Source organism: Pipra filicauda, unplaced genomic scaffold (assembly GCF_003945595.2).
Source record: "Pipra filicauda isolate LSUMZ 115617 unplaced genomic scaffold, ASM394559v2 scaffold467_size714961_pilon, whole genome shotgun sequence".
Taxonomy (NCBI): Eukaryota; Metazoa; Chordata; class Aves; order Passeriformes; family Pipridae; genus Pipra; species Pipra filicauda.
Genome location: NW_024104606.1, coordinates 36,692 through 101,842, shown reverse-complemented (window position 1 = coordinate 101,842; position 65,151 = coordinate 36,692). Strand labels below are relative to the sequence as shown.

At 60.2% G+C, this 65,151-nt stretch overlaps 7 protein-coding genes across 10 annotated transcripts in view; 5 read left to right on the top strand and 2 right to left on the bottom strand.

The window, feature by feature from the left end:
- Positions 1-1,996, bottom strand: part of HMG20B (high mobility group 20B) — a 7,266-nt gene extending 5,270 nt beyond the window's left edge. The window contains exons 1-2 of the mRNA XM_027742227.2: positions 1,872-1,996; positions 1,133-1,205 (exon numbers count right to left, since the gene is read on the bottom strand). Coding sequence (XP_027598028.1) covers positions 1,133-1,170 — 38 coding nt within the window. The 5' untranslated portion in view covers positions 1,171-1,205; positions 1,872-1,996. The remainder of the gene's footprint in view (positions 1-1,132; positions 1,206-1,871) is intronic.
- Positions 1,997-4,363: 2,367 nt separating this feature from the next.
- MFSD12 (major facilitator superfamily domain containing 12) lies at positions 4,364-14,700 on the top strand. Its single transcript, XM_027742234.2, has 10 exons — positions 4,364-4,706; positions 9,623-9,833; positions 10,650-10,773; positions 10,998-11,195; positions 11,395-11,487; positions 11,565-11,657; positions 12,308-12,478; positions 12,651-12,745; positions 13,408-13,538; positions 14,174-14,700. The coding sequence occupies exons 1-10, from the start codon at positions 4,427-4,429 to the stop codon at positions 14,266-14,268; spliced, it is 1,491 nt and encodes a 496-aa protein (XP_027598035.1). The 5' UTR covers positions 4,364-4,426; the 3' UTR covers positions 14,269-14,700.
- A 2,283-nt stretch (positions 14,701-16,983) lies between these two features.
- On the top strand, positions 16,984-21,088 carry LOC113999036 (GRAM domain-containing protein 2A-like). 2 transcript variants are annotated; one of them, XM_027742210.2, is made up of 13 exons: positions 16,993-17,041; positions 17,235-17,360; positions 17,483-17,607; positions 17,704-17,779; positions 17,964-18,137; positions 18,233-18,331; positions 18,465-18,536; positions 18,610-18,669; positions 18,951-19,014; positions 19,282-19,392; positions 19,494-19,596; positions 19,795-19,902; positions 19,973-21,088. In XM_027742210.2, the coding sequence occupies exons 3-13, from the start codon at positions 17,501-17,503 to the stop codon at positions 19,986-19,988; spliced, it is 990 nt and encodes a 329-aa protein (XP_027598011.1). In that variant the 5' UTR covers positions 16,993-17,041; positions 17,235-17,360; positions 17,483-17,500; the 3' UTR covers positions 19,989-21,088. The 2 variants fall into 2 exon arrangements, with proteins under 2 accessions (XP_039242065.1, XP_027598011.1); XM_039386131.1 differs by lacking the exon at positions 17,235-17,360 and having other exon boundaries at positions 16,984-17,041.
- FZR1 (fizzy and cell division cycle 20 related 1) lies at positions 21,063-44,501 on the bottom strand. Its single transcript, XM_027742163.2, has 14 exons — positions 44,398-44,501; positions 33,782-33,923; positions 33,288-33,413; positions 32,987-33,050; positions 32,085-32,212; positions 31,577-31,659; positions 30,991-31,174; positions 30,729-30,794; positions 30,169-30,271; positions 28,770-28,954; positions 27,277-27,510; positions 26,478-26,582; positions 25,175-25,267; positions 21,063-24,033 (listed from the first exon to the last, which is right to left on the bottom strand). Exons 2-14 carry the CDS (start codon positions 33,848-33,850, stop codon positions 23,992-23,994), a joined length of 1,482 nt encoding a protein of 493 aa, XP_027597964.1. The 5' UTR covers positions 33,851-33,923; positions 44,398-44,501; the 3' UTR covers positions 21,063-23,991.
- A 2,636-nt stretch (positions 44,502-47,137) lies between these two features.
- LOC113999012 (protein ANTAGONIST OF LIKE HETEROCHROMATIN PROTEIN 1-like) lies at positions 47,138-50,566 on the top strand. The gene is made up of 2 exons (XM_027742159.2): positions 47,138-47,349; positions 49,245-50,566. Exons 1-2 carry the CDS (start codon positions 47,170-47,172, stop codon positions 50,361-50,363), a joined length of 1,299 nt encoding a protein of 432 aa, XP_027597960.1. The 5' UTR covers positions 47,138-47,169; the 3' UTR covers positions 50,364-50,566.
- A 788-nt stretch (positions 50,567-51,354) lies between these two features.
- On the top strand, positions 51,355-54,972 carry DOHH (deoxyhypusine hydroxylase). 2 transcript variants are annotated; one of them, XM_027742164.2, is made up of 5 exons: positions 51,355-51,388; positions 51,811-52,141; positions 52,688-52,764; positions 52,931-53,168; positions 53,882-54,972. In XM_027742164.2, the coding sequence occupies exons 2-5, from the start codon at positions 51,868-51,870 to the stop codon at positions 54,196-54,198; spliced, it is 906 nt and encodes a 301-aa protein (XP_027597965.1). In that variant the 5' UTR covers positions 51,355-51,388; positions 51,811-51,867; the 3' UTR covers positions 54,199-54,972. The 2 variants fall into 2 exon arrangements, with proteins under 2 accessions (XP_027597965.1, XP_039242071.1); XM_039386137.1 differs by lacking the exon at positions 51,355-51,388 and having other exon boundaries at positions 51,768-52,141.
- Positions 54,973-58,919: 3,947 nt separating this feature from the next.
- SMIM24 (small integral membrane protein 24) lies at positions 58,920-60,297 on the top strand. 2 transcript variants are annotated; one of them, XM_027742165.2, is made up of 4 exons: positions 58,920-59,023; positions 59,419-59,536; positions 59,642-59,680; positions 59,904-60,297. In XM_027742165.2, the coding sequence occupies exons 1-4, from the start codon at positions 58,951-58,953 to the stop codon at positions 59,992-59,994; spliced, it is 321 nt and encodes a 106-aa protein (XP_027597966.1). In that variant the 5' UTR covers positions 58,920-58,950; the 3' UTR covers positions 59,995-60,297. The 2 variants fall into 2 exon arrangements, with proteins under 2 accessions (XP_027597966.1, XP_039242070.1); XM_039386136.1 differs by lacking the exon at positions 58,920-59,023 and having other exon boundaries at positions 59,175-59,536.
- Positions 60,298-65,151: the final 4,854 nt, after the last annotated feature.

Here is a 65,151-nt window from a genome sequence, read left to right as displayed (position 1 = left end):
TGCACCAGTCCTCGTGGATACAGTGGGTGCCCAGCACAAGTTCCTCCCACTGGGATCAGAGCTCAGCCAGTGCCATGCAGCCCACAAAACCCCACGGGAAGGTGTGAGACCACCTCTTCTCCCACCTTCTGGGGGAAAAGAACCCCCCAAGGCTGTGCAGGGACCTGCCAGCCTTGGGCTTTATGAGGTCCACCAGCAATATTGCCAGTGATGCCCACAGCATCATCCAGCCCAGCCAGGAACACACCAACACCCTCCAGGGCCAGACAGATCTTTGCCCCCCCTTCCTGTGATCTGGATTCCTCTCATGCCTAAGGATGTTTTAAAAAGTAAAGTTATTTCAGGCAAGATTCTTCCTCTGGAATCCACCTCCAAGGCGCTTCCCCATCTGTGCCAGGAGGGCCAAGGCCAGCTCAGGACAGCACAAATCCCAGGGGAATTCAGCCCACACTGGTCCTGATCTCCCGAGATGCTTAGAGTCACAGAATCCCAGAATCTCCTGAGCTGGGAGGGACCCACAGGGATCATCCAGTCCAACTCCTGGCCCTGTACAGACACCCCAACAATCCCACCCTGTCCCTCAGAGCGTTGTCCAAACGCTCCTGGAGCTCTGGCAGCCTTGGGGCCGTGCCCACTGCCCTGGGGAGCCTGGGCAGTGCCCCAGCACCCTCTGGGGGAAGAACCTTTCCCTGAGATCCATCCCAACCCCCTGGCACAGCTCCAGCCCTTCCCTGGGTCCTGTCCCTGGTCCCAGAGCAGAGCTCAGTCCCTGCCCCTCCGCCTCCCCTCGGCAGGAGCTGCAGCCCCCGAGGAGTCTCCCCTCAGTCTCCTCTGCTCCAGCTGAACCAGCCGAGTGCCCTCAGCTGCTCCTCAGACCCTTCCCCAGCTCCCTGTCCCTCCTCTGGACACTCTCCAACAGCTTCAGATCCCTCTGACACTGTGGCCTCCAAACAGCCCCCAGGACTCGAGGTGAGGCTGCCCCAGGTCAGGGCAGAGCGGGACAATCCCTTCCCCAGCGCATGCAGACCACAGCCAAGGTTTGAAAAGGTCTTCTGCCACTCTTTCCCAGGGACACTGACACAGGACAGGGGGATGGGGTGACAGGAGGAAGGGGCAGCAGGGTGGCACTTACAGCACGGCGGTGGGCGGCTGCTTGGCGCTGTGGGCCATGGGTGGGGGTCTCACTGCACCCCTCGGTCAGCACCCTGCGGGACAGAGCCCAGCTGGCACCGTGCCACGGGGGCAGGGGGCTGTGGGTGCTCCAGGGGGAAAAGATCAGCGATCCCTCACTAGTCTCCCCCCTGCTGAAGCCCCCTTCCCCTCCGCAGGGAAAACACAGGACTCCCCCCCCCTCAATGGCATCTCCTCCCCAGCCAGCCCCTAACTGGCCCCCCCAGGGGAGCTCCCTGCCCCCCGGAGCTCCAGCCCCCTCCCACTGACCCCCCCCGGGATCCCACCGCAGGCCCCAAAGGGCTCATCCCCGTAACCTCCCTCTCCCCGCGATCCCCAGAGCCCCCCGCAGGACCCTCTCTCCCCCCGGGGTCCCACCTCAGCCCCCTCACCCCCTCCCCGCGCTCCTCCCTCTGGGCCCTCTCAGCCCCCTGGGGACCCCAAACAGTTTCATCCCCACAACACCCCGCCCTCCCCAGTCCCCCCTCACCGGACGCCCCCCGCCTTCTCGGGGTCCCACCTCAGCTCCCCCCCGGGCTCTCCTCAGTAAGACCCCCACGCCCGCCGCGACCCCGGGTGCCTTCCCCACCGGCCCCCCCGCAGCCCCCTTGGGGTCTCCCCCACAAAGATCCCCCCCAGCCCCTCACAGACCCCCCCCAGCCCCTCACAGACACCCCCCCCCTCATCGCCCCCTCCCGGACCCGCCGCCGCCGCTCGTCCTGGTCACGCCCCTCTATTATTATGCAAATGAGGCTTCGGCCGCCGCCGCTCCCGATTGGCCCCGCGCCGCCGGCCCGCCCAGCGCTGCCTCGCGTGGATTGGCCGGGGGTCGGTGACGTCATGCAGAAGCGGCGGAAAGGGGAGCGGGGCCGTCCCGCGCGGCGCGCGCGCGCGGCGGGACCCTCCCCCCCCGACCAATCAGCAACGGGCGCGGGGACGAGGAAGTGCTGTGGGGAGGGCGGAGCCTTAAAGGGGTAACGGCACCGACTAGCCCTGGGCGACGCCTTAAAGGGGCAACGGCGCCGCGAAGTCCCACCTCCAGTGGCCCCCGACCTTATTCCAGTGATCCCCAGTGACCTCCCAGTGCTCCCAGTAACCCCAGTGCCCACCTCAGGGCTTATCTAGAGACCCCAGTTACCCTTTCCCAGCAGCCCCAGTATCCCACGGGTGACCTCAGTGGCCTCAGCACTCACCTCTGGGGTCCCAGTGGTGCCTCACCGCTCCCGGTGACCCCAGTGCCAAGCAGGGGGTGTCCATGACACCAGTAGCCACCCCAGAGTCTCAGTGAACCCAGTACTCCCCCCACACTGCTCCCAGTTACCCCAGTACAGCCCTGGTACTGTTCCCAGTCACTCCATTACCTACACAAGAGGAGATCCCAGTCACCCCAGGACCTCCAGGCTGCTCCCAGTCACCCCAGTATTCGCTCAGTTGGGTATCCCCACGATGCCTGTAAGTCAGCCCAGAGTCCCAGTGATCCCAGTACTCCTCTCAAAGAGGTTCCCAGTGACCCCAGTACTGCTCATACTGGTCCCAGTCACCCCAGTACCTACTCAAAAGGGGGTCTCATTTGCCTCAGTGTTCCCACACTGCTTCCAGTGACACCAGTATTCACCCAAGGGGCGGGGTCCTGTGACTCCAGTAGCCACCCCAGAGTCCCAGTGACCCCAGTACTCCCTCCACACTGCTCCCAGTCCCCCCAGTACTGCCCATAACACCCTATTGCCCAGAAGGTCCCAGTTACCTCAGTACCCTCACATCATTCCCAGTGACCCCAGTACTCACCCAAGCAGGGGGTCCCCATGGCTTCAGTAGTCACCCCAGCATCCCAGTGACCCCAGTACCCCCCCACTGGTTCCAGTGCCCACCAGCAACAGCACACTGAGCCCCTGTACTGTCACCCCTGTAGTCTGACACACTCCATTCGGGTGCATACTGGGATACTGGGGTTACTGGGAGCAGCGTTGTGGTGCACTGGGGTCACTAGAACTCTGAGGTGACTACTGGCATCATTGGGACCCCTGCTTGGGTAGGTACTGGGGTCACTGGGAGCAGTGTGGAGGTACTGGAGTAACTGGGAGCTCCTCTTGTGTGGGTAATGGGGTGACTGGGACCATTATGGGCTGTACCGGGATTACTGGTAGCACTGTGGGGGGAGTACTGGAGTCACTGAGATTCTGGTGTGACTACTGGTGTCCTGGGGACCCCCTGCATGGGTGGGTACTGGGGTGACTGGGACTGTTATGGGCAGTGCTGGGCGACTGGGAGCAGTGTGGGGATACTGGGGTGACTGGGACCTCCCCTTGTGTAGGTACTGGGGTGACTGGGATCGTTATGAACCATCCTGGGATGGATGACTCAGAGTGGTGTGGTGGTTCTGGGGGTGACTGGACTGTTATGGGCAGTACTGGGGTGACTGGGAATAATGTGGGGGTAATACTGGGATCACCGAGATTGTTATAGGCAGTACTGGGATCACTGGGAGCAGTGTGGGGGGGTAATACTGGAGTCACTGGGAGAAGTGTGGGGGCAGCACTGGTGTGACTTGGGACTGTCATGGGCAGCACTGGTGTGACCAGGAGTAGTGTGGGGGTGGTACCGTGGTCACTGGGAGAACTGTGGGGATATTGGGGTCACGGAGTGTTATGAGCAGCACTGGCGTGACTGGGAGCAGTATGAACAGCAGTGGTGTGACTGGGAGCAGCATGGGGGGACTGGCGTGACTGGGAGCAGTATGAACAGCAGTGGTGTGACTGGGAGCAGTATGGGGGTACTGGTGTGACTGGGATCGTCATGGACAGCACTGGCGTGACTGGGAGCAGTATGAACAGCAGTGGTGTGACTGGGAGCAGCATGGGGGGACTGGCTGACTGGGAGCAGTATGAACAGCAGTGGTGTGACTGGGAGCAGCATGGGGGGACTGGTGTGACTGGGACCATTACGGACAGCACTGGTGTGACTGGGAGCAGTATGGGGGTACTGGTGTGACTGGGATCGTCATGGACAGCACTGGTGTGACTGGGAGCAGCGTTGGCACAGCACTGGTCAAACTGGGAGCCCCCCCTCTCCCATGTCCCCCCCCCCCCGCCCCGGCATCATCCCCCCCACCCCTTCCCCGCCCAAGAGGCGGCTCCGCACGGGGCGGGAGGGGGTCCCCGTCCCCCGCCCGGTCCCTCCCAGTCCCTCCCAGTCCTCCCTCCCGCCCATCCGCTCCCGGCGGGCCCGTCCCGCGGTGCTTCCCGGGCCGTCCCGGGCCATGGCGGAGCCGCCGCAGGGCGCGGGGCCGGCGCTGCCGCTGCGGGCTCGGCTCAGCTTCGCGTGCGGGCACTTCCTGAACGACGCCTGCTCGGCGCTGTGGTTCACGTACCTGCTGCCCTTCCTGCACGCCGTGCTGGGCTACGGGCACGGCGGCGCCGGGGCGCTGCTCCTGGCCGGCCAGGCGGCCGACGGGCTCTGCACGCCCCTGCTCGGCTTCGAGGCCGACCGGGCCCGCGGCTGCGGCCGCTGCGGGAGGAGGAAGGGCTGGCACCTGGCCGGTGGGTGCGGGGGCCGTGCGGGACCGGGGGACACGGGGAGGAGAAGGGGCATCTGGCCCCTGGTGGGTGCAGAGGACGGCGGGGACCGAGGGGAGCAGAGTGGGTGCAGAGTGGACGGGGGGTGGCCCCGGGAGAACCTTTGTGGGGTGCCCTGGGTGGAGGGGGGTGAGCCGGGAAGCCTTTCTGGGGTGTCTGGGTTGGGGGACGTCCAGCAGAGCCTTTCTGGGGTGTCTGGGTTGGGGGACGCCCAGCAGAGCCTTTCTGGGGTGTCTGGGTTGGGGGACGTCCAGCAGAGCCTTTCTGGGGTGCTCTGAGTGGAGGTGACCCAGTGGAAGCTTTCTAGGGTGCTCTCAGTGGAAAAGGGATGGCCCCAGGGAAGTGTTTCTGGAGTGCCCTGGGTGGAGGTGGGTGGCCCTCGGGCAAGTGCTTTGGAGTGTCTTTGTTAGGGAGCATCCAGAGGAGTCTTTCTGGGATTCTCCAAGTGGAGAGTGGGGTGCCTGGGGTGGAGAGAGGTGACCTTTGGGAGGCTTTGCTGGGGTGCCTTGAGTGGGGAACACTCTACTGAGGTGCCCTGGGTGGAAAGGGGTGGCCCCGGGGAGCCTTTCTAGGGTGTCTGGATTGAGGGACATCCAGGGGAGCCTTTCTGGGATGCTCTCAGTGGAAAGGAATGCCTCCAGGAGAACCTTTCTGGGGTGTCCAGGGTGGATGGGGGTGACCTGGGAAGCCTTTCTGGGGTGTCTGTGTTGGGGGACATCCAGGGGAGCCTTTCTGAGATGCTCTAAGTGGAAAGCAATGGCCCCAGGGGAGCCTTTTTGGGGTGCCCTGGGCAAGTGGACTGAGGGTGGCTATCCAAGGTGCCCTGGCTGGAGATGGGTGGCTCCAGGGGTGCCTTTCTGAGGTGTCAGTTGGGGGACATCTGAGGGATGCCCTAAGTGGAGAGGGATGGCCCCAGAGGCTTTCTGGGATGCCCTGGGTGGAGATGGGTGGCCCTGGGGGGGGTGTTTTGGGGTTCATTTGTTGGGAGACAGCCAGAGGAGCCTTTCTGGGATCCTCTGAGTGGAGAGGAATGGCCCAGAGGGAGTCTTTCTGGGGGGCTCTGAGTGAAGAGGGATGGCCCCGGGGTGCTCTGTGGTGGAGGACACCTGAGGGAGCCTTTCTGAGATACTCTTAAGTAGAGAGGAATGGCCCAGAGGGAACCTTTCTGGGGTGCCCGGGGTGGGGGACACCTGGGGCCCTTTGCTGGGGGATGCTGAGTAGAGAGGGTTGGCCCTGGGGGGCTCTGCTGGAGAGCCATGGGTGCAGATGAGAGAGCCTTTCTGGGGTGCAGGATCAGTCCCAGGGTACCTTTCTATGGTGCCTTGGAGTGGAGGAACAAGACCAAGGGTGTTCAGCCTTGGGGATACTCTGGAGGGGGGGAGGAACCAGGGAGCCTCCCTGAAGATGAGTAGCCCTGAGGGAGCCTGTCTGGGGTGGGAGTTGGCCCCAGGGCAGCTGGGAAGCCCCCTGCCTGGAGAGGGAACAGCCCATGTGTCAGTGAGGTGAGGGCAGGGTCCCCCCTGGCTGGAGAAGGGCAGCCTCAGGGATGAGCAGAATTGGGTGCCCTGGGGTGGAAGGGAACAGCTCCCCCCCATGGAAGGGGGGCTGCCCTGGATCTTTCCAGGGTGCCCTGTGTGGAGGGTGAGGGGGCCCTGGTGCAGCAGCAGTGCCCTGTGTGGGAGCAGATGGGTCTGGGGTGCCCTGTGAGGAGGGGGCAGCCCAGAAGGTGCCTTTCTGGTGTGGAGGGACAGCATCCCCACAATCCCCCATGGCAGTGAGGTGGGATGGGGCTCCTCCATGTGTAGGGGGACAGCGGGATGCTCTGGCATTCCCCAGGCACAGATGGCTGAGCCTGGATGGGGAAGGGGCACTGTGGTGTCCACGTCCCACCCCAGGGGGGGCTGCGGCCCCTGTGGGGCCACTCGCTGTCCCTTGGGCCGTGCCCATGTGGGTGGCAGCGAGTTGGGGTGAGAGTCATGTGCTCAGCCCTCAGAGCAAAAACAGGACTGACAGTAAAACCTGGGCTTGCCCAGGAGCCCAGGTGTTTCCTGGACAGCTCTCTGTGTCCCCAGGGATGGCCCTGGGGCACGGGGCCCTTGGCTGTGCTGGGGTGGGCACCCCATGGGCTGGCAGTGGGGGTCCAGCCCGTGAGATGCACAGGAGGCACCGGCTCACAGGAATTACTGGCAGGGTCTTGTCTTGTCTCCTGCCCTGGGGCCAAAAAATACAACTGAGTGCAGGGGCTGGTGGGGACCCGTGTGTCGGGGTCCCTCTCTGAGGGGACAGCGTGGCCTGGAGAGGTGTCCTTGGTCCCTCTCTGAGGGGACAGGGTGGCCTGGAGAGGGGTCTTTGTTGCTGTGACCGGTGCAGGAGCCTGAGGACAGGTCAGTTAGTGGAAGAAATGGCCATTCTCAGTAAGGCACAGCACCAGCTCGCCCGGAACAGACCCGTGCAGAGGGAGGACGGTTGCAGTGTGGGTCCTCTTATCTTGATCCCAAATTTATCTTGACCAACCGCTTTGTGCAACCCAACGGGCAGCCTGATAAGGCGGCCAAGGGAGCTCCCTGGAGTTCGCTTGAGGAGTCAGGGAGGGTGTTGGGGGAGCAGCTTTACCCCTGTCAGCCAGATCGGTGCCCCAGATTAAGGGAAGTATTCCGGAGCTGTGCCCCCACCCCCGTCCTGCTGACTGCTGCCCAGGAAGCACAGAGGGGAAGTCCTGACTCAGGCCTTGCCGGGGGGCTGTGGCCACCCCCAGCACCCCAATCCTGGGAGCAGAGCACCCTGCGCAGCCCGGGGCAGGCTGGAGCAGGGATGGAAACTGAGAGCAGGGATGGAAACTGAAAGCAGGGATGGAGGCTGGAGCAGGGATGGAGCTGTTTCCCAGGCCAGAGCGTGGGTTATTCCCCAGGTGGGAGCTCCATCCGCCTCGGCTGCCCACGGGGTGACCGGCGGTGCCGGCAAAGCCGCCGAGACCGGGGCCGCCCGGCTCCCTCGGTCACGCTGCGGCGGGGATGTTGTGTGCGAGCGGGGGTGTCTCGTCCGGTGGCAAACCCGTGCTGAGATCGGAGGAAACGTTGTGAAACCGCAGCCTCGGGGCGGGGGAGACACCACGAGTTGCTATCGGAGGCATCTCCCCGCCGCGGTGCGGGGTGTCCCCGCCGTCGGTCCCCGCCTGCTCGGCGCCTCTTTTGTGGGGTCCGGCTTCCTGCCGCAGATGCCCGTGCCTGGCATTCCCGTGGTCCTGCCCCGCGGGGCTGGAGATGAGAGCCTAGCACTGTCTGCTCTCAGGGATGGGCAGGGGGGTCTCGTGGGGCTCCCATGGCCCCTGTTGGGAGAGGAGGGGGTCCCCCAGGCCCCTCTGACTCACAGTGCAGCCTCACCTGGGCAGACTGGGGGTGTTGGGGTGCAGCCCCATGCCAGAGGGGCACGGTTCTGTGGGGTGGCCACGGGGGTGACCCAGCAGTGGGCTCTGTGTGTCCTGGGGGGCCACAAAGAGGAGGGGGTGACAGTCCTGTGCGTGTGTGCTGGTGGCAGTGGCTCGTGGGTGGGCACAGGGGTGGCCGTGGAAGCTGCAGCAGCTGAGGACCGACAGCTCCTGCCCCAGTGCTCCTCTGAGAGCACGGGCATGACCCACACAGCCCTTGGGGAGCTGCAGAGCCTGACCCTGCAGGGCCCTGGAACCCCCCCCCCCCCGTCTCCCAGCTGAGCTCAGTTAAAACCAACAGCCCCATCCAAGGGCTGGGCTGGTTTGAACCTTCTTGGACCTTCCTGTGCCTGTGCCTCGTCTGGGGCAGAGGCACCACATGTGCCCGAGTCCCCCATCCTTTGGGAGCTCCTGGAGCACCAAAGCTGGCTGTGAGCACCCAGCTCCCCCCCGGGCCCTGCTGGGGTGGATGGAGCTGGGCTGGGAGAACCTCTTTACCCTGGCCCTGCATTGCTGTGTGGGAGTGAGGAGGAGGAACTGCCCTTTGTGGGTGAGAGGAAGAGGCATCACTCGTGAGAAAGAGGAGGGTCTTACAAAGTCCCTTGGAGAGGGGACCTTGGGGACCTGGCAAAGTGGCTGCAGGTTCCCCTCAGCTGTAGGAAGAGGTTCCCATGGCCCTTCAGCAGCACCCAGTGTGGCTAGGGACACATGGGACAGGGCATGGAGCTGGCTCTGCATCAGGGTCAGAGGGGCCATGGAGCCACTTGGCAGATCAGCTCCATAACTTTGGGAAGGGCCAGGCCACCTGCCTGCCCCACTCAGGGTCCCCACTCAGGGTCCCCACAGGCAGCGTCCCCACGCAGCGTCCCTGTGCTGTCCCGCTGCAGCAGGAGGAGGAGCCTGGCTCTGCTGTCCCTGACTCAGCAGGGCCTTCCCATGGCTCGGAGCCCCCGTGGCTCAGCGTCACCCGTCACACTGTGGGTGACATCCGTGAGTGTGGCTCCCTGTGCCAGCCCCGGGGGAGAGGGGACGTGGGGACAGCCGGGCTGCCTGTGCCCGTGGGACACCCGGAGCCCTCCTGGCCCTCGGGGGCTGTATCACCACAGGCAGGCAGCAGGGAGGGGTGTCCCTGGGCTGGTTATCTGCACCTGAGACACTCTTGGTGGCTGTGGGTGTGACAGTGAGGGGCTGTCCTGGTGTTCTGAGGGGACAGAGTGGTGCTGTGCTGGGGAGGGACCTTGACTGGGGAGTGACTGTCCGTGCTGGGTGTGACAGGGGGAAAACATTCCTTGTGCAGGATTCAGGGGGTGTCTGAGGCTCTACCAGTGTCACCTGGCTGGGGAAAGGGGCCCACCTCCCTCCCCAGCTCTGGGGTGGAACCTGTCCTGGGGTGGGACAGTGGCACTCTGGCCATGTCTTGGATGTGCAGCCTCTCACTGCTCCACTCTCTCCTCAGGCACCACCTGCGTCCTCGTGTCCTTCCCCTTCGTGTTCAGCCCCTGCCTGGCCTGCAGGGATGGCACTCCACAGTGGGCAGCCTTCATCTACTACCTCCCCTTCATCGTCATCTTCCAGTTTGGCTGGGCAGCCACGCAGGTGTCCCACCTGGCCCTCATCCCCGAGCTGGTGAGCAGTGACCATGAGAAGGTGGAGCTCACGGCTTTCAGGTGAGCACGGACACACCTGGGGGTCCCCTGGGTCTGGGGGAGCCACCCTGCCCACCCCAGGTCCCACTGCTGTGTGACAGGAGGTCCCTGGGTGCTGTGGCACATCAGAGTCCTCAGCATGGCAGGACCAGGGCTGGGCCCCAAGGGGGTCCTGTGGGATGTGCCAAGGGACACTGATGTCCTTGGTTGGTGGCTCAAACCCTTTGGTGCCAGGAGGGACTGTCTTGATGCCAGGGATGTTGGTGACACAGCCCATGGGACACTTCTCCTTTGGGACTGGTGCTCACAGGGCAGGGACTGTGCCCCCCTGGGTGCCCTTGGGGAGAGCTGGGCATGGCTGTGGGGGCTGACCCAGAGATGGGATGTCCACAGGGCCAGGTGGGCAATGCATCTGGCTCCCTGCATGGAACCACTCCTCAGGCAGGATCAGGATGTGGGATGGGCTCTTTGTCCCACAGGGTGAGCAGGGAGGATGTGGGGCAGCACTGGGATAACCCCGGGGTCCAGCTCTGGGGGCACCAGCTCAGGTAGCTCATGACATCCTTGGGGCAGAGGTGAGCTGTGCCTGGAAGGTGACAGGCTGACCCAGAGGGATCTTGGTTTCCTCCCAGTCGTGCCCTGAGGGTTGGACTGGGCATGCTGGGAGTGGCACCAGTAAGGCTGATGCCTGGGCAGCTGCCTCATGTCCTTGGAGGTGTCCCCTCAGCCACGCCACCGGGGTGCAGAGGCTGTAGCACAGCAATGGGCTGAGATGTCCCACTGTTCTGTCCCCATGCTTGTCCCTCCACATCCCCCTGAGGTTCCCTTCCCACTCAGGTATGCCTTCACCGTCATGGCCAACATCACTGTGTACGGCCTGACCTGGCTCCTGCTCAACTTCCAGACAGACCAGCCCGACCACATGGAGCACTTGGGCCCCCAGGATGTCCCTGTGTTTCGGGTGAGCGGCAGGGAACAGTCTCTGGGGTTCCCTCTTCCCACTGCTCAGCTGGGGAGGTGCTGCCAGGGGCAAGAGGGCAGTGCCCTCACCTCCCTGACTGCACTGGGCAAGGGCCACACTGAGCCCTCCCTGGGGTTTTGGGAACCCCTCCTTACCCTCCAGACTGCTGGGGGGCTGATGATGGGCCACCTCCCCTGCTGTGCTCACCCCCTCTGCTTCACCAGAACCTGGCCCTCATCGTGGTGGGGCTGGGGGCCGTGTCCTCCCTCATCTTCCACCTGGGCACCAAGGAGAAGCCGTACCCACCGGGTGTGCTGCCCGACCTGGAGGAGATCACGCCCCTGCTGCACAAGGAGCCCCCGAGCCCCCCACGCCCGCTGCTGCTCTGGAAGGACTGGCTGCTGGAGCCCTCCTTCTACCAGGTACAGCTGGGCAGGGCTCACCTGGCCCAGGGGGCTGCCTGCCTGGGCACTGGGGATGTGGAGGGTGGAGAGAGGGGCTGTACTGGGCACCCAACCTGTCAGAGGGGCTGTGCCCTTCTGGGTGGGCACAGTTCTGTGACAGGTGGGCAGGGAAGGTGCCTCCCCATGGGCTGAGCGGGGCGTCCCTGTCCCCTCACAGGTGGCAGTGCTCTACATGTTCACCCGCCTCATCGTCAACCTGTCCCAGACCTACATCGCCATGTACTTGACCAACTCACTGATGCTCCCCAAGGTAGGCACAGGGCAGGTCTGGGGGCGCCTGGGCAGGGTCCTGGTGCCCAGAGATCATCTCCTCCCTGTCTCTTGCAGAAATACATCGCCACCATCCCCCTGGTCATGTATGTCAGCGGGTTCCTCTCTTCCTTCCTCATGAAGCCTGTGAACAAGTGGATCGGTCGGAATGTGAGTCTGGGGGCACTGGAGAGGCTGGAGTTAGACCCCAGCAGGGGCCAGATCCTGGCTGTGGGCAGAGCACCCAGCACCTCTGAGCTGGAGAGCAGGGACCCCTCATGTACCCTCTGCCAGCAACCCTCCACTGCACTGTGGGTCCCGTTGGGACTGGGGGTGGTGGGCAGGTGTGGGGATGAGGGCCTGTCCTGCACATCCTGAGGCTGGGGAAGGCGGTGCTGGTCCACAGCCACCCTGTGCTGTGCAGCCCTGACCAGGCTGGAGAGCCCTGAGGTGCCTGAGATGGGCCGAGGGGGGTCTGGCTGCACCACCCCAGGTGGGCACAGGGTCTGCAGTGCCAGCAGGAGGGAGCTGCCCCCCCACTTTGTCCCCTTCATGCTGCTGGGTGCCAGTGGAGTGTCCCCTGAACTCAGGGACACTGTGCCCACAGCTCTCCCCAGGGCTCAGCTCTCTGGCTGCAGAACAGCCCAGACCATGGCAAGGTGGTGCTCTTGGGGGCTCCTTGTTTAAATCCAGCTGGGACAGAGCCAGGGCTGTCCCTCGTAGGTCCTGGGTACTGCTGGCCCCTGTGCCCTCTCTGCTTGCCCGTGGTGCCAAACTGGTGTCTGAACTCCCCCTTGTCCCTCTGCCCCTCTCTGTCCCAGCTGACCTACTTCGTGGGCATCCTGGTGGTCCTGGCCTTCGCCTCCTGGGTGACTCTGGCCAAGCCGATGGGAGCTGAGGTCTACGGAGCAGCCGTGCTGCTGGGGGCTGGCTCTGCCACCATCCTGGTCACCTCCCTGTCCATGACAGCGGATCTCATCGGCACCAACACGGTAGGGCTGCTCCTGCGGGGGATGGACCGGGGATGGCAGCAGTGAGCCTGTGCTGGGCTGTGCTGCAGTGTGGGCTCTGCCCATGAGAGGGCACAAGGCTCCGGCTGTGCGGGGTTGTGTGGCACGGCTCAGCTCAGCACGGCACCCGCTGAGGTTCCCTCTCCTCCTGCAGCACAGCAGCGCGTTCGTCTATGGTGCCATGAGCTTCACGGACAAGATGGCCAATGGCCTGGCTGTGATGTTGATCCAGAACCTGCACCCCTGCCCGTGAGTGTCTCTGTGGGGCAGGGACACCCCCCCATTGCCTGGGGGCCAGGAGCAAATATCCCAGGGTTGGAGCAACAGGCACGGGTGGGAAACAGCTCTGATTTTTAGAGTCACAGGATGGTTTGGCTTGGAAGAGATCTAAGAGCTCATCTTGTTCCACCCCCTGCCATGGGCAGGGACACCTTCCACTAGCCCAGGTTGCTCCAAGCCCCGTCCAGCCTGGCCTTGGACACTTCTAGGGATGGGGCAGCCACAGCTGCTCTGGGCAACCTGTGCCAGGGCCTCCCCACCCTCACAGCCAGGAATTCTTTCCCAGTCTCCCATCTCACCCTGGCCTCTGGCAGTGGGAAGCCATTCCCTCTTGTCCTGTCCCTCCAGACCCTTTCCCAAAGTCCCTCTCCAGCTCTCCTGGAGAGAGAATACCAGAAGTACCCGAAGGTCTGAGGTCTCCCTGGAGCCTTCGGTTCTCCAGTTCTGATTTGTCTTAAACCCTTCCTCGCATTCCCTCCTGGCCCTGGACAAGAGCCCAAGCTGTGCTCTGGGGATCTCAGTGTCTGGGTTGCCACCCTCTCTCCTTTCCCTCACATCCCAGTGTGAGCCAGTCCTGACTCCCAGGACATGGGACCGCTGTCCCCCAGCCCTGTCCCTGCCTGTCCCCCCAGGACTGAGCTGTGCTGCTCCGCCTGCGTCGGCTTCTACCGCTGGGTGATGGTGCTGGTGACCGGCGGCATCGCCGTGGCTGCCGTGGCCACGCTCTGCTGCATCATGGTGTGGCCCATCCACGTCCACTACCGTGAGTGGGGCCGAGGACTGAGGGGGCCCACACAGTGCTGGGGGCACGGGGAGCCCCGTGGCCAGTGCCAGCCTGGGCTAAAGCCGAAGTGTCTTTGCAGATGGCCCCAGTTGTGATCACCCTGTTGTGACCGGGCTGGCTGCGGCCACGCTCGCGGGGGGACCCTCATGGTAGGACATTGGGCAGGGCCACTGTCCCGCTTCTGCTGCTGCTGCTGCTGCCCCAGAGCAAGGGCTGTGTCTGCCTGCTGTGCCCTCCTGGGGGGCAGAGCCCCCAGCCTGGCAGAACCACCCTGCCCAGCCCAGCCCAGCCCAGCCATGGCCACGCTGGGGCCCGGAGGGGTGATGGGAGCAGCTCTGCGTGCTGGCAGCAAACGTGGGAGACATTTGGGGAGACGTGTGGGGCTGGGGTGACCTTTGCCAAGCCAGGGACCCTGGCACCGGTGCTGCTGCCAGCTGGGTGCCAGTGCCTTCTTAGGGGTGGGGGGACAGGACTGACCCGTTGTGCTGCTTGGGGATGTGCTGGGTCAGGCCCCTGGTGCCAGTGGCAGGAGAGTCCAGAGGCCAGGCCAGCACGTGGCAGGTCACGCTGTGCTGCCATGGCTCCTGACCTGTCACTCCCTCCCTTCCCTACAGGTGCTGTCGGGCTGCAGGGGCTGAGCGGAGCTGGGACCCCCGACACCGGGACTGAGAGCGCAGAGGGAGGGGGCCAGAATGGCACCGTCAACTGAGCCATGGGGCCATGTCCTTGGCCACCATGTCCTCAGGGCCATGTCCCCGGCCAGCACGTCCTTAGGGCCATGTCCTCGGCCACCACATCCTCGGCCACCGCGGTGCCACACTCCGAGTCCGGAAGGTCCCCCACGCTGGGGACTCCCTCTGGGGAGGGGAGTGACTGAGCCCCGCCCTGTCTCCTTGCACTGGACTCATGTCCCCACAGCCTGTCCCCCTGGGGCCGATGAAGGATGTCCCTGGTGAAGGTGTCACTGGTGCAGGATGTCACCTGCCACCTGCACACCGAACACTGGAAGGGCCTGGGCTGGGACGGGGCAGCCCCAGCTCACGGGGGGGGGGCCTGGCCTGAGGTTTTAACCTGCTTTTGTAAGGTCAGTATATACAAACCGCACTTTATAAAGGAGGAGGAAAAGGAGAGGAAAACTCAACAACAGCAGCACCGACGCCCCTGGGCTGGGGGTGGGCTCGGCCCTGGGGCCCCGGGGGTGGGGCAGGAGCGGGTTTGGGGTTTGGGGGGTTCCCCAGCGCTGGTCCCGCGGGGAGGGGGCGCAGGGGGGTGCAAGATGGCCGCCCTCAACAAACATGGCGGCGCGCCCGCACACAAAATGGCGGCCGCGGAGCGGCGCTGAAGAAACCGGATTGGCTCGTGTGCCACTGTCCCGCCCCCCGGGGCAGAGCAACCAATGAAGGCGGACCTTGGGGCGGTGGGGGCGGGGCGTGTATCTGGCAATACTTGGAGTGTGTGCGCGTGCGCGCGTGTGCACATATGTGTGTGCACGTGTGTGTGCATGTGTGTTCACTCGTGTGTGCACGTGTGTGTGCATGTGTGTTCACTCGTGTGTGCACGTGTGTGTGTGTGCTCATATATGTGTGTGTGCCCATATATGTGTTCACGTGCCCACGCGTGTGCAGGGATGTGCTGTGTGTGCACACTGCGAGCAGGGGCTGGGGGAAGGAGCCCGTGCGCAGCCCCGTGGGATGGTTTGGGTTGTTCCACCCCTGCCGTGGGCAGGGACACCTTCCACTAGCCCAGGTGGCTCCAAGCCACGTACAGCCTGGCCTTGGACACTTCCAGGGATGGGGCAGCCACAGCTGCTCTGGGCAACCTGTGACAGGTCCTCCCCACCCTCACAGCCACAAGTCCTTCCCAATATCCCATCTAACCCTGCCCTCTGGCAGTGGGAAACCATTCCCCCTTATCCTGTCCCAAGTCCCTCTCCAGCTCTCCTGGAGCCCCTTTAGGTTCTGGAAGGGGATCTCAGTTCTCCCCAGAGCGTTCCCTTCTCCGGGTGACCCCCCCAGCTCTCCCAGCCTGGCTCCATGGCTCAAGGTCTCCAGGGCCCCTCTGTCTGCCCTCACAGGTCCCTGTGCTGGGTGGACACCCCAGGGATGGGTCTGTCATGGAGCCGCTGCCGGGAGGGATGGGGGGTGGTGTGGGGGTGTCGGTGTGTGCACACCAGGACACGGTGTGGGTGTGAGTGGAGGGTGAGCAGTTTGGGGAGGGGGCTGGGGGGTTGTGACAGGGTGTGACAGACCCTGTCAGCTGGTGACACAGCGTGTGTGGGGCACTGAACGGGGTCCTGGGGGATGAAGGGGGGGCGCGGAGTGCAGTCCCCCGGCCACGCTGTCACCTACATCGGGCTGTCCCGGGGCCGTCCCTGGTTTATGGCTGTTCCCGCAGCCGCACGGGTTGTGGGAAGGGCGTTTCCAGCCACGGTCTAGAGAGCAGCGGCTGAGCTGGGCTGGGTCCCGTGGCCTTGGCACTTGCCCCAGTGCCCGAGGGGGTGAGGCCAAGCAGAGCCAGGTCCTCACCCCCACCCCACTTTCCTCTGGAGGTCGCCTGTCGCAACAGCAGAGACCCCCGGGGTGAGTGGCAGACCCACCCTGCAGCACTGCCTGGGCTTGGGGAGACAAGGAGCGGGCACTGGGCGGGCAACGCTGTGGGGTGCCATGGGATTGTGGGGTGTCCATAGAATGGCAAAACGCCATAGGACTGCAGGTTGTGCTGCTCCGACTGTCAGCACTACCTGGGAGGGGGATGCATTTGCAGCTCGTTTTTGGGGCAGCTGAGACCCTCCCTGCACACACCCTGCCCCGAGGGCTGCGTCACAGAGGGGTCCCCACTCGGGGCAGTGCAGGGGGGAGACAGGGGACAGACGGGGGACACGAGACAGCCCCGCGCCGAGGGTGTCAAACCTCCGGCACCTCCCAGTCCAGGGGAGACAGCAGGACAGAGGGGCACACGGGGATAGCCGGGGGGCACCGGACAACCGAGGACACCGGGCAGCCTGCGGACATGGGACAGCCAGCTCTGGGGATGCTCCCATCCCCTCCCCGGCTGGGGTCCTGCTCCGTGCCGCTCCCTGGCCGGGGCACCCCCGGGGTGGGCAGAGCTCCAGCTGCGGGGAAAGAACCCCCAGTGCCCCTTCCCACTGCCCCGGCTGCCCGTGAGGGTCCCACCCAGTGCCGGGGGGATCCCGTGCACAACCCCTCGGTGCCGGGGGCAGCGGGCAGGGTGGTGGGACAAGGCCCGCAGTCCCCCGGGAGCCGAACTGGTGATCGCGCCGTGCAGCCCCGGGGTTCCCCGTGCTGGGCTGCCCCGGCCGCTCCCTTCGAACCTGCCGCGGCCGCCCGGCCCCGCCCGCTGCCCTTCCGAGGAGGAGGAGGAGGAGAAGGAGGCGGCAGCGGCCGCGGAGCAGGAACGGAGCTGAAAGGAGCGGGACAGCCCCGACGGGACGGGACGGGGGTCCCGGTAGTGCCCACCAGCAGGTACCGAGCGGGGCGGGCACGGGGTGCCCGGGACGGGGCTCTGCGGCCGCGCGTGGGTCCGGGACCAGAGCCGCCTCCCCGTCCCCTCCGGAGCCAGCCCGGCCACACTCCCCCCACACCCAGCACCGCCCGTGGCCCAGGGTCGGCACCCCCCGCGCCGAAGGTCTCAAACCCTCGGCACTTCCCGGTCCAGGTGTCACCACCCCCAGCAGCTCCCGGTCCGGGGGTCACCAGCCCCGTCACCCGCGGCCCCCGCTGCCCTCGGGGGTCTCAGCCCGCACATGCCAGCGTGGGGCGAGCCAGGGGCCCGTGCGACCAGGTGAGTTCTGCTGTCGCGGTCCCAGCAGGGCCTGAGCCCCGGCGGAGGGACAGGCTGGTGACCCTGGGAGCTGCCGCGCTGCAGAGACGGACCGTCCCCACAACCTGCCGTCTCTCCCCCAGCCGTCGGGCTCATCCCTCATGCCGGGGAAGCTGAGGCGCAGCGCCCGGGGGGTGCTGGGGGAGAAGCAGTGGCAGAGCCTGGAGGAGACGGGAAGCGCCCGGCTGGGGCAACCCAAGCTCTCCAGGTGGGTGCTGCACCTCGAGGGTGTACCTGCACCCCAACCCCACCTCCCGCTGGGGCTGTGCCCCCGGGGTCACCCCCACCTGCTGCTCCCTTCCAGATCCAGGACTTATGACTCCCCCTGCAAGGACACGGGGCTGGCGGCCACAGGCGGGGAGGGACCCCCATCCCCCGCGGTGAGTCTCGGGGTGCCGGGGCCGAGGAGGGGGACCCCAACCCCGGCCCCAGTGCCGTGGTCCCGGCCCGATGCTCTCTGAGGGCGGGGGCCGAGGGAGAGGGCAGAGGTGGTGACAGAGCAGGGGGGCTCTGGGATGCCCCTGAGCAGCCCCTGATACCGACCCCCACCCCGACCTCCCGCAGCTGAGCAAACGGGACAGCAGCTACCGCCGGGCCTTCGGGGAGCTCGCCGGCAGGGACGCGCTGCTGGGCTGCTTCCCGTGCGCCTGGCAGAGAGAGGTGCCCTACCACGGCCGCCTCTACGTGTCCTCCCGACACGTCTGCTTCCACTCCAGCCTCCTGCTCAAGGACATCAAGGTGGGCTGGGGGCGGGGGCGGGGCTGTGGCGGGGTCGCGGGTGGCAGCTGGGGACACGGTGACACTGGTGACACTGGCCGTGCCCCCCGGCCCAGGCCGTGGTCCCCGTCGCCTCCATCTCAGCCCTCAAAAAGACCAACACGGCGCTGCTGGTGCCCAACGCGCTCAGCATCCGCACGGCCCAGGGGGAGAAGGTGAGAGCGGGGGCGGTGCTGGGGGGGGGGCGGCTCCGCCCGGGGCTGTTTGGGGTGTCCGGGTCCCCGAGGGCCCTGGGCTGTGACCGAGGGAGCAGCTCCAGTGCAAAGCCCCTTCCCCGCTCCCCGGCAGTTCCTCTTCGTGTCGCTGCGCCAACGAGAGGCCACGTACCAGCTCCTGAGGTCTGTCTGCAAACAGCTGCAGGTACGCGGGGGCTGGGTGGGGGGAGCTCCGTCCATCCACTGCAGGGCACCTCCCTTCATCTCTCCTTGTCCAGGACAGCGGCCAGAGCCCTCGGGACTCGGTGAACAACGAGGAAACCCTTGAGAAGACTCCGGTAAGGCCGGGGAACGGCGGGCCTGCATGCAGGGAGATGCAGCAGAGGGAGGGGTGGTCCCGGTCCCAGCCCCCTGACTGGGGTGGGCTGGGGGCAGTGGCTCCTGGGAAGGCTTCTGGGGGGAAGTGTGGAGTGGAAAAGCCCCAGCCCGGGGCAGTGCAGGCCCCAGGACCCCCAGAGCTCTCTCCTCATGAGTGTCATCAGGTCCTGCCCTTGTCCCCATGGCCGTGGGGTGGGTGCCTTGGGGACACACACCATGGCTGGGGCTTTTCCTCTTCCAGACCTCGAGCCAGTCGGACCTGGAGCAGAGCACCCCAGAGCCCAACAGCCTCCACGAATCCCTGGGTGAGCAGCCACCCTGGTGCACCCCCTGCATGGTCCCAGCCCTGCTTGTGTCCTCAGCCATGTCCCTGCCCTGCTGGCCCCTCTGGGCTCTGCTCCCCCTCCCGGGACACACACGGTCTGGGGGGACCACACAGCCCTCAGCCCCCTAACCAGCATCTCCTGCAGCAGCAGGGAGTGCAAGATTAGCTCTCTGTGGCTCTCTGTGTGCCCCTGGGACCCCCAGTCCTCTCCCTGGGACACTCATGAATGCCTCCTGGTCACCCACAGATGAACAAAGCCCAAGGCCAAGGGAAGCAGAGGAGGAGGATGACAAGGCGGCCCTGCTGACTCCCAGCAGCAGCGAATGGGTGCCCTTGGCAGGGACACGCAGCCTCTGGAGTGGGTCAAGGGGCTTGGGGAGGGAGATGCTGCTGAGACTTCAGCTCTGGCAGAGCCCACCGTGGGGTCTCAGAGGCACTGACACTGCCTTGTCCTGGCAGGGGAACCCCACACCACACTCTGGGCCTGGGCTGCTGCACTCTGGTCCCGGATGAACCCCCAGCTGAGCCTTCTCAACATCATCATCACCATCTACCTGCTGCTGTGAGTCCCCAGAACCTGCTCAAACACCTTGGGGCTTCAGGACACCCCCAGTCCTCATCCCCCTTGGCAGCCCCCGGTTCCTCTACTCCCCCCTTGGACACCCGTCCCCAGGGCGAGCACACAAGAGCCTGGCTGTGGCACTGCATGAGCCCTGTGCCCCCCACTGTGCCCCCCCGGGTGACACTGGCTGTCCCCCAGCATGGTGGCCTTGCTGGTGTCCTCGGGGTACATCGGGCTGCGCATCATGGAGCTGGAGCAGCAGTTGGCATTGGCAGGGGCTCAGCCACACCCCAACCCACCACAGCAGTGAGTGACCGGGGTGGGGGGTCCCCTGTGCCCAGCAGAGACCCCCCTCAGCCTGCCTCCCCTTGCCCAGGTACAGGACAACGTGAGGCCAGTGAGGACCTGCCATCACTGGTGCCCTGGACAGGGGGCGCAGGGGCTGCCCCAACCCCTTCCTCTGCCTCTCAGGGGGCTCCATCAGCAAGTGCCTTCCAGCCCCCCACGGTGCCTGGGAAGCCCAGAGGGGGTGTGGGGCTCCATCTCACTCCCCCTGTGTCTCCCACCCTGAGCAGCAGCAGGAGGGAACAAAGAGCAGCACATGGGGAGGGGTTGGGGCCACCCCCTACCCAGCCCTCCCTGCCCGGCAGGGGCAGGCAGAGGGGCCTGGGCCCAGGCAATGCAGGGGCAAAGAAAACAAACTATTTTATTAATAAAAATTAATAAAACCTTTATTAATATTTATTATCTGCTGGGCCAGATGCCACAGGACAAGCAGCAACCAGTCCCCCCAGTCCCCTGCTCCCCAAAATGGGCCAGGACGCAGCAGGACCAGGGGCTTGGGCTGGTGGGGGGAGGCAGCTCCAGGTGCTGATGTCCTGGGGGTCCAGGGAGCAGCAGAAGACCCTGAGCAGCCCCCAGGTGCAGGTGACAACAGGGAACAGAGGGGAAGGGGGTGGTGTAGCAGGGAGCCCCAGGACCCTGCAGCCAACCAGGTCCCTGGCTCTTACCCTGCCCCAGGACAGGGCCCACCTGCCAGAGGAAGGGGCTGCAGGAGATGCAGAGATCCAGGCACATGATGGGGACAATGGGGTCCCACAGGCACTGGAGGTGGGAGCAGAGCTGGGGGGCACAGCAGGATCCACCCCAAGCCCTGAAGCTCAGTCCCATTCTGGGCTGGAAGGAGCCTTGGGGCTTCCCCAACCCACCAAGGTGGGGAAAGCGAGGCACTGCCAGCTCCTTGTCCATGCTGAGGGGCATAAGGCAGGGAGGGGGGGGCTGTGCCTCTCCTTTTTCCCAGAAGCAGGAAAGCAAACAGGAGCAGGCAGCTGGGAGCAATAAACCTCAGGTGAGAGCTATACCGAGGAATTGGTACCTGCAGAGCAGCTGTGGGACGGACCCCGGGGGGCCCAGGGACTCACTGCACCCCTCGCCACGGAGAATCAAAGTGGAGCCACAGAGCCCAATCCCAATAAATTCACAACCTCTTTAATGCCAGTTCGATTGCTTTACATGGAAAAGTTACAGCACACTCCATGTTTTTTTCCACCATATGACACCTGGGATACGCCGACGCCACGAGGCCGCAGACTCTGTCACCAGCACAGGAGGATCCTGTGCCCGGGTCAGCGCTCACAGGTCACACCCCAACACACCACCTCAGCTCTGCCCTTTTCCCTGCTGAAGCCTCAGCCAGTGACTGTGTCACAGTGTCACCTGCATGCACACACCCACGCACACACCCACCCGCACACGGACACGACTGGGAGCTCCATCCTGCCTCGGCAGCTGGGAGCAGGGGAGGGAGGGTGGCTGTGCTGGGCTCTGGCAGCCAGGGCAGGGTGAGCAGCCTGTTCCTGCCGTGCTACGAGGGCAACACGTGTGGCCACAGAACAGCCCTGGCCTGGGAACTGCCAGCCCTCGCTGCCAAGTGCAATGAGAGAAGCCACCACGAGCCATCCTGCTCCCAAGGCAGAGAAAAGCGGGATGTGGAAGCAAGACATAGTTTGGGAAAGACCCTGGCCAGAGAGGACAGTGGTGGGGGACAGTGACAAGGGGATGTCCCTGCTTTGCAGCATCCTGGGGCGCAGCTGGGAGCACTGGGCAGAGGCTGCAGTGCCCACCTGGCACTGCCCCCCACCCCAGCAACTCCTGGGGCTCCTTGGGGAAGTTCCCACATCACAGGCTGAGAGGCAAATCCATCCCTGCAGGAGCCCTGGAACACTGGGGAGCCCCACCAGCATCATTCTCACCCTGTGCTCCAGCTGGGACCCAACTCTCTCCTGCTCCAGCACAGGCACAAACCAGGTTGAGACCTCCTGTGTGCCCCCATCCCAAGCGAATACTCCTTCCCAGAGGAGAAAGCAGTGTGTCCCGGGGGTCTGCACAGTGGGATTTTGGCAGCAGGCAATGCACAAGAGACAGGAAAATCCACAGCACAGGCACCAGCCCCCCAGCCCCCCTGTGCACAGCCCTGCTCCCAGGTGATGACACCCATGACAGACCACCTCTTGCTGCAGGTGACCCTTTCCTTCAAACCCACTCCCCAACTTAATCATCTGACTCAATTTAACACCTCCTGGGTGCTCCCAACCCACAGTGATGTGGAACAGTGCCTGTGAAAGGAACAAGCAACACGAGAGAGACCGGGGGGGGGTGTGTGTGTCACTTCACACCAAGCCCCAAATCCCACAGCCAGAGCTACACTAAAGCAGTTGTGTTCAAACTGTGTTTCAGAAATTCCATGGAAAATCCATTCTGGTGGCAAGTAAGACTATGAGATGACAAGGTGGGTTGTGGGCCTGGGAGACAGAGCTGCCAGGCTGTGTGGGGGGCTCCCAGCACACCAGCTCCTCACCAGTGCCTCCAGCAGCTGCAACACGGGGGCAGCACCAAGAGCCTGATCCAGGCACTGGTGTGATGGATGGCACGTGTGGTCAAGGCTGTGGTGAAGAGGCTGTACCAGTTCACCCTAAGGATACTTTTGGTACTGGGGAAAGGCAATCGTATTCCTACTGCCTGGTTTTAGGGAAAGAAGGGAGGGGAGGAAAATCAACAAAGAAAGAGAGAGGAAAGCATTACCTACGTAATCTGCAGAGAGAGGGCAAGGTCTATATACACAGCCAGGGAATTCCACACGGGAACAGTGCTGGGAAAGGGCAGGAGGCAGGCAGGGCCCGGGCAGGGCAGGCACATACACACGTCAGACAGGACAGGCTGTGCAGCCTCACAGCTCCTCTTAAATTAAAAGCAACACTCACACACACAAGCGTTTGTGTCACCCCACGGGCTCCAACACCAGCCGAACTCTCGTCCCACATGACCTAAAAACCACACCCCAAAATCTGACAGCAGGGCCCTGGCTGGGACTTGGAGACAGCAAAAAGCAACAATGCAGCCCTGCTTTAGAACCCCTCTTCCAGCCAGAAGAGGCCCTGCTCGCCCCAGCAATCAGATCCTCAGGAGTTGTTTTGGCTCTCAAACATATCCCAGCTGCTTCTGGCCTCAGGGAGACTCTGGAGCAAGGCACTGGGGGAAGCTCCACATGCACGGGGGGATTAGGTTTCTTTTTTTATACAGTCCTTGTTTCTCCTCTCTGGTAACTCACAGGATCAGCCCAAAACATGCAAGAGCACCTGCAGAACTTCCCGAATCTGCTCCCTCGGAGGTGAAGCTTTTCCAAGTCTCCTCCAAAGTTCAGAGCCCCAAAACGTGTTTGTTCAGAGGCAGCTGCCAAGCACGCCAGAAAAATCAAGCTGTTTCATGGGAATGATTATGTCAAGTACTACAGTACCTGTCTGGGTGAAAAAATAAAGAAAAAAACAAAGGAAAATAGGCAGTTCTCCAGTTTCTTCCTGGAATGGGGATGCCAGGCTATGAACAAAGCCCTTCGATGCCCAGCTGGAGCCGTGTCCACTTGCACCAGTGGTACCGGCCCAGTCTGGCTGGCTCCTGCCTCCAGAGATGTCACCAAGGACACAGGGACCCAGAGCAGCACGTCAAACCCCTTCCCACAGCGCCAAGGATATGCTCCTCTCTCCCAAGAGGGACACCACGGCCGTGGGGATGGCCTCAGTCCGGTCTCAGTGGTCCATGTCACACGAGTCCTCCCCGGTTCCATCTGGAGGGCTGGAGGATGCTGGGTTAACATTTCTCTTGTACCCGTTTCCCTTTATGAAAGATGAATCCACAAACCTTTGGCAGTTCCCTCCCCTCCCCACCCCATCCCCAGTACTGCCCAGCGTGGATCACAAGCACGTATTTATTGAGCTGGGTCCTCCTCCAGTCCCTCAGCTCTCCCTCCCCTCGGCTGGGCTCCGGGGGTCCATGCAGGCCGAGGGAGTGGTCTGATCCTGGAATGTCAGGCTGTAGGTTCCTGGGGTGCAGGGAGAGGGTTTATCGTATCCTGGTGAAGAGGTTAAGCACGGACACAGACTCCTGAGAAGACAAAGCAGGGGGTAAGTCCTCCACAGCTGTAACTCCCCATGCTTTTAGGTTGGTTTGGTTTTAACCTGGGGAGGTATCTCTAGCTCAGGGCACGATCCCAGCTCACCATCCGAAGTCCAACACCATAAATATTCCCATGGGTTACTTCCAACTGATAACAAGGAGCACAGCAGGCCAGTGTGCCATTCCCACAGCTCTGCAGGCAGCTGTGCCCCAGAGCAGGCAGCAATTGGGGGACCCCCAGCAGCAGTGCCTGCTCCCCCAGCCCCATCCTCCAGATCCCTCTGCCAGGCACCCAGAAAAGCTCTCGGAACACTGGGCACAACCCGCCTTTGGTGATGATGAACTGTCATTGGCAGCATCCATGACCCCATTTCCATCCAAGACCCTATTTTAAGAAGTTTAGTAAGGAGCCATAGGATAAGCACAGAATGGTTTGGGTTGGAAGAGACCTTAAAGCTCATCTCATCCCGCCCCCTGCCATGGGCAGGGACACCTTCCACTAGCCCAGGCTGCTCCAAGCCCTGTCCAGCCTGGCCTTGAACACTTCCAGGGATGGGGCAGCCACAGCTTCTCTGGGCAACCTGTGCCAGGGCCTCACCACTCTCACAGGGAAGAGTTTTTCCCTAAAATCTAATCTAGACCTGCCCTCTGGCAGTGGGAAGCCATTCCCCTTTGTCCTGTCCCTCCATGCCTTGTCTAAAGTCCCTCTCCAGGTCTCCTGGAGCCCCTTTAGGAACTGAGATGGGCTTCAGGTCTCTCCAGAGCCTTCTCTTCTCCAGACTGAACAGCCTCAGGTCCCAGCCTGCTGTCACCCCTGAGGGCTCAGTTCACAGCCACACACCAGCAGGAAGATGGTGGGCTCAGGGTGAGCCCCCCAAAACGCTGCTCAGCAGCCCTGGACCAGCCTGGACAGGGATGTTGTGTCACACTGCCTTGGGCACACAGGGTGACCTTTTACTTCATTTGATGACAAATCCATTAAATCTCAGCAAAGCTGAACCCTCCCCTGCCCCCGGCCCTTGATCTGCAGGATGCAGTGAAGGGATCAGAGGGAAGGCAGCAGAGCAGAGCCAACATTCCCTGAGTTTCCCCTCCCGAGCAGCCGCCCCCACCCCCCCCATGGCCTTACCTTTGTGGAGCGAGTTTTACTGAAGACGTTCCAGAAGCGCAAGGTCTCGTCCCCGGCTCCTGTGACAATGGCCTCCCCGTCAGGGGACATCGCCTGCGGCCAAGACAACAACCCTCACCATCTGCCACGCTTCTGAGGCTGAAAACAAACCTCCACTGGAATGCAGGAGAGAGGTTTAACTCTCCTTCCTACTTGGCTGGCAGCGGGAAGCCAAACAACTTCCTCTGCTCCCAGGTGCCTCATCCAGCCTCAGGGGCAGTTTGGGCACTTGCACTTCACTGGAGAAGCTGTGGAACACACGGGGGACTATCATGGAAAGGTTCTTGTGTTAAGACATCGAAGCCATGTGTAACTGAGGCTATTCCTCCCAGGATTATCAACATGCCTTAAGGCAGGAAGCGTGACATGACTGGATTTGCTGGCTGTATTGGTCTCTTACACTGGAATCCACCTCCCAAAACAGCAGCAGTATTTGTCAGCTCTGCTGTGAACTGCTGAAAGCCCCAGTAACAGTAACAGAGCAGCTATGAGATCGCTGGGCACTACCTGCACCAAGTGTTTAATGACAAACGGGGGGGCTGAAAGCAGCAAATTCTTTGTGAAAGTCTGTGTGAAAGTCTTCAGGGAACAAGGAGAGATGCTTGTTCACAGGGTCACAGAATCATAGAATGGGTTGGGTTGGAAGGGACCTTAAAGATCACCTTGTTCCACCCCCTGCCATGGGCAGGGACACCTTCCACTAGCCCAGGTGGCTCCAAGCCCCGTCCAACCTGGCCTTGGACACTTCCAGGGATGGGGCAGCCACAGCTGCTCTGGGAAACCTGTGCCAGGGCCTCCCCACTCTCACAGCCAAGAATGTCTTCTTAATGTCTAATCTAGACCTGCCCTCTGGCACTGGGAAGCCATTCTCCCTCATCCTGTCCCTCCAGGCCCTTATCCAAGTCCCTCTCCAGCTCTCTTAGAGCCCCTTTAGGCACTGGAAGGGGCTCTAAGGTTTCCCTGGAGCCTTCTCTTCTCCAAGCTCAAAAGAGTTTTCTCAAAAGAAAGCTCAGACATTTCCTCTGAAGAGTTTGGCAGGCTTTGCTATCATTAACAAAGCCTCACATTTCCATAGCAGCAAATCAAAGCATCCCTTGCAGGCACAGAAACCAGACACAGAGCATTTTCTGCCGCTCGTGGGCAGCGTTCACATCCCCACCCAGACTCCAGGCAGCTCATGGTGCCACTGGCACTGCTGCTGTGGGTCCCATCTCAGCACACCTGCAGCCAGGTGAGCACCTCCTGAGAGGTGGCCATCACTCACCAGGTACAGCACTCGGTAGGAGTGCCCCGTGAGCTTTGCTACTTGGGTTAACGAGGGGTATTTCCAGACCAGGATCTGGTTCTGTGAGTATCCGTGAGTGCTCACCTGGAAGGGGAGAGGGAAACAGGCATCATAGAACCATAGAGTCATGAAGGTTGGAAAAGACCTTTAAGATCAAGTCCAAACATCAACCCAGCACCACCACCACGTTCACCACTAAACTGTGTCCCCAAGGGCCACATCCACACGTCATCTGAACACTCCACCGCTGCTCTGGGCAGCTGTGCCAGGGCTGGACAGCCCTTCCTCTGAAAACATTTCCCCTAATACCAATCTAAACCTTCCCTGGTGCAACTTGGAGCTGTTTCCTCTTGTCCTGTCCCTTGTTCCCTGGCAGCAGAGCCCGACCCCCATCTGGCTCCCCCCTCCTGTCAGGGAGCTGCAGAGCCAGAAGGTCCCCCCTGAGCCTCCTTTCCTCCAGGCTGAGCCCCCCCAGCTCTCTCAGCTGCTCCTGCTGCTCCAGCCCCTTCCCAGCTCCGTTCCCTTCTCTGGACACGCTCCAGCCCTTCAATGTCCTTCTTTTTGTGAGGGGCCCAGAACTGACCCCAGGACTTGAGGAAGGGCCTCAGCAGTGCCAGGATAGGGGGACAGTCACTGCCCTGGCCCTGCTGGACACACTGTGGCTGGTACAAGCCAGGTGCCACTGGCCTCCTTGCCCACGTGGGCACACCCGGCTCCTGTTCAGCCACACCTCCCCCAGGGGACAGCCTGGCAGCAGCACTGCCCAGGGAGGACTCACCAGCTCGTTGGCGTGTTTGGACCAGGCCAGGTTGCACACCTGGGAGCCGGTGTCGATGCACTGCAGGGGCTGCCCCGTGAGCGTGTTCCAGAAGCGGATGCAGCGGTCGGCTGTGCCCCCGCCCGAGGCCAGCAGCCCGTGCTGGTGTGGGGACCAGGCGATGGCTTTGACTGCTGCCAGATGCTCTGTGTATTGTTGCACAGGGCTCAGGCTGGAGTGATTCCAGACGAGGAGCTGGCAGAGAGGAGAGACGTGATCAAACTTGTGCAGCAGCCATGTGTCCACAACACCCACAAGCCGTGATGGGGCCAATGAGGGCAGCTGGGCAACAGTCTGATTTCCCACAGCTCTGCCCAGGCACGCTCAGCTCCACTCTGCACTTCACAGAATCCCAGAATGGTTTGGGTTGGAAGGGACCTTAAAGCCCATCCAGTTCCACCCCTGTCATGGGCAGGGACACCTCCCACTAGCCCAGGTTGCTCCAAGCCCCCTCCAACCTGGCCTTGGACACTTCCAGGGATTGGGCAGCCACAGCTGCTCTGGGCAACCTGTGCCAGTCCCATCCAGCCACTACATTCAGCTGAGGAGCCATTCTACCCCTGGGCCATGAGGCAGGGAACAGTCCCTCAGGGAAGTGCACAGAGCCAAAGACAGCATCCCTGACTGGAACCTCGGACTCTTCTGTTGTTTTTTGGGTGTATCATTCCAGAATGCATCTAGAAATCCACTCAGTTCATTAGGAGTTATTCTGAGCAGGAGGAACTCAGTCCAACCATGCTGTCACACAGGCAATGGGCACATTCCCTACCTAGCAACCCACTCCAAAGGGCTTGGAACGCTGCTTCTCCATGACAGATGCTTCTCCCATATGGTGCTCAGTGAGCTACAAGCCTGTGTTACAGGTAGGAGAATTCACAGAGCTCAGCCTCAGGTTCCTTCTGCACACAAACATTACTGCAACAAACGTGACCATACACTGCCTGAACGAAGTCAGGAAGGGCAGCTTAGCAGTGACTTTACTGAATTCGAGACCCAGAGTTAAGCTAGAGACTTAATTAGCCACATACAGAAGCAAATTAAATTTGCTTTTTAAATTTTATTAGGAAGAGAAGACTGAATAGAAGCTTAGCATGATTTATGTTGGTCACACTCCAACAACCAAAACAAAAGCCCCTTTCAGAGAGGCCAAACATCCTTAAAGAATCCCAGAATCATTAGAATTGGAAAAGACCTTCAAGGTGAAGTCTAATCTTTAACCTGATCCCACCAGGCCCACTAAACCATATTGTAAAGTGCCACATCCACATATTTTTCAACACTTCCAAGGATGGTGACTCCACCACTGACCTGGGCAGCCTGTTCTGATGTTTAACCCCTCTTTCAGTGAAGAAATTTTTCCTAATATCCAACTTGAACCTCCCTTGGTGCAACTTAAGGCCATTTCCCCTTGTCCTAAAAAGAAAGGGTGGTCCTGAGATTTCACGTGACTGTACCTTATTATCATTCCCTCCAGAGGCCAGGAGCTGGTGATCCGTGGACCATTTGAGCCCACAGACCTCCTGCCTGTGTCCCTGGAGCCGGCGCTCGGACTGCAGGGGCGGGGTGCGGATGTCCCGCTGCAGGATCATCCTGTCCCGGCTCCCTGAGGAGAGCTGGTCTGCATTCCATGCCAGGGCACCTGCAACGTGGGCACAGCTTCAGAGTGTGTTGTGGGAGTCATGGAATCACAGAGTCATCGGGGTTGGAAAAGACCTCTAAGATCATCAGGTCCAGCTGTCAGTGCAGCACCACCACGTTCACCACTAAACCAGGTCCCCACATGCCACAACCACACGTTGTTGGAACACTCCCAGGGATGGTGACTCCACCACTGCCTTGGGCAGCCTGTGCCAATTGCTTTACAACCCTTCCCACGAAGAAATTTCCTTAATATACAGCCTGAACCTCCCCTGGCACAACTTGAGGCTGTTTCACTTTGTCCTATCCCTTGTTCCCTGGGAGCAGAGCTTGACACCCCCCCAGCTCTCTCCTCCTGTCAGGTTTCCCCTGAGCCTCCTTTTCTCCAGGCTGAGCCTCTCCAGCTCCCTCAGCTGCTCCTGGTGCTCCAGACCCTTCCCCAGCTCTGTTCCCCTCTCTGGACACGCTCCAGCCCCTCAATGCCTTTCCTGCTGTGAGTGGTCTAGAACTGTCCCCAGGATTTGAGGGGACAGCCACTGCCCTCGTCTTGCTGGAGAAAATATCAAGCCCAACCTCTCAAGCCCTACCGTAGCAGGTAAGCAGAATGCAACCACCACAGTTGCCAAGGGATAAAAAAAACCCCCCAAAACAAAGGAAACCCCGTCCCAAACCTTACAGATCTCCCCTACATCCAGTCCTAGATTTGTGCACAAAGAAAGATTCACCTGCACAGGCTGACTGCAGGAATCACCAACCCCATTTCACAGTGCAGTAAAGCACAGGGATAGATCTCAGGAAGTGCCTGGATTTCCCAAATCTCATCCCAGAGTCCAGTTTCACAACAGTTCTGAGCAGAAAAAAAACCCAAACAGCCCCCCCCTGAAAAAGGGAACTGGAAATCTCAGTGAGAAGCTGCCAGCAGGACTGCAACCGGAAGGCAGTGGCAGTGAAAGGATGTTGCAACCAAACCCAAAAAGCCTCAGACATGGAGAAAACACCTGCTTGCAACACCCAAACCCATGCTTGCAACCATCACACCCAGATCAGAACACCATTGTTATGGGACTATAATATTTTCAAGACTGCTCAAGACACAGCAGGGGATAAATATTAACTCTGGTATTCCAAGTTTTCTATTTCCAGCAGATCCTTGGCTAACAAAGTTCAATCAGGAAGGAACAGACCCTGTGAACCCTCTGCTTTCCCCCTCCTTACCGACTCTGGCCGTGTGCCCCTCCAGCATGGAGAGCTTCTTTCCTGCAGCTGCATCCCAGATCTGTACAAAGCCCTTGTGAGTGCCAACAGCCACCAAGTTCCCCTGGACAAACAGAGAGCCAGCATCAGTACAGCCAGGAAGTACAGCCAGAAAACAAGCTGGAAGCTGCGGGAAAAGACTTGAGATAAATCCCACGAGAGGGAAAGCATCCAGAGTTCTTCCATCTTACATGTTTTTTCCCTGCTGAGAGGCCCATGCAGCCTGGCTGGAATATATTTATTGTAACATTTTATTGTCAAGAGCTGGAGAAGATCTGGCTTTTTCTCCCTCCCACTCCTCTTAGCAATGCCTTGAGAACCTCGAGATAAAAGAGGCTGTTCTCTAACCCCTCTCTTTTAGCAGAGAAAAACAGTGTTGACAGAAAAACACATATGATTGGTGATGTACAGAGGGAGCTTGGGGGAATTCAGCAGAATAAGCCAAGGAGTTAATCACGGCTATGATGACAGTGCCTAAGTGAGAAGTGTCTCACTGTCCCTGCTGACAGTGCCATACTGACCCGTTCTGACCAGCCCACGGATGTCACGGAATCTCCTTCCACAGAGAGGTCACACAGCCGGGTCACCTTCAGAGAGGACAGAATGGGGTAAGAAACACGTGTTTTTGTCACATAGCACTACTGGCTGTCTCACAAACCAGTACCTCGTTTGGCACAGAGCATGACAAGTGCTGAACCCCTCACAGGGCACATTCCATAGCTCTGGAAGGCTGGAAAAGCCCTACAGCAACAGGTACTTCCCTCCTCAGTGATGACCATTTACCTGACTTGTACAAGCACTCCACAGGTAAACACAAGTCCCAAGGCCAACACTGAGGACATTAAGAGAGGACCAGTCCACCAGGTTCAGGTAGAAGTCATCCTGCAGCTCTGGGGCATCCAGCACTTTGAAAGGAATCTTGGAGATTTTCCGAGTTGGTTTCCGAGGTGATCTTAGCAGCTTCTGACTGTTTACAAAAACAGACAGAAAAACAACTACAGGATCCTGCACACCACAGCAGATGGGAGGCACAGGCGCAGCCACTCTTTACAGCATTTCTACAGAAATGCAGGGACAGAGAGGCTGCACAATTCTTTCCAGCAGCAAGACTGGAAGGAATCAGGTTCTGCTCCTACAAAGGACCCAGGGAGCAAAAAGATAAACTGATTACTAAGAGTTGGCCAAGACACGTTAAGCACACAGGCAGGTTGGGCACCTGCCTTAGAATTCAACTGTCCCTATTTATTATCTCTCCAGATTTCCAAATCCAATTCACCTTGCAATTCTGGGTGTCTCAGAGAAAAGCTCTACAAGAACCTTGCTGAACCCTCTGCCCCAGCCCCTCCCTTCTGTGGAGGATCAGTGTTACCTTTTGTTGCTGACAGGAGACAGGGAATAGGGTGAGACCTCGTTGCCATCGTCGGGGCTGGAGCGTTTTGTGCTGAGCGAGTACTGCACAAAGAAAACACACCTCGTAAGCACCCTGAGGCCTGGGGCATCACTCCCCCATGCACTGGTGCCAATCCAACTCTAACACCCAGTCAGATTGCCCAGATTTTTCAGTTCTTCCCTCTCTCAGGCGCTCCAAAACTGCATACCTCCCCTCACCTCCCTTGAATTCCAAAAAGCCTGATTTGATCATTCACCACTCTGTCCAAAAAGCCCCACCCAGCTTTCCTGCCAGCACACACACAGGAAGCACACTGTTTGCTGCACGTTCAGGTGCTCTTTGCAGGCCACCGAATTTGTTATCAACAGCTTATCTCAGCTGAGCCCCAGCACCAACTCACTGCACGAGCAGCCTGGCAGGGCCGTGTGCTCCGTTCCTGTGACCCACGGTGCAACTGCACTGGTTTTAGTGCAAGTAAGTGACTTACAGTGAAGAGAGACTTCTTCTCTGGGGTGGATGGCTGCAGCCTCCTGTCCTCTGTCTGAGGGTCCTGCACCTTCTCGATCCCTGCTCCCAAGAGTTCATTCTTCAGCAGGGCAGAGTAGGCCAGGCCATCTGTGAACCCAAACGAGCACTGAGCAGAGAGCTCCGAGCAGCAACAGCTCTGCAGGGAGAGCCAGGATCATGTCTGCCTGACCTGGAGCAGAGAAGGCTCCAAGGAGACCTTAGAGCCCATTCCAGTGCTTAAAGGGCCCCCAAGAGAGCTGGAGGGGGAGTTTGGACAAGGGCCTGGAGGGATAGGACAAGGAGCAATGGCTTCCCACTGCCAGAGGGCAGGGTGAGATGGGAGACTGGGAAGGAATTCTTGGCTGTGAGGGTGGGGAGGCCCTGGCACAGGTTGCCCAGAGAAGCTGTGGCTGCCCCATCCCTGGAAGTGTCCAAGGTCAGGTTGGAGGGGGCTTGGAGCAACCTGGGCTAGTGGAAGGTGTCCCTGCCCACGGCAGGGGGTGGAATAAGATGAGGTTTAAGGTCCCTTCCAACCCAACCCATTCCATGATTCTATGAGTTGTACACTCACAGAGCCTCTTAATAAGCCTGGGGCTCTTCTTGCTTAGAAGCCAGATTAGCAGTAAGCTTTCCCTCCTCCCCCCCATCAGGAAAGTGCTTCCCTGGCACAGTAAACCATGGGATACAAACAGCCTCTTGCCTCCCAGACACTCATCAGAAGCAGTGAGCTGGTATTCACTCATGATGTGGGCCTTTCCCAAAACAGCAGCACGAGTTTTGGCATAAGGATGAAAGTGTCAGTGCAGTCTTAATTTCCAAGCTCCCCAACATTGTGCAGTAAGAGCTCTGGGCATGGCTCAAGCAGCAGATGGGGGCTCTCACCTTTGCCATTGTCTGATGTAGCATCCTTTGCTTTTCTGTTTTGGCTTGGTGATTTTTCATTTTCCTGAAATGGAGACAAAACATGCCATCACCATACAGAAACCTCAGGATTTATGGTAAAACAGCAAATCCAGAAGGCTCCTGGAGCACAGGGTTTAAGGATATGCACTCAGACGAACTCTCCTGGGGCAGCAGAAGCCCATGGTGCAGAAGATAAGCAGAGCAATCATGCCAGCCCAAACAAAAGTCACTATTTCCACAGTGCCAAGGCTGAGCTGCAGGGGAAGGGATCAAAACTTACATTTATTCTGTGGAAGTTAATGCTCCAGTTGGCCCCAGCTCTTGAGGGAATGAATCTGTCACCGTGCTTACTAGGAGAAGACATCGGGGAATTGGAAGGTGTCAGGGTTCTTCTCATCTCTGCTACCTGAATCAAAAAATAAAAGACATTGGACTTACTCTTGTCAACCAGCTGGTTGGTTTGTCAGCCCCCAATTTTTTACATTACACACACAGTTACTGAGATTATGTAGTAAAAAGGGATTTACTGAGCCCCATAAAAATATCTTCACTCCTTTTTGCAACCTGAACTGGGGTTGTATTTTCAAAAGCTCTCTTGAAGTCAAGTTACTTGGGTATTCCTAGAACAGCTCAGGAACTCACACCTGCTCAGAACCCAACAAAAGACTGTGGTTTGCTTTGAAGAGACCTCAGGTCTTCCAAAAGCTCAAGGAAAACAGTCACAGGCGAGATAGACAACAACCTAACAGTGAGCCTGAGCCCATCTGCACTCACACAAGGCATTGTGTTCTCATTCTGTATGTTGATTTGGCGTAGGAGACGTCTCTCGTAGTCCTGGTCCATGGTGGGAAGCTGGCTGGGGACACCAGCAGGCTCAGGAATTTGTGTTTGCGAACTCCAAGCAGTAATTAGTCACCTGCAAAAGCCAGGGGGAGAAACACACCAAAATGTTACACCCCTCCACGCAGAAACAGCCTCTTCAGCTTCCTAAGCCTGTTCTTTGAACTTGAGCCCACTTTTCCTACCCAGACCGCTGATCCCAAACTGACAGCAGAACCCACTTTCCCCTGCAGCCCCGTGCTCCGTTATTGCCCTTGGCTGCTGACTCAGGTGTGCAGGCACCAGCACTTTGTGTCTGACAGGACCTCAGCAGGTCCCATCACACCTGGAGCAGGCAGTGCCCCCAGGCCCTGCAGCAGCACAGCTTGCCAAGCCTTCAGGAAACAGGCATGGTTAGTTCAGGTGCCTGCAGCCTGTCCTGTCCAGGCCCTGGCACAGGTTTCCCAGAGCAGCTGTGGCTGCCCCATCCCTGGAAGTGTCCAAGGCCAGGTTGGACGGGGCTTGGAGCAACCTGGGCTAGTGGAAGGTGTCCCTGCCCATGGCAGGGGGTGGCACTGGATGAACTGTAAGGTCCCCCCCAGTCCAAAGCACTCTGAGATTCCACCAGGCCTGTCCCACCCCTCAGGCCAGGGGCAGCAGTGCTGAGGGTGGAATGCTTTCAGACTTGACAGAAGTACTGGAGACTTTAACACCACCCACTGCAGGAACACACAGCTAGGGATGAGGCAGCCCTCAAGTGAACATTCCACATCTGATGTGCATGCTGTCTCAAATACTCCTCCTGGCTGGCACAAAGCTCACTCGCAGCTATACAGTCTAAAAAGCACACATTTTAAGCATGTATTTAAGGACAGGGTCGCTTCATAGCTGAGATCTGGCTGCTAAATGACACTGTGTATCAATAAAAAATAAATGAGCTGACACCTGTGTGAGCACAGGGAGTCACAGCCCTCCCTGAGCCCTGAGGGCAGAGAGCAGCAAGCCCAGGGCCCCTCCCTCCCCTCTCATGCACACCTCGTGCTTTGTCCACGGCTGACATGGGCACAAAAACACCGATGCCAGAAGAGACACGCCAAGTTGGTCTTTCAACCCAAGATAAACATGTCCAAAGGGAAAGGTGGAATCTAACACACAAGCAAATCCCCACAACACACAGGCACCTGGAAGCTGTGCAGGACGTAGAGGGATTTTCATTCCTGTTATTGCATAAACGTTTATGGTGCCTGGCTGGAGTCCCGGCTGCACCAATAGAGTTGCCTCGAGATACAAACTTGCTGCAAAATCCAGGAGGCAAAAGTACACAAAGGCTGTGCTTTGAGGAGGCTGCCCAGGGAGCAGCTGCACAGTGCCACACTCAGGGACTGCCAGGCACTGCCTCCGGCTCCCTCTGGTATGACCTGCTGCGAAGAGGTTACCTCCAGGAACCAAAAACCTACCCAGGATTTGTCATTAAAAACTGGGGGCAAGTTACCAAGCTATGGGGGGACCAGCAGCACACGCTGCCATTCAGCAAGATGTGATGAAGTGTTAGAGTAGCCTGTGAAATCAGCTTGAAAACAAGACAAAGCACACACACTGTGCACTGGAGCTGTCCCTCAGCCTGCAGAGCTGACAGCCTTTTATCTCAAAGGGTTACAGCAAATGGGGTGACATCAGCCTGGTGACCAGGCACCAGAGGGGTTCCACAGGACTCCAATCTTAGTGCCAGTTCTCTCGAATGTCTTCATAAGTGACTTGGATGCAGGACTGGAAAGTCCTCAGTGGATTTGCTGAGGACACCAAGTTGGGGGAGCTGCTGACTCCCTCAAGGACAGAGAGGTCCCACAGAGAGATCCTGACAAATGTGAGGGCTGGGCAATCCCCAGCTGCGAGGTGTTTAACAAAGGCAAATGCCAGATCCTGCCCCTGGGACGGGCAGTGTTGGATGCAGGGACAGACTGGGGAAGGAGGGGCTGGGGAACAGCACCACGGGAAGGGCCCTGGGGGTCCTGGTCAGTGGCCAGTTGGATCAGAGTCAGCAGAGTGTCCTGGCAGCCCAAAGGGCCACCCTGTCCCGGGGGGCATCAGGCCCAGCATCGCCGGCCGGGCCAGGGAGGGGATTGTCCAACCCTGCTCTGACCTGGGGCGGCCTCACCTCGAGTCCTGGGGGCTGTTTGGGGGCCACAGTGTCAGAGGGATCTGAAGCTGTGGGAGAGTGTCCAAAGGAGGGACACAGAGCTGGGGAAGGGTCTGGAGGGGAAGGGTCTGAGGAGCAGCTGAGGGCACTCGGCTGGTTCAGCTGGAGCAGAGGAGACTGAGGGGAGACTCCTCGGGGGCTGCAGCTCCTGCCGAGGGGAGGCGGAGGGGCAGGGACTGAGCTCTGCTCTGGGACCAGGGACAGGACCCAGGGAAGGGCTGGAGCTGTGCCAGGGGGTTGGGATGGATCTCAGGGAAAGGTTCTTCCCCCACAGGGTGCTGGGGCACTGCCCAGGCTCCCCAGGGCAGTGGGCACGGCCCCAAGGCTGCCAGAGCTCCAGGAGCGTTTGGACAACGCTCTGAGGGACAGGGTGGGATTGTTGGGGTGTCTGTGCAGGGCCAGGGGTTGGACTGGATGATCCCTGTGGGTCCCTTCCAGCTCAGGAGATTCTGGGATTCTCTGATCTAAGCCATTTGTTAGTACTGAAACTTGGACTTGTTACAAATGCCGAAATGCTTTTCTTCCTTGCCATTAAGCCTGCCAACACTTTTACAGGAGCATCCCTGAAATAGATGGTGCCAAGTTGGTTCTGAGCACACCTGTTTACCTCTGCCACCTCCTCCCCCAAGCTTTTTTCATTTAATACATTTCTCCCATATGTTCTTTCAGAGACAAAACTGGAGAAAGCTCCTAAATTTAACAGTGATCAGCTTCCACCAAATGAAGAAAAGAGTCAGAGATGGCATTACTGGAGTGTAAAGTCAGAAAAATCTGTGATGCTCTTAATAAAGGAGGTTAAAAAAATAACAATTAGTGCATGCCACGTCAAACACTCTCCCTCACTTACCACTGCTACCGACCCACGAGCACCAAATGTGTATCTCAAATCAAACAGCTCAACAAAATGCACACCCTTCCCCACCCCACTCCCCTTTTCTTTTTTTGGGTTGTTGTTGTTTTAACACCATGAGCTCAGCCTGCAGAACCCACGAGGAGCGTGATCAGCCGGGGAACACCACACATTTAAGTGTCCTCCCAAAATGGCTCAGCACAGTATTCGTGCAAGATCCAGATCCAGATACACAGAAAAGAGACATTTTTAATTCTGTACCTGAAACACATTTGCTTCTCGAGCTTTTCATTTGAGTTCCCATCTGCCCCAATTTCAACTACAACTTCCACTCAGAAACACAGCACAGAGGGTCCAACAGAGAGACTGCAGAGGCAGAACACAGCAGTGAATGTTCAGCACCTGAATAATGACATATTTTTACCTTAAAACCTGTTCCACAGGCCCAAGGAGCAGGCAGCACCTCTGGTTTGGGGTAGGCTCCTGCCAACTCCAAATATGTCTGTCAGAAGCGAGTGGATTTTTCTTTTCCCCTGAAGCAAGTAACAAAGGCTTTGCCAGAAGGACCTGGGGGTGCTGGTTGGCAGCGGTTGAACATGAGTCAGGTGTGCCCACATGGTCAAGAAGGCCAAGGGCACCTGGCTTGTACCAGCCACAGTGTGTCCAGCAGGGCCAGGGCAGTGACTGTCCCCATGTGCTGGCACTGCTGAGGCACCACCTCAAATCCTGGGCTCAGTTCTGGGCCCCTCACAACAACAAAGACATTGAGGGGCTGGAGCGTGTCCAGAGAAGGGAATGGAACTGGGGAAGGGGCTGGAGCACCAGGAGCAGCCTGGAGAGAAGGAGGCTCAGGGGGGACCTTCTCCCTCTCTCCAACTCCCTGACAGGAAGGGGGAGCCGGGAGGGGGGTTGAGCTCTTCTCCCAGGGAACAAGGGACAGGACAAGGTGAAACGGCCTCAAGTTGTGCCAGGGGAGCTTCAAGCTGTGTATTAGGGAAAATTTCTTCATGGAAAGGGCTGTCCAGCCCTGGCACAGCTGCCCAAGGCAGGGGTGGAGTCACCATCCCTGGGAGCGTGTTCAAAAGCCACATGGCACTCGGGGTCATGGTTTAGTGGTAACCTTGGCAGTGCTGGGGAACAGTTTGACTTGATGATCTTTTCCAACCCTAGTGATTCTGTGACTGGGGTATGTGGGCTATAAGTTCTCTTTAAATTGGAGAAATAAAAGATCTCGAGGAGCTGCATGTGTTACATATTCTTTTTGTATAACACTTTGTTACTAATTATGCAGCTTATGCTTGGAGAAGAAATGTAGGATTTGGTGGAAGGTTTTGGATTCCTAAGGAAGAATTTGCATTCCGACTTTATTTTCTTCATGCACCTTATGTGCTGTCTCTGAATTGACTGGATTGTCTCACAGCCCATTACTTTAAGAACAGCACTTCCAGGCAGAGTTATGGTGCTGAACAAAGAGCCTTTTGTTCTTTTTATTGACCCAACCTTCAAGTATTCAAATACAGAAATGTTTTTTTCTTGGTATGGATGTGTTTGTAATAAGCCAGCATGCAGAGTGCCAGGGCTGGCTGGGAAACTGAGGGCAGTTATTTTGCAAAGTGATTTCTGTGGTTTGAGGCAGGTTGTGCCTGTTTGGATTCCCCAGCACACACTGAAGGTGGGGGGACAGATGCAGGTTGTGTTGGCTCTGTCAATTCAGACATGCTCTGCTGGAGCAGAGCAAGAGCTGGATGAACTCTTTTTTATTCCAGAAATTATTCACATCCTTCTTAAAACTGGAGAGTATTTGGGTGGGTAAGTGTTCAACAGGAGAGGTGCTGATGGAAGTGGGAGACTCAGAATACCAAAGGCACGATAAATTTAAATGTAGAGCTGAATATATTTCCTAATTTATACAGGGCCAAAGGGGGTAGAGGATGCCTTGGTAATTCAAATACCACTAATGTTATGCTGATGTTTTATTTTGAAGCACCTCAAGTCTGAAAAAGGTTGCCTGGAGCTTTTTTTACTGACAAGCACAAAACAGACCCCAAATTTAGAGTCAGCAAGAGACTACCCAAACCTAGAAATGCTGACTGCTCTTCGGGTCTGTATTTAATGTCATTATTGGGGTGCTGAGTATTTCCAAGCTCTCTGGAAAAGCTCCATCATTTACCAAGTGGAAAAGTACACAAGTACTTAGTCCTTCAAGTCATGAGCAGCAGGGTTTGAAATCAAACCCGTATGTCCTGCTTCCCCAAACCCAAAGTTTTCATCTTTTAATGATTTATCTGAAACCAACCACGACACTTGCAAATAAATAAGGTGAAGCCCTCAGCTGGCAGCAGAATGGCAGTTCCTCTGTCCCTGGCAGCTCCAGGGCCCTGCCTCTCCTTTTTCCAGTTCCAGCCTTCACTGGCCACGTCACACAAAAAGTAACCTGGCCCCAAAGGGCTGATGTTTTCATATGGTTTAACAAGCATCACCTCCTCCTCCTTAACCTGGAGTATTGTTAAGAGCATTTCCAGTTATAGATTCTTCTCTTTTACAGACTCTTGAAAAAGCTGTAAGGGGAAGGAATAAAAAAAAAAAAAGGCAAAAAAAAGCTACACCAAAGCACTTTAGCTATGGAGACTACAAAGCAGCCATCGACAAGGAGCGGGATAATCTGCACTTGGCCAACCCAAAGGAGAATTTTTGCACATTTAACCTGGAGGAAGAGAGTTTATATCATATGCCAACCGACCAAACCTTTCCAGGAACTGGCCTCCTTTCAAACCAGCAGTAGGACAAAGAGACTTGAGGACTACAGAGCCTTGTGTTTTACCAATATTTACCTTTTAAAAGCTAGAAGGATATAAATTTTTATTTAACGATTTACTAAGGTATCGGTGTGAAAAGCATTTACAAAATCAGCCATTTACAAAAGTAACATCTCTGCAAGAGAAGCAGGTAAAGCTTTATTTCAAAACAAAACATAACCTTTGCTGCCTTGCCTGTTCACACCTTTGCACTGCAGAGATCACACTAATGGCAACAACAAAATTACTCCAGTGTTATGGTGTCAGGTGGGGTCTGCACCCTTAGTCCTCACACTCCTGAAGGTTCAATACTCCACCAAGACACTGGATTACTGCCAGAGCCATCACACCACAGCAGTGTATTTCAGAGGGGAAGATGGAGGTGACTACTATACACTGAAGGCCCTGCAAAATTCCACACTTTCCTGCTTTTCCAAGCCATGTTTTCCTGCCAAGAAGCACGTCCTGCCCAGGGAGCTCACACACCCCTTTATGCACTCACTAGCAGCTCTACAATGCCCCTGTTCCAAAAACGCCAACTTTTAGTGACCAGAAACAGGCACAGACCAAACTCCAGTTGGATTTGGAGGCAAAGTGGCTCAGGAGAAGACACAAGACACTGTTTGCATCTCCTGCCAGGCTGTAACGGGAGTACAAAGCTGGACGTGCAGCGGTTCCACACTAAGCTTGGGAGACAAGCAAAATGCACAGCGATCCATCTGTGCCTCCTCTCACCTCCCATGGCAGAAAACATCTCCCTCACAGGCAGAAAACATCTCCCCTTCCTCACAGGCACGGGCCCAACCCGCAATCCAGGCTGGAGGTGAGAAGTGTTTGACTTTCTGCACCTCCACCTGTGCTCACAGAGAAGCTCCAAGACAGCTTCAGGACTCAGGTAAGGCTTCATGTCCACCACCCCAAAGCAATGCAGTCCTCCCACGATGACAGAGGGACTCTGACCAGCAAACCACAGGAATTCAGGGCACTCTGATGAGCGAGGCTGCAGGAAGCCTGTGGGAGCCAAGGACAGAGTGCTCGTGACACAGAGCTCTGTTTGTGGCCTGGGCTGTCACGTGCCAGCGGAAGCTCAGGGTTGTAAGGCCTTCAGGAAACAGCAAAATCTGTCTTTGGAAGAGCCTTTACCAAAGATAAACACCCCCTCCACTAATCACAGAATCCCAGAGTGGTTTGGGTTGGAAGGGACCTTAAAGTTCACCCAGTTCCACCCCCTGCCATGGGCAGGGACACCTCCCACTAGCCCAGGTTGATCCAAGCCCTGTCCAACCTGGCCTTGGACACTTCCAGGGATCCAGGGGCAGCCACAGCTGCTCTGGGCAACCTGTGCCAGGGCCTCACCATCCTCACGGCCAATAATTTCTTCTTAATATCTAATAAATTTTCTCTGTACATCATTACAAGCATGAAAGTTTTTCCATAAGGATTTTCTTATACAAAACAGGTGCCCTTAGACACAAGTCCTCCTCTGAGGGGAACGCCCTGGAAAGCCCACCAGAAACATTGTTCTTGCTGCCTCCCACATGGATGATGCTTCAGGTATCACCACCACTTTCAGCACGGATGTTTTTCCTAAATCCCGCTTCTCTCCACAACTGGAGGAAAAGAAGGGAAGCCAACAGTCAAGCCTGTACTCCAAAGACCAGGATATTTTCAGCTGTTCAACTGAAACTCAAATGCAAGTGATGGGCAACTACAGAGCTCAGAGCCACCAGCCCCCCTGCCACCGTACCCATGCAGCAGCCAGGGCCCTTGTTAAGGGGGTTCCAAATTTGCCTCAGCCAGCTTTTAGTAAGTCAGGAAAATTGTAGAATTGTTACTATGCCTTCCTAGGTGACGTTTTCATTCAATACACATCCCACTGCAGCGCAGGGTTTATCCAAGCAGACACGACAACCACGCACCCAGCAGGGGATTTCTCAGAAAATCACCACCATTAAACTCCTTTTTATTGCCTGCAGGTGGTGATTATTTCACCTTTTTGCCATGCTGCTCCATAAATAAGAGGGCCACACCTGCTCCCAGGGAATCCAAAATAAAGCACAAACTCTCCAGCCATGCAGGAAACCTTGCACTGGGAAACAAAACACAACATGTGAGGTCACCTGAGTGGCACCTCTTGCCCGAGGGGGCAAAAGCTTCCCTAATTAGCAGCAAGTCCTGTAAGAGGTTTATCTGTTACAACAGAAAAACAAACAAGAGGCAGCACCAGAAATACTCTGGTTTTAGAGACACAGTTATTGGCAAAGGCAGGTGGTGGAGCTGCACCTGCACCCCTGGGCTGTGCTGGCTGTCACCTGGCTTGGGGACAGTGCTGAGGGCTGGGGTGAAGAGCAGGTTTGTGCTGGGCATCAGCTCCTGCCTGTTCCTCTTGTGCAGTTGCTGGGCCCCCCCAGCAGAGCCTGGTCCATCCTCTGCCCCCTCCCTGCAGCCCCTGACACACCCTGGGGAGGGCCCCTCTCAGGCTCCCTCATCCTTTGCTGCTCCCAGAGCTGCTCCAGCCCTTGGGCATCTCCGCAGCCTGCGCTGGCCCCGCTGCAGGAGCTCCCTGGCCCTGCTGTGCTGAGGAGCCCGAGCTGGGCCAGCCCTGCAGATGTGCCTGCCCAGGGCTGGGCAGAGGGGCAGGATCCCTCCCCTGACCTGATGCAAATGCTCTTCCCAGTGCAACCCCAGATCCCACGGGCCCCTTGGCCCCCAGGGCACATTGCTGGTCATGGACAGCTCACCAGGACCCCCAGGTCCTTCTGCACAGCTGCTCTCCAGCAGGTCACCCCTGTAACATCTTAGAGAACCTTCAGGGCTTCTTGTTTGTGCTCGGTAGTTTCTATGCTCTGTCTGAGCACGGCAATTTTTCACGAAGCTACTGACTTTAATAAAATTCAGTTTCCCTTCAGAAAGCTACAAAAATCCACGGAATACAGCTGTCAGGTTGACTCACAATTCCAAGTGCAATACAGACAGCTGAAAGCACCAGCTCTAGATAAAAGCTCTGACAAGGCTTCCAATAAAGGAAAAGTTAGTGCACTAAAAGCAAAGATTAAAAATTCACCAGCAGCCCTGTCTCTGGAGCTTTACTGAAAGGTCAGGCATCCAAAACTCTGCTTCATCATAATACTTAAGCTACTGAAAATGCAACAGTGCCTCTGGTCAACCAATGAAAGAAAGTAATTGAATTTAGAAAACACAGCAGCCTCAGTCAACAGCCCTGGAAAATTCTGCTTCTGTATCAATTATAATAATAAAATAAATCAAAATCAGTCTTTAACACAAAATCATACAGTCATGGACTTCCAGATTGGTTTGGGTTAGGAGGGACCTTAAAGCCCACCCAGTCCCACCCCCTGCCATGGGCAGGGACACCTTCCACTAGCCCAGGTTGCTCCAAGCCCCGTCCAACCTGGCCTTGGACACTTCCAGGGATGGGGCAGCCACAGCTTCTCTGGGTAACCTGTACTGGGGCCTCACCACCCTCACAGGGAAGAATTTCTTCCCAATATCTCATCTAACCCTGCCCTCTGGCAGTGGGAAGCCATTCTCCCTTGTCCTGTCCCGCCAGGCCCTTGTCTAAAGTCCTTTTCCAGCTCTCTTGTTTGCTCCTTTAGGTCCTGGAAGGCCACAACGAGGTTTTGTTGCCCACAGTGGAGTTGCTCTCTGAAGAACCTTCAGCACAAAATACTGGGGTGGCATCATTAAACACACTCAGGAAGCATCAGCACTCACAAAGACAACACCCTCAAGAGAGCTACAAATGGAGGGAAAGCAATCCTCCACACCACAAACCCAACAACACCTTCACAAGGTGACTCTGAGGTGACCTGACAGCCCTCCCTGCCCCAGCAGAACCCTCTCACCACCAGGAAGACACTCGGCTCAGGTTTTTAAGAGCTCAGTTGTTGACGGTGTGTACAAATCCCACGTGCAAGACGTCAGCAACACGTTAAAAACACCCTAATAAAAGACACAGTGGTAACGAGCTCCGTCAGATCCCGGAGCCACCAGGACGGCAAGGGCACATCCACTGGTGCTGCATGTAAACAAGGGACTGCTGGGCAAAGTTCCTGCCGCAGCCTGGCAGGTTTTTAAGAACAAAGTCCACACCACAAAAAAGACACCTCTGCCATCCGCATCATCAGTCTGGTCAAGAAGCAAGAAGGAGCTGGTGAGGACACACCGAGCCAGGCTCGGGCTCTCCTTTCAGGGCACACGGACCGAAGGAGGGGATGACACCGCGACCCTCCAGCTGCGGGTGCAGATGCGGGACGTGCCCGTTACCAAACACTCCCGAGGCACCGGAGCGTTGGGGGCTCGCCGGCCCCGCGCCCGTCCTGCCAGGGCTGACAGCGCACCGCGACGGAGCGGAAACACCGACTGCTTCTTGGCGTTTGTCATGAACGCCGGGGGAAGAGAGGCGGCCTCGCGGGGCCGTCCAGTGACCGGGGTGGGAGAAAACGAGGAAAGGCACCCAAGGAGAGTGGGAGAGTATGAGGAAAGGAGGGATGGAGGAAAAGAAGGAGGGAGGGAACCCCTAACCGGTCTCGGAGCCGCCGCTACCTCAGCCCGGCCCCGCCCGGCCCGGCCCCTCCGCCCCGCCCGGCCCGGCCCCGCCGGGGCGCACAGGCCCGTGCCCGCGGAGGAAGGCGCAGGGCCCAGCCGGCCGCAGCCCCCCTGCCCCGCGGTGCCCTGCACCGTGCCCCCGGCGCTGTGCCGGCCGTACCTGCCCGGTCGCGGTGCCGCCGCTGCCTCCGGCCCGGCCCCGCTCCGCCTCCTCCGTCAGCGCCCGCCGGCCCCGCCGCTCCGCAACATGGCGGCCGCCCCTGCGCGGGGCACGACGGGAGCGCGCCCCGCCCGCCGGCCGGGCGCGCGCGGGGAGCGGCGGCCGCGCGCGCTGCCATGGCAACGGCGAACGGGTGACGCCACGGCCGCAGCGATGACGTCATGGCCGGGGGACCGAGGAGGGGGGATGTGTCACCCCCCCCCCTCACGGGTGGGCACCGGGCCCGCGGCTGCTGGGGCCTCGAGGGGCTCCCTGGGTCCTTAGGGGGGGATCTCTTGGTCCCTGGAGGGGTCCTCGGGCCCTTAGGGAGGGTTGTCTTGGTCTCTGGGGGGGTTCCTGGGTCCTTAAGGGGGTTCTTGGGTCCCTGGAGAGGTCCTAAGGTCTCTGTAGGAGGTTGTTCAGTCCTTAAGGGAGTTCCTCAGGTCCCTGGGGGAATGTCTTGTGTCCTGAGGGGGTGGCCCTGGCCCCCCAGGAGGGTGTGTGACTCCTGTGTCCCCCCCCCAGGCAAGGTTTGTGGCTCAGTGCAGGACTGCCCCACATTCCTGGGCAGGGTCCATGGCCCCCCATTCCCGGTCCCTGCCCCCCATTATCCCCATGTGCCTACCAGTGCCTGTGGAGGGACTGATGCCAGGGGCCCCAGGGTGTCCCTTGAGGGTCCCACTGTCCATCTGCAATGCTCTGGTGACCCAGTGCCAGCATGTCACTGTCACCCTGCTCAGCACAACCATCCTGATCCTACTGCAGCAATGCAGTGAGCTGCAATTCCCTGGTTATTAATCATGGATTGATTCCCTGGTTATTAATCACGGACTCCCTGGTTATCAATCATGCAGCTTGGCCTCACATAATAATAAAGTCTCTCTTTAAAGCTTCCTTGTATGTTATTTACAACAACAAGAAACAGCTGATAACTGCTGCCCTGAGAAGGAACAGAGTAATCCATGGAATCCCAGAATATCCTGAGCTGGAAGGGACCCACAGGGATCATCCAATCCAACCCCTGGCCCTGCACAGACACCCCAACAATCCCACCCTGTCCCTCAGAGCGTTGTCCAAATGCTCCTGGAGCTCTGGCAGCCTTGGGGCCGTGCCCACTGCCCTGGGGAGCCTGGGCAGTGCCCCAGCACCCTCTGGGGGAAGAACCTTTCCCTGAGATCCATCCCAACCCCCTGGCACAGCTCCAGCCCTTCCCTGGGTCCTGTCCCTGGTCCCAGAGCAGAGCTCAGTCCCTGCCCCTCCGCCTCCCCTCGGCAGGAGCTGCAGCCCCCGAGGAGTCTCCCCTCAGTCTCCTCTGCTCCAGCTGAACCAGCCGAGTGCCCTCAGCTGCTCCTCAGACCCTTCCCCTCCAGACCCTTCCCCAGCTCCGTGTCCCTCCTTTGGACAGTGTCCATATTGTGGCCCCCAAACTGCTCCCAGGACTCAAGATGATTCCCTTTTAATAGTCCCTGGCTAAGGCCATGAGATGCCCAGCAGCCTCCCTGCAGGCATCCTCCCTATTGCCATAGGAGACTTCAGGATGTGGGATATCCCCCACCATGGCACATCCTGAAACCCATCAGGCTTTGGGAAGAGTGGGCACCACTCCCAGGGCACCATCAGGGCACAGGCACTACCTGTCTGAGGTTGGGGCCTTTTCTTTTGTCACAGTGGTGCCAGTCATTGCCCCAGTCAAGGTTGGTGAGCTTTTCCCCATCTTTTCCAGCCTCCCTGCAAATCCAAGGCAGGTTTGGGGTTTTGTTGTTGGAGGATTTCTTATTGTTTCCGTGTTGCCAGTCCTTGCCCCAGCCAAGCAAGGACTTGGGCAAGGACACGACCCTTTTCCAGCCTGGCCTGGTGGTGGAAAGGGAATGGGTCAGGGCTGGCCTGGGTATGACCCAGCAGTGCAGTGGGGATTAGGGTGGGAATGGGGATGGCACTGGGGATGGGGATGGAGATGAGGATGGTGGTAGGGATGGGGATGGTGGGGCGGAGTGGTGGGGATGTGGATGAGAATGGGACAGGGGATGGAGATGAGGATGGTGGTGGGGATGGGGATGGTGGTGGGGAGGGACATGGCACTGGGGATGAGGATAGTGGTGGGGGGGGCTGAGGATGGCTGTACAGTGCTGTTGGGATGGGAAAGGGGATGGGGATGGGATGGCTGTAGAGTGCTGTTGGGATGGGGAAGGGTTTGGGGATGGGATGGCTGTAGGGTGCTGTTGGGATGGGGATGGGGGTGGGGATGGCGCTGCGATGGGGATGGCGGTAGGGATGGGGATGGTGGTAGGGATGGGGATGGCGGTGCGATGAGGATAGCAGTGCGATGGGGATGGTGGTGTGATGGGGATGGCGGTAGGGATGGGGATGGCGGTGCGATGGGGATGGCGGTAGGGATGGGGATGGCGGTAGGGACGGCGATGGCAGTAGGGATGGGGATGGCGGTGCGATGGGGATGGCGGTGCGATGAGGATGGCGGTGCGACGGGGATGGCGGTGCGACGGGGATGGCAGTAGGGATGGGGATGGCGGTGCGACGGGGATGGCGGTAGGGATGGGGATGGCGGTGCGACGGGGATGGCCGCGGGGATGGCGGTGCCCGCACAGCGCCGTTCCGCCGGCCATGGCCGTGCCCGCACGGAGCACAGCCCCGCGGTACCGCCCCGTCCCGCCCCCGGTGCCGCCGTGACCCCGCGGGCCGATCACTTCCAGGGCGGCCCCGGCTCCCGATTTGAAAATGCGGGAGCGGCTCCTGGTGCTGCTGTGCGCGCTGGCCCGGCGGCGGCGGCGGCGGCGGGGGGCGGCCATGGCCGGCACCGGCAGCGGGACCGGCGGCGGCGGCGGCGGCTGGGACGGGCCGCAGCGGCGGGCCTGGCTCCGGCACTACTACAGCCAGCGGCAGAAACGGCTCATGACGGTGACCGGGCCGCGGCCGGGGATGGGGGGACCGGAGGGGACGTGGGGACACGGGGGCACGGAGGATGGGGGGATGCGGGGGACACGTGGAGATCGTGGGGACTCAGAGGGTGGGGGAATTGTGGAGACTGTGGGGAGATCGTGGGGACTCAGAGGATGGGGGAATACGGGGAGATCGTGGGGACTCAGAGGATGGGGGGGTCACGGGGGATGTACGGAGGTCACGGAGACACAAAGGATGAGGGGATATGGGGGAACAGGGACACAAAATATGGGGTGTCACAGGGGATACACTGAGAACATGGGGACACAAAGGATAGGGAATGTGGGGGACACGGAGTGGTCACAGAGACATGCAGGATGGGGGGGACACACAGTGGTCACAGGGACACAAAGGATGGGGGAATACGGGGAGATCGTGGGGACACAAAGGGTGGGGGAATACGGGGAGATCGTGGGGACTCAGAGGATGGGGGAATACGGGGAGATTGTGGGGACTCAGAGGATGGGGGAATTCGGGGAGATTGTGGGGACTCAGAGGATGGGGGAATTCGGGGAGATTGTGGGGACTCAGAGGATGGGGGGTCACAGGGGATGTACGGAGGTCATGGAGACACAAAGGATGAGGGGACATGGGGGACAGGCAGTGGTCACAGGGACACAAAGTATGGGGATGTCACAGGGGATACACTGAGGACACGGGGACACAAAGGATTGGGGATATGGGGGATACGGAGTGGTCACGGAGACATGCAGGATGGGAGGATGGGGGGACACACGGTGGTCACAGGGACACAAAGGATGGGGGGATATGGGGACATGTGGAGGTCATAGAGATAAGGGGGATGGGGGATTTGGGAGACACACAGAGGTCACATAGGAAGGGGGATGTGTGAGACACGGAACACATGGACAGGAGGGATGTGGGGCACAAGGGTACACAGGTCACAGGGACACACAAAATGGGGAGCAGGGGGTGCAGGACACAAAGTACAGGGGTGGGAAGGATGGGGAGCACGGGGACATCACAAGTGAGACACAAAGAGTGGGGGACATATGAGACCCAAAACATGGGATGTGGGACTGAAAGGACACATGGACACAGATCACAAAGGATGGGGAATGCGGGGGCTCTGTGGGACACAAAGACAGGGACACAAAGGATGGGGGGACATGAGGGACAGAGGACTTGAAGGACACGGGACATGATCCTGGACACAGAGGATGGGGGATGCAGAGGATATGGGGACATGAAGGAGGGGTGACATCAAAGGTGGAGGACACAAAAGATGGGGATACAAAAGGCCTGGGGATACAAGTGATACAGAGCAGCAAGGACAAGCTTAGGAGGGGGAACATGGGGGACCCACTGCCCTTGGCAGTGGCCAAGGAAAGGGAAAAAAAACTCTTTTCAGCTTAAAGTTGTTTTTAGAATTTAATAACAGAAAAACAATTCCTGTGGAGGGACCAGGAGCTCCCCTTTCCAAATCATGACTCCCACTTCTGAGGGGTGCTCGCTCCCCCTTCCAATTCGGGGCTGAGCCCACAATTCCCTTGGTCACAGGAAATCCAGGAACGGTAGTTAAAATATAATGGTTAAAATATAATTTGGGGAGTGGGCACCCCGAAAAGGGATTTTTTCAGAAAGCTCCTTGTCTGCAATGCTTGGGTGTCTTGTCCAGGCTCACAACTACTGCCTGGTGGGTTTGCAGTGGCGTTTCTGAGGAAGATTTGCCCCACCGTTTGTCTGGTTGGAACCACAGGCCACCTGGCACTGGCTCACCCCCTGCCTTGAGCAGGTCTCTTGAGCTGGGTGGTCTTCAGAGGGGCATCCTGGTGAGGTGCAGGGTGGGGATGGGGAGGTGCCCTCTCACCCCCCTCTTGTCTCCCCTGCAGCTCCTGATCGCTCACCGGAGGAGAACCAGCTGCTGCTTCTACCCCCGTGCCTGGCCCAGCCTCAGGAGCTCGGACTGGTGGGAGCGGGTGGTCCTGAAGGAGTTTGGGCCCCAGGACTGGCTGGAGAAGTTCAGGATGTCCAAGGAGACCTTCTTCTACGTCTGCAACCAGCTGCGGCCCGGGCTGGCCCCGCACAGCGCCCACTTCCACCCCACCCTGCCCCTGGAGAAGAGGGTGGCCGTGGCCCTGTGGCACCTGGCCACCAACGTGGGGTACCAGACCCTGAGCCCGCTCTTCGGCGTGGGGCCCTCCACGGTGCAGAGCTGTGTGAGGGAGGTGAGCTACGCCGTGGTGCTGCTGCTGAAGCCGCTCTACCTGCGGCTGCCCAGCGAGAAGGAGCTGGAGAACATGGTGCGGATCTTCCGCACGCGCTGGGGCTTCCCCCACTGCATCGGGGCGCTGGACAGCCTGCACATCCCCATCCACCCGCCCCTGCGCCTCGCCAGCGACTACTGCAACGGCCAGGGCTGGCACTCCATCCTCACACAGGCCACCGTGGACGGGCTGGGGCAGTTCTGGGACGTGTCCACCGCCTTCCCGGGCAGCATGGAGAACAGCGCGGTGCTGGAGAGCTCCAGCCTGTGGGTGCTGGCCAAGGAGGGCCGGCTGTGCCCCAACCCTCCCAAGCACTTCATGGGGAAGGCGCAGAAGTACGTGCTGCTGGGCGATGCCACCTACCCCCTGCAGGACTGGATCCTCAAGCCCTACCAGGAGGACGAGAACCTCACCCAGCGCCAGCTGCAGTTCAACTACCGCCTGAGGCGGGCGCACAGCGTCATCGAGAACGCCTTCCTGCGCCTCAAGGCGCGCTGGCAGATCCTCCTCAAGTGTGATGACTGCAGCCTGGAGCTGCTGCCCACCCTGGTCCTGGCCTGCTGCATCCTGCACAACGTCTGCGAGGCCCACGACAACCCCTTCAACGAGGAGTGGCTGGAGGGGGCCGAGCCCACCGAGCTGCCCAAGCCCTGCCAGCCCGCGCCGGCTGCCATGGAGGACAACGGGGCCGAGCAAGTGCGGGAGCTGATGTGCCAGTATTTCGAGAGCTGCGGGGAGGGCTGATGGGGCCACCCAGCACATCCCTGCACATCCCTGCTCCAAGACTCTGGCAAACATTGGCCCAGCGGTGCCAGGACTGCAGCCTGACCAGCTGTACCATCCGGGCCTGGGGCAGGGAGGGGCGGCCGTGTCATGCTCGTGCCGGGTTTGCTGTGCGGGTTTCAGGCAGCAGAATGTATTTTGTGCCCTTGCTCTCTCTGCCAGGATCTGAGTGGTGTGGTGTGTGCTGTGGGAGCAAAGTGGGGATCGTGGCTGAGCGGACGGGGCAATGGGGATCTCCCTCTCCTCTGTCCCGAGGGCCCTCCGACAGGGCCGAAACCAGCAGGAGCCTTGAAATGAGGCAAAACTCCTGTGAAGGTTCGAAATCTGCTGCGTAAACACACCTGGGAGGGGAAGGGGAGGAAGAGGCACAGCAGTGACTTGCCAAGGGAATGAAACTGCACCCACGAACTCCTGCACGTGCTACCCTGGGGCAATTGGGGTGGGCTGCCCAGCCTGGCACCCCCCAGCTCCCCTCAGGGTGGGGTTTGCCCAGCCTGGCACCCCCAGCCTCTCTCCAGAAGGGTTTGCCCACCCTGGCAGCCCCTGATCCCTCCCTGGAAGGGTCTTTTCCAGCCTGGCACCCTCTGGCCCCTCTCTGGAGGGATTTACCCACCCTAGTCTGTCTCAGGGTGGGCCTTGCCCAGCCTGGCCCCTCTCTAGAGGAGTTTGCACAGCCTGGCACCCCCCACCCCTCTCTGGAGGGATTTACCCATCCTGCTCCTTCTCTGGGGTTTGCCCAGCCTGGAGCACCCCCGGCCCTTCTCCAGGGGGGGGTCCCTGTCCCCCTGCCCGGCTCTTCCCCCCGCTCCCCCCCCACACCGCTCCCCATCCCGGTTCCCGCCGAGCCGGACCCGCCTCCCGGGAAATGGCGGCGCTGGGGGAGGCAGCGCCCCCTGGTGGCCGGGGAGCCAGCGCTCCCTCCCGCGCCGTGCTGCGCACGCGCCTTCGCTCGGTCACGTGACGGAGCAGCAACATGGCGGCGCGCGGTGAGTGTGGCACCGGCACGGCCGGAACCTCCCGGCCACCCCCGGACCCCCCCGGCACCATCCTGGAACGCCCCCAGTCCCTCTGGTCCTCCCTGGTCACCCCCGGACACCTCCCCCGGCACCATCCAGGAACCCCTCCAGTCCCTCCGGTCCTCTCTGGTCACCCCCGGACCCCCCGGCACCCTCCAGGAACCCCCCCAGTCCGTCTGTTTCCCGCTGATCTTCTGTGTCTCCCTTCGGGCTCCAGTTCCCTCGGGCCCGGCCCGGCGCGATCGCGGCAGGGGATTCATGTCCGTCCCGGGTATCTGGTGAACCGGGGTCCGGGCACTCGCTGTAGGCTCAGCCCCGGCCCCGGGGTCCCGTTCACCGGGACCCGGTGGCAGCGAGGGCTCCCCGTGACTCGCTCCCTTCCCCGCGCGCAGGACGGTGACCGAGGAGCCCCCGCAGCGCACTTCGTGTGACCGGACCGTGCCCCCGCCATGGTGACGGAGCAGGAGCTGGAGGCCATCGGCCGCGTGCTGCTGGACGCGGCGCAGCCTCTGCCCGCGCGGTTCCGGGCGCTCTTCACCCTGAGGAACCTGGGTGGCCCCACGGCCGTGCGCTGGATCGGCCGCGCCTTCGGGGACGGCTCGGCGCTGCTGAAGCACGAGCTGGCCTTCTGCCTGGGCCAGATGCAGGACGAGGCCGCCATCCCCGTGCTCATCCAGGTGCTGGAGGACACGGCACAGGAGCCCATGGTCAGGCACGAAGCAGGTGCGGCAGCTTCTGTGGCTCTGGGGTGGGGAAGGGCTGGCAAGTGGGGCTTGGGGGTGCTTCCCCCCCTGTACTGAGAAGCTCATGGGGGCCTGGTCCAACTTGGCTGTCAGTCCCTGAGTCATGGAATGCCTCACCACATCCTCTGGCCAGGCCTGGCTGGACTGGTTGGCCGAGCCCTCCTGTTCCACCGGAGGCTCCCTCTTGGCCAGGCTCCCTCCTGCTGCGTTTGTCCCATTTGGAATTGGTCAGTCAGGCCTATGTCCACTTATGTCCCATTTGGAATCTGTCAGTCAGGCCTGTGTCCACACTTGTCCCATTTGGAATTGGTCAGTCAGGCCTGTGTCCACATTTGTCCCACTTGGGATCGGTCAGTCAGGCCCGTGTCCATGTTTGTCCCATTTGGGATCTGTCAGCCAGGCCTGTGTCCTCATTTGTCCTGTTTGGGATCAGTTGTCCATATTTCAGAGGAGGGCAAGGCTTTGCCAGAGGACACAGCAGGGTCCTCCTCATAGAGACACCCCAATCCTGTCCTTCATCTTTCAGGTGAAGCCCTGGGAGCTATTGGGAACCCCAAGGTACTGGATATCCTGAGACGCTATTCCGAGGACCCCGTGGTCGAGGTGAGGATCCCGGGGGATCGTTTCCCATGGGATGCAGCACTGCTGATCTGGAAGGGTGAGGCAGGTCCCTCCTGGGCAGCCCCTGCCTCTGGGTGGTGCCATCCTGCTGCGTGCTGGGGCCCTCCCAGTGCTGTCCCACAGCCAGAGCCATGTCCCTGTCCCTCAGGTGGCAGAGACGTGCCAGCTGGCTGTGAGGAGGCTGGAGTGGCTGCAGGAGAACAAGGAGAAGCCAGGCACCAGCCCGTACCTCTCCGTGGATCCTGCTCCCCCCGCCGAGGAGACGGACGTTGCCAAACTCCGGGAGACCCTCCTGGATGAGTCCCGGGAGCTGTTCGAGCGGTACCGCGCCATGTTCGCCCTGCGGAACCTGGGGGGCCAGGAGGCTGTGCTGGCACTGGCCGAAGGTGAGGGGCTGTCCTTGCTGTGAGTCTGTCCAGGTTAATCCAGGATGAGCCCTTCCCAAGTCCAGGGCTGCCAGAGCTGCTCTCACATGTTTGTGTCCAGAGCTGCTGCCCCCCTGCCACATCGCAGAGTGCTGGGTGGTCTCTGGTGTGTTCCAGAGCCCCCTTGCCACCCTCCAGACCCCCTTCCCTAAAGGGTTGGGGTGGGAGGGCACAGGCTGTGATGATGGCCCGGGACCAGCCTGTCGGACCTGGCCCCAGGGTCTTGAGGTCCTGCTCTCCTGGCCTGGAAAGTCAGAGGCTGCTGGGGTTTGGGAGTAGCTCTGGAGAGGGGAGTAAATGTCTCCATGGCCCAGGAACTGTTTGGACCAGCCCCCCAACCCCCAGCCTGAGGGAAGTGCATGAGGCTCTCCAGCCATCTGGGAGCTTCAGGTCCGTGAGACAGGATCTGTCAGCTCCTGCTCCAGCTGCTCTGTCCCAGAAGGCTGGAGACTGTGGCTGCCAGTCCTGCTGGAAATTGTGTGGTGGGGCAGGGCCCTGGGGCAGGCGGGGGGTGGCAGCTCTGCCGGGGGGGTGGGTGCTGCCATCACGGGAGGGCATCAGAGCAAGGTTGGGCTCAAGGAGCAGGATGCCCCTTCCCACGGGGTGGGGTGGTGACCCACGGCATCCCCCAGCTTCCTATCGAGGCATCTCATCTCCCCGCCCCCTCTCCGCAGGGCTGCGCTGCGGCAGCGCGCTGTTCCGCCACGAGGTCGGGTACGTGCTGGGGCAGCTGCAGGACGAGGCGTGCGTCCCTCAGCTCACGGCCGTGCTGTGCAGCCCCTCCGAGAGCCCCATGGTGCGGCACGAGTGCGCCGAGGCGCTGGGGGCCATCGCGCGGCCGTCCTGCCTGCGCGCCCTGCGCGCCTTCGCCGGCGACGGGGAGCGCGTGGTGCGCGAGAGCTGCCAGGTGGCCCTGGACATGTACGAGTACGAGAACGGCGCCCAGTTCCAGTACGCCGACGGGCTCTGCAAGCTGCAGGCCTCCCCCTGAGCCTGCACGGGGGGCACCGGGGGGGACACGCTGCCCCCCGCCCCCTCCCGCTGCCGATCGTGCTTCCGTGGCCGCCCCTGTCGGCTTTGCCGCGCGGAGGTGGAGGAGGAACTGGATTTGCTCTCTCTGGCACACCTACAACCACCTTTTCGCTCCAAATCCAGGCTGAGCTGCTACTTGCCTCCCACCAGCCCCTGTTTCCTGGATCTGCCCCTGTTTTCCCTGCCAGGATCAGCGCTGCCTGCCCGCAGCCTGGCTTGGGGCTTGGACCAGGTGGGCTCTGCTCGGCAGGTCGGAGCCTGCCGTGGCTCTGCAGGGCTTGAGGCTGCTCTGCCTTGGTGCTGCCACGTCGGCTCGGCGTGAAACGGCTCTGTTCTCCCCACCTGAGCTTTGCTGGGGGCCAAGATGGGCTTTGGGCACCCGCTCTGTGGATTGTGGTGTTGGGATGCTTCTAAATTGCCCTCGGTGCTGGTGCCGAGCTGGGGCCCTCCTCGCCCCCGCGGTGGGTTTGGCCTCTCCTGTTGGGACAGGCCGGGGCTGAGCCTGTGGCAGCCTCTGCCCTGGGATGGGGTTGTTTCGTGGCAAAGTTGGGAAGATTTGGCTGTTTTTTCTTTCTGCAGGGAATGGTGCTGCCATTAGGGCGGGCAGGGTGAGGTAGAGCCTGCCTGGGCATCCCCTCATGTGTAACCAGAGCTGGGAGGGCTGAGGCTGCTGCTGGCACCCAAACCCAAACCCTGTGGCCAGCCCAGCCTGGGTGCTGGGGGGGCTGGCAGGGAATAAAGCACTGGCACAGGGAGCTGGAGTGAGTGGAGCTGTGATTTCTCTGTGCCCAGGTGTGAGGTGCCCCCAGTGCCACGGGGTTGGACCCTGGCGGGGAGCCCAGGGGTTGCTGTAACGGAATCATAGGACCATCAAAGTTGGAAAGGATCTTTCAAATAGAGTCCAGCTGTGGTGGAAGGAGAGAGCAGGGAGTGGGGTGCCTGGTAGCGTGGGGTAAAACCCCACAGCCCTGGGAAGGAGGGTGGATGTTGCCCATGGGGTGCCCCGGGAGCCCCCTCCCAGCACTGCCCAGCAGAGGGGCCAGTGGGTCCCACTGCCTCGAGGGCCTGGCACCCTTCTGGGCATGGCTGGCTCTTCCCCTTGTCCAAGGGCTCCCTGCGAGTCACTCCCAGGCTCAATCCTCTTAGTCCCTGTGGCTGGCTCAGCATCCCCAGGGCTCTGGTGCTCAGGGACACAACCAAAGGGCAGCGCTGGCCATGGCCCAGCCTGACCCAGTTCAGGACCCCAGGGAAGGGTGTCTTACTCAAGATGTGACCAGTTTTGATCACTTGTACACACTGCAAGTCAGTCCCACGTGCCCAGTTTCTGTGGACAGGGTCAGCTGTGTGTGACATGGAGGGTGGGGGGCTCTGAACCTCCGTTCCCCAGCACTGGGGACAGACACCTGGTGTTCTCACACTGTTTGGAGTCAGCAGCTGTTATGGGCTTTCTTGTCCCCCTTCCCTCACCCTCCATAGCCCCGGGGTGGAGGGCAGCACCCTGCTGGCACTTCAGGCTCTGGGGTGTCCCTGTGTCCATCTCCATCCCCAGGACAGTGGGATGGGTGATTTCCCCCCCGTGCCATGTTATCATTTCCACTGTCCCCTTCCTGGCACACGGGCTCTGGCACGCTGCCAGCACATTTCCTTGGCATCTGCTGCTGTGTTTGTTCCCACTTATCACCCAGCCCTTGATCTCCAGCCTTTCCACAGGTGACTCACGTGGACCGTGCAGGGTTGTTTCCCAATCTTTCTGTGACAGTGTTTGCCTCTGCTCCCCCAAGCATCTTTTAAGCCCGTATTGGAACGAAACGCATTTCTGAGGCTGAGGTCTGGGTAGAGTGACCTGGTGCAGCAGAGCTGGGAGGTGCTGGAGTGGAGCAGGACTGGGCCTTGAGTCCTGGCTTGGCACCGAATCTGCCAGCACCTTCACCCCTCTCTATCCAGCCCGTGCTCGGAAGGGTTTTTCCAAAGCTGCTGCTGGTCCTGACCAAACCCCATCCTCCTGGGTGTGGGGGGAATCGCTTTTGGGGGATGTCTGGACCCCACACCCCCCTGCAGGCTGCTCAGCTCTGGGGGAGTCACACTGGGCACTGGGGGCACACTGGGCACTGGGCTGCCACATGTGACAGCCATTGTGAAGCTCTGGAAAGGTGACAGCCCCTCACCGTGGGCTGCTCCACCACCCAGTGAAGGGAGTCCTGCAGGAGCCCCCCTGACTGGGGCTGCATCCCCATCCCCTCTGCCCATCAGTTCCCGGCTCCGAGGGCACCGTGTCCTCCTGGATCTCACACCATCTGCTCCGGGGATCCAAGGCCTGCTCAGGGATTTAACCCAGCCCGGGGGAGGGAGGGGAGGACTCGGGCATCCCTCCCCATTCCTGCCCTTAGGAGTTCTCCAGCTGCAGGTGATTTCCCACTCCCAGGGGGGAATTGGGGTACCTGCGGTGCTGCCAGAGAGGCAGTTTGGGGTACCCTGACCCACGTCGGAGCCCAGTGGCCCTCCCAGGCTGAGGCAGCTGGGCTGTGCCCGGATTAGCGGGCGCTAAGCTCCTCCTCAGCAGCAGAGCTCCAGTGGCACGGAGGGCGAGTGGCACTGCCACCGGCCATGGGGACACCGCTGTCCCTGTGAGCCTCCGGCAGAGGTGTGGGGGGAGCTGGCCATGGCCCTGGCAGGGGGAGTGTGGGGGCCGCGGCACTTGCTGCAGTCCCCCCCCGAGGAGGACGGGGTGCTGTACGTGGACTACAAGCCCCCGGCCCTGGACAGCATCCGCCTGCCCCGCTACGTCCTGTACCTGGTGATGGCGGCCACGCTGGTGCTGGTGGTGGCCTATGCCATCGTGGGGCACCTCATCAAGGACCTGGTGCACGACTTTGCTGGTGAGTGCTGCCCAGAGCGGGGTCGGGCTTTGGGGGGGGGCCGGGGGCAGGGGCATCCCCCCCGCCCGGAGCCTGTGCTACGGCGGGGCTGTGCTGCTGATGGCTCCGTCCCTGCCCCCGCAGACTGGGCGTTCGGGCCCAAGCCGGAGGAGGAGAAGGCGGTGATGGCCGAGGGCACCGTGCCGGAGGTGGAGTGGTTGGAGGAGGACGAGGTGCTGGTGGAGCGGAAGGTGGAGGGTGAAGGCGCCGGGGTCCTGCCGGGCATGGACGTCCCGCCGGCACTGCTGGCCCCACGCAGCTCCGTCTCCTTCGCTGACTCCCCCAAGAAGAGGTTCTTCTAGGGCCAGGGGACCTCCCCTGCCACCAGCGGGACCCCACAGCCCTGCCCGACTGTCAGGTCACAGCACAGATGCTGCCATGGCTTCCTCCTCCCTGCCCAGCCCCAGCGCTCCCCCCCGGTCCTCACCCAGCAGAGCTGCCTGCCCCAGCCCCGCTCGTCCCTTGGCCCAGCACAGCACGGGGAGTGGCAGGGCTGGGACCCGAACCTTTGCCAGGGGTAACAGCACCCCTTGGCACAGCCGAGCCACCCTTGGGCACGGGCACGTGGGGCGGGACACGTGTGTGGGTGCACACGTGGACACACGTGGGTGTGTAAGGGTGGGTGCTCAGCAGTGCAAACCCCTGGCATGGGGGCACAGACACTTGTGGGCAGGGGGCACAGACGTGGGTGTGCACATGGAAACATGGATGCAAACACCTTTGGGGGGTCCCACATCAGCACAGGCACACAGGGAGGGATGGACAGACAGACAGACAGACAGACACCAAGGCTATGCTGTCCCACCTTCCCCTTGGTGCCCTGGCACTGCCAGGCTGTGCCCAGTGGCACCCACAGATGCTCCAAAGCCAGTCTTGGGGTCAAAGTACCCGTGAACCTCTCTGTGGCCCAGGGTGAGGGCACTGGGGATGGGGGCTGTCATACAGACCCACACCCCCTGCCTGAAACCCAGGCTGGGGCTGGATCCCGTCCCCACCCCTGCAGTGGGACCCCTGTCCTTGTGTCCCCAGGCTCCTTCACCCCTCAGGAAATCACCACAGTCAGGGTGGTCCTGCCAGAACCCCCTGTCCATCCCTGGGGTGCTGCTGGCCACCCCATACCTCAGTTTCCACTGTGCTCTGGTGGTCTACCCAGTGACACCATTAATATTCAGCTGGGGACAGTACCAGGCACTCCTTGGGACGGGATGGAGTCCACCTGGCACGAACTGGGATCCTCTGGAGGCCTGGGGAAGGGCTGGGAGTGGCCTGGCACTGCCCGTTGCCCCTTGTGCTGCCCCACCCCCATGGGATCTGCCCCAGCGCTGCCAGTGGGGGTGAATTGGCACCCCATAAGAGGGGAGGCTGAGGTGGGGAGCAGGCAGGATGGGCACCCATCCACCCCACCACCCACCAGTCTGTCCTCTCACACCCCCCCCACCTTACTGTCCATCCATCCGTCCTCTCCTCTGTCCACTCACCAACCCTTGGGGTGGTTCCCAGTCCTGGGCACGGGGGCACCACCGTGGTCCCCGAGGTGCCTGAGCCAGGGGAGAGGTGCCACCTCCCACGGGAGACAGGAGTCACGTTGCCATGGCGCTTGGCGACACTTGTCCCCGGGAGGCCAATAAAGGTGCCCGTTGCCCTCGGCGCAGAGACAACGCCCAGGCCGGCGGGGACAGGAGCTCATCTCGAGGAGCAGGACCCAGCCGTGCCCGAGAGACAACGCCCAGGCCGGCGGGGACAGGAGCTCATCTCGAGGAGCAGGACCCAGCCGTGCCCGAGCCCTCTGCCCGAAAATGCCGTGGCCCTCGCAGCCCCTCTCGCTCCTGGTCCTGCTCGTCCTCGCTGCCACCGCCCGGGGACAGACCAGTAGGTGCCTCGTGCCCCTCCCGCGCCCCTGGGGTGCCTGGGGGGGTGGCCGTGCCCACCCCAAGGCATCTGAGAGACCTTCCCAGTGAGAGCAGTCTGTCCCCAGTGCTCCCCACCTGCTGTCCCCAGTGCTCCCCACCATGCCAGGCACCCCCACGCTCTGCCGGGCACGGGTGGGCTATGTCGGAGGTGGCTTCCTTGGCACCCGAGGGATAGCGGGAAGGGGGGAATGATGAGTGTCTGCCAATGTCCTCTGGTGTCCCCAGTGTGCTCCCCACAACTGGGGCCCCGTACCAGGGTTTGGGGGATCCCATCCCTTGCAGGATGGAGCTGCTCTGAAGCTGTCCCCATCCCCATCTCTTGCCATCCCCTGTACCCGTTCCCCTGCCATGTAGGCACCGGCCCAAAGGTGCTGCAGCCTTGGCTCCTGGGCCTCACGGTCGTCGTCGTCTTCCTCTTCGTCGTCTTCGTGGTGCTGATCATTAACCGGTTCTGGAGTCTCAGGAAGCGCAGGTGGGGGGGCCGGGGGGTGCTGGCGGGGGGGCCGTGTGGCAGGAAGCCATGGGGTGGGGACAGGGCTGTCCCCGGGCACCACTCAGCCCCTCTCTTGCCTCGCAGGAAGCAGAGCGACTACCCGGAGACCAAGGGGACTGACAGGTACCACGGCCCTGTGTGGGGGCGGCGGGGTGGCACCGGGACCTCCTCCCCAGTGGGGCTTGGATCCCCCCGAGGGTGGCCACGTGCCGGCGGTGCCGTGGTGGCCGGTGTGCCGTGGCGGCCCGGTGGTCCCGCGGTACCCCGCGTGCCCCTGGCACGGCCGCAGTGCCGGTGCCGTCGGGGCGGCCGTGCCCGGCTGACCCCCGTTCCCTCCCTCCCGCAGGATGGAGCGCTTCAGCCACGACAACCCGGCGGCCGAGGACAGCGACGAGGAGAGCGGCGGCAAGAAGGAATCCAACGCCACGTCCCTCTGAGCCCCCCTGGCCCCCACTGCCCACCCCGGGGCGCCGTCGCCGGGCACGGCGCCCTCACCCCGTCCGCGGGTGCGGCTCCGCGCCGGGTTTCGGAGGCAGCCGCGGCCACGGTGGCACCTCCCGCCCCGCGGCCGCCCCGGCTGCGGCCAAGACCCGGCATGGATTCTCCGTCCGCCGGAGCGGAGTGGGGGGGAGGGCGGTGGCCGGGAACCGTAGCGGGACCCCCTGACCCCCCCCAGCCCTGGGCTGGCGGTGGGTCCCAGCCCCCTTCCCAGTCGTGCCCAGTAAAGGTCCCCAGCCTGCTCCGGCGGCAAGCGTTTGGTGTCACCGCGCTGCGGAGGGGACTCTTCTGCACCCCGAGGTGCTGGGGGGGCGGTGGGGGCACCCCCGGGTGCCACCGGGGCAGGGCACAGTGGCAGTTTCCGAGCTGCCAGACCTCAGCGACCTCGGCACGGCGAGACACCTCGTCCGGCCACGCCGCCGCTCCGACAAGGCCGGGCCGAGGGGGGACACCGAGGGGTCGGGGGGCTGGGGAGCACTGGAGGGGGGCGGGCGGCCTCGCCCCTCGGCTGTCCTGAGCAGCGCTTGGGGACAGGGACGATGGGGACAAGGAGGGGCGACTGCGCGGCTTCGCGCCCTAGGGGTGAGGGCGATGACGTCATTGTCATGCGATGACGTCACGGGCACGAGGCAGTGACGTCGCGTGGCCAAGGTCCCCACGCAGAAGAGGTGGCAGCAGCTCTGAACCCCCCACGTGAACCCACGGCTGCCCCCACCCGTGTCCCTGTCCCCATGTGTCCCCTCCCTGCCCCCCCCGCAGCCCCATCCGCCTACGGGTGGGCGTCCCTCCTCGGGGGTGATGGGTGCCCACTGCCAGGCAGAGCTTTGTTCCAGTCCATCCCAGTGTCCCCCAGTTCACCCCCCGCTGGGACACCCGGTCTGTCCCCGGCCGTGCCTCAGTTTCTCCCGGGGCAGGGAAGGAAGGGCGGAGGCGAGCTGGAGTTGAAGCATAGCTTGTTTAATTTTTATACATTTTTTTTTTGTCTTTTTTTTTTTTTTTTTCGTTTTTTTAATCTTTTTTTTTGTGTGTCAGTTTTTTCTTTTTTGTTTTTTTCTTCTTTTTTGTCTCTTTTTTCTCTTTTTTGCATAGGGGAGGGGGGGAAACAACAAAAAAAAAAAAAAAAAAAAAAACCAAAAACAACCCAACGAAAAAAAACCCCCAAAACTAAAAGAAAACAAAAGAAACAAAACGAAAAAGAAAACCAAAAAAAAAAACCCAAAAATCCGTATCAGGGTCAGTAAGTGTATGTAGGCAGGAGCGGCGCTATCGGTAATGGCTGCGTACAATGGTATAATCAAATATCGTGAAGCACCAGGGAGGCGAGCGGGGGCTCGGGGGGGGGTCATGCGGGGCCGGGGGCCGCGGGGGGGGCACAGCCAGGGGGGCCCGGCCCCGGCTCGCGGCCCTGGTGCGCTCGCGGTGTGTATCGGCTGCGGCAAAGCAAAGCGAGAATCCGGCGAACGAGTAAAATATAACTGCGGGGGGGGGGAGGGAGGGAGGGGCAGCCCCTGCCCCCCCGGGGGGAGCGGGGACCCCCGAAAAGGCGGGCGGGGGCAGCCGGCGGCGCGGAGGCACTGCGGCGGGATTTTTGGTTTGGGTGAGGCGCGGTCCGGCCGGCTGCCGCCTCGGCGCCTTTTTGGGGCGGTTTCTCTCCTTTTTGCCGCTCTTTGCCCCGGGGTGGGTTTTGCCCCCCACACCCCGGCTCTCCCTCCCGCCTGCCCGCGGGCATCGCGCGGGGCACCCAGAGGGGCACCCACGGACCGGGGTACCCAGAGGGGCACCTGGGGGTCTCCCCGGGACACCCAGAGGGGCACCCGTGATTCTACCCGGGGCACACACGGGTATCTTCAGGGGCACCCAGAGGGGCATCACCTGGACCACCCAGAGGGACACCCAGAGGGACACCCAGGGGCACACAGAGGGATCCTCGTGGGTATTCCTCTGGGTACCCAGCAGGGCACCTGTGAGCACCGCCCGGGGCACCCAGAGAGTCACGCACAGGCATCACCTGGAGCATCCAGAGGAGCATCCACGGGCATCACCTGGAGCATCCATCGGGGCACCCATCGGGGCACCCGTGGGCGTCACCCGGAACACCCAAAGTGACACCCACGGGCATCGCATGGGAAACCCAGAGGGTCACCCGTGGGCATCTCGCGGGGCACCCACCACCGGGGGCACCCAGCGGGTCCCCAGCCGGCGCTGGGATCCCCGGGCTGGGGGCAGAAAGCAGCAAATTCCAAACTCCGAGTACAAAAAAAACCCAAACAAACAAAACAAAACTACAAAAAAACCCCAAAATCCAAAAAAGAACCCAAACCCCACCAAACAAGACATATATATATATAGGGGATTTTATATATATATATATATATATATTCCTTTGCGATTTAAAGTACCTTAACTGTGTGTGGGCCCGTGGGCCCGCGCCCCCCCGGCCCTGCAGCCCCATATATATATATGTGGAGATATATATATATATATATGTACAGGTTATTTGTTTTATTTATAGGTCACGAGGACTATTTTTAATTAATTTTTTTAAGCCGACGAGCCCGACTAAAAACCCTCTAGGAGAGACTGTAGTGCATGAAACCCCCGCGGTGATTGTCGAGCGGAGCCCCCTCGTGTCCCCATCCTGTGGGGGACTCCCCCGGAGCATCCCCAGGGACGGGGAGTGTTCCCTCCCCCCCCCCCCCCCCCCCGCGGCTTTGCGCCCACCCCGACCGCGGCCATCGAGGCCGCCGGGGATAAAAAAAAAAAAAAAAAAAAAAGGGAGAATGATTAAAAAAATAGAAATAATAAAAATGAGTGGTGCCCCCCGGGGAGGGCCCGGGGGGTGTTGCATATTCCCTTTGGGCAGAGCCGGGATTGCGGCCCCAGGGGGGTGTCGGGGGAGCAGTGCAAAGACCCCGGGGGCGCGGGGGGCTCCCCGGCTCCCCAAGGGGAAGCCCCCGGCCCGGCCCCCCCGCTGCCGCCCTATGGCCTGGGGGGCGTCGAGTTGATTCTTTTTTGCCTTTTTTTCACATGGTTTAAGGTGCTTTTCTTGCCGAGGGCGGGTTTTGGGGGGCTGCGGCCGCAGCCCGGCCGGACGTGCTGCCGGCCCGGGGTGGGGAGGCAGCAAGAGGGGGGCAGGGGACGGCCCCGGTGGTGTCCCCGCGGGGACGGGGGCTCTGGGAGCTTCCTCGGGGCGGGGGGGTGGGGGCCAGGCCCGAGGGGCGCCAGCGCCCCTCGCCTCCCCAGGGCTTGCCGGGGGGGCCGCCCTGGTGCCCCCCCCTCCCTCCGCTGTCACTGTCACCGCTGAAAAATGCTTTTTCTTTCTTTTTTTTTCCTATATTTTTTGCTTTGAGCTGAGCCTTTTCCAGCCTAAACCCCCTTTTTATGTTTTCTGGTTTTCTATTTTTTTTAAATTTTCTCTCTGTTTTTTTTTTTTTTTTTTTTTTTTTTTTTTTTTTTTTTTTTTTTTTTTTTTTTTTTTTTTTTTTTTTTTTTTTTTTTTTTTTTAAATTTTATCTCGTATTTTTGTACTCTATTTTCATTCCTCCCCCCTCAACTGGCCGCCACCCCCCCCCCCCCCCCGCTCCCTCCTTGCATTGTCCTTGCAGAAATCAATACTGCACCTTGCATAAAGAAGCGGCTCCCAAGGCTGTTCCCCTTCCCGGGGGACCCCCACACCAGCCTCACCGGTGGGCAAAACCCAGCGGGACGCGACCCCCCCCCCCCCCCCCCCCCGCCCCCCCACTAATACTTTTGGGCACCAAAAAAAAAAAAAAAAAAGAAAAATTAAAAATTTTAAAAGCTGTTGACGACGACGTTTCTTCATGCCCGAGCAGCAGCGATGCCGGTGCCACCCGCCCACCGGTGTCACGACCCGCGTCAGCCTCAGAGGGCTGTGGGGGGCGTCCCTCCGGCCGGCGGAACGCTTGGGTTTTAAGGCAAATTCTGGGTTTTTTGGGGGTGTCGGGCCCCTGCTCGGCAACGGGCACAGCAGGGAGAAGCGGGTAGAGGGCACCTCCTGCCACTCCCTGCTGCGCCAGCCGGACCCCCGGGGATGAAGCCGATGGGGATGGGGGTGAGGAGGAGGCTGTGACCCCCCCCCCGACACCAGCCCGGGGTGGGGGGGCACAGCTACATTCACACGGTTCCATTCCTGTCACGAGAGCAGCCGGGCTCAGCCCTCCTGGCCCTGCGCCCCATTGAACACCAATTAAAAAGCGGGGGTCCCCTAAGGGGGGGTGGGACGCTGTGGCCCCCCCGTAAGGGCCAGCCATGGGGGTCTCCATCCCTGCTCCTCCCCGCACGGACCCCACCACACCCCCGTCCGTTCTGCCGCGCCCGAACACCGGGTGTCCCCCCCCGAGCGTTCGGGGGGGGCTCTGGCCCGGGGGTCCCTGCCGCCTCCCGCCTCGCTGCCTTTGGTTGCTGGAAGCAGAAAAAAACCAAATAAAAACCCCCCAAAAGGGAAGAAAAACAAAGAAAAGAGAGGCAAAGCAAAGGGGTGGCCGCCCCCCCGGCCCCCCCCGCAGCTATTGCATATTCCGGTGTGTTGGCGCAGAGGATGCATCGGTATTACCAACTGGAAGACGTCTCTGAGGGGGAAAATCGGCTAAAAAAGAAGAATAATAGAGAGAAAAAGGGACTTTTCCGGCCGAGAAGAAGCCATGCAGGAGGCGAGGGGGGGGCAGCCGCCCCGGGCCCCCCCGGCCCCCTGGGAGCCCCGGGCATGCAGCGACTCCCTCGCACTGATATCGGGTCCAGTAATACTTAGGCTTCGAAGGCAAGGCACATCATGTGGTATAAAATTTCGTGCAAATTAGGAAAACATGGAATTTTTTTTTCTTGTGTGTTTTTTTTTTTTACGGCTTTTTTTTTCTTTTATACAGATTTTTTTTTTGATTTTTTTTTTTTTTTTTTTTTTTTTTTTTTTTTTTTTTTTCTCTTTTGCTGAAGGGGAAGGTAGAGCCGGTTAATAGAGTCTGCCATGCACAGCATCAGCCAGCCGCGGCTGGGTTGAGCCAGGTCACCAGATCCTGTTAAAGCACCATGCAGTTTATTTGTCTTTTTTTTTTTTTTTTTTTTTTTTTGTCTTTTTGTGT

Coding starts and splice junctions, on each gene's coding strand:
- FZR1 (XM_027742163.2), bottom strand. CDS start 33,850: ATGGACCAGGACTACGAGAGACGTCTCCTACGCCAAATCAACATACAG. Junction 31,175..31,576: donor TCTCCTGTCAGCAACAAAAG/GTAACACTGATC, acceptor TTTTGTAAACAG/TCAGAAGCTGCTAAGATCAC. Junction 28,955..30,168: donor GGGGCACACGGCCAGAGTCG/GTAAGGAGGGGG, acceptor CCCACGTTGCAG/GTGCCCTGGCATGGAATGCA.
- LOC113999036 (XM_039386131.1), top strand. CDS start 17,501: ATGCCGGGGAAGCTGAGGCGCAGCGCCCGGGGGGTGCTGGGGGAGAAG. Junction 18,670..18,950: donor AAACCCTTGAGAAGACTCCG/GTAAGGCCGGGG, acceptor TTCCTCTTCCAG/ACCTCGAGCCAGTCGGACCT. Junction 19,597..19,794: donor ATCACCATCTACCTGCTGCT/GTGAGTCCCCAG, acceptor GCTGTCCCCCAG/CATGGTGGCCTTGCTGGTGT.
- MFSD12 (XM_027742234.2), top strand. CDS start 4,427: ATGGCGGAGCCGCCGCAGGGCGCGGGGCCGGCGCTGCCGCTGCGGGCT. Junction 11,196..11,394: donor TGGAGCCCTCCTTCTACCAG/GTACAGCTGGGC, acceptor GTCCCCTCACAG/GTGGCAGTGCTCTACATGTT. Junction 12,746..13,407: donor CAGAACCTGCACCCCTGCCC/GTGAGTGTCTCT, acceptor CTGTCCCCCCAG/GACTGAGCTGTGCTGCTCCG.
- SMIM24 (XM_039386136.1), top strand. CDS start 59,253: ATGATGAGTGTCTGCCAATGTCCTCTGGTGTCCCCAGTGTGCTCCCCA. Junction 59,537..59,641: donor TGGAGTCTCAGGAAGCGCAG/GTGGGGGGGCCG, acceptor CTTGCCTCGCAG/GAAGCAGAGCGACTACCCGG. Junction 59,681..59,903: donor GAGACCAAGGGGACTGACAG/GTACCACGGCCC, acceptor TCCCTCCCGCAG/GATGGAGCGCTTCAGCCACG.
- DOHH (XM_027742164.2), top strand. CDS start 51,868: ATGGTGACGGAGCAGGAGCTGGAGGCCATCGGCCGCGTGCTGCTGGAC. Junction 52,142..52,687: donor CATGGTCAGGCACGAAGCAG/GTGCGGCAGCTT, acceptor TTCATCTTTCAG/GTGAAGCCCTGGGAGCTATT. Junction 52,765..52,930: donor CCGAGGACCCCGTGGTCGAG/GTGAGGATCCCG, acceptor CCTGTCCCTCAG/GTGGCAGAGACGTGCCAGCT.
- LOC113999012 (XM_027742159.2), top strand. CDS start 47,170: ATGCGGGAGCGGCTCCTGGTGCTGCTGTGCGCGCTGGCCCGGCGGCGG. Junction 47,350..49,244: donor GGCAGAAACGGCTCATGACG/GTGACCGGGCCG, acceptor TCTCCCCTGCAG/CTCCTGATCGCTCACCGGAG.